Below are 72089 nucleotides of genomic sequence, written 5' to 3'. Positions count from 1 at the left end.
GACCTAAAGCTTCAGAAAGCTCAATGGACTCAGGCTACTTCGTAGGAAAGGAAGATTAACACCCTGGAAGGGCAGTCACTGAAATCAGCATAGGCCACCGAACAGAGGATGAGTGGTATTTAACACCATTCAAAAGAAAAACAGCCATATTTAGTTCTGCGAAGTATCCAGCATCAGATGAGCCTCATCTGCCACGTGACAGTTGCAAAGGCAGGAAAAAGCAGTCTGATTTTCCCCACAGTAATTCTAATTTATTTAGCGTGAATCTCAGCTTCTAACTTGCCAAAATACAACCACACGCATCTTCTTAATTATACCATGGTCTGGTGTTTGGAGAACCTGGCAAACAGGCTAATTTCTGTAGAAGTAGATAAGACTCATTAATTTTCCAAGAAAGAGTAAAAGAACAGAATTAAGGACTTTTTTTGAGAGAAAGGAGAAGCTTTTTCAATTTTAGGGCTTGACTGATGCTGGTAAAATACTCTCTCCTTCCTCAACAGGCTGGAAAACCCACTCACTAAGAAGAAAATGGAAGAAAAAGGTGCCTTTTGGTTCTTTTCCACTATTCTCCCAATCTGGCCCCACAGAACACAATATTGGCACCATGGAAAGAACTGTGCCTAAGACCCGAAGTTTTAAGAAAAACTTCCCTTACTTTCAGAATATCAAGAGGCACCACTGGAACACATCTTGTCAATTTATCTTTCCTAAATCTAAATTTAAAAAGCCAGGTAATAGAAAATAGAAGAAGTAGTGAATGAATAGGAAAATATATATATAAATATTGTTCACTGGCATCAAGTCAATGGCATCCAGTAGAGAGCTTCTAAGGAAATTTTACTTTTATCCGACAATGATAAGCTCAGTTTCAGGTTGCGTTAATAATTCTATAGATAACGTTGATAGACATTTTAATAGGATGCACAATCAAATGATATCTTGAATTACATCATAGTTTAAAGATAGCACAGCTAAATTTAAAAAGGTTTTATGCAGACAGTGCCCTTGGATATCCATAAGAGGAATATATTTTCTAAATCTATCCTGATGCATTCATTTCTGATTTGTTCCTCCAAAGGGGGAAAAAAAAAACACTTTATTTTCAGAAGGACTCTCTCTGTAGTATGTATCTGCTTTAAAGCAAGTGTAATACAGTAAAGAAGTAGACTATGAGGAGAAAAAAATATTTTCCAGAAAGGCAGAAACCAGTAGCATTTCACATTAGATAAAACTAGGTTGGAAGAAATATTCATAAGCAAATAGCAAAAATTTTTTTTCTACCTTTAATTCACACTACTACAGAAATGCCTAGTATTTACCTACACATGCTCCCATGGATTTGATGTCGTCTGCACTATAGACTTAACTATCATTTAATGATATTTATCAATGAAGTAAATGTAAATTTTTCTGGAAAGAAAAGCTAGTCCAGGTATTAAAATGGGACTACTAGCTAGTGCTCTCATTATTATGGCTCTGCTATTTGAGATCATTTCTAATTCCTCCAAAGTTACTGAATTAATACATTTTTATAGGATTATCCTCCATGCTTCCAGAGGTTTCTATGGTTTGATTCCTAAATATTTAGTGAGTATCTGCCTCAGTAGCTTATAAGAGTTAAAATGAATTTTCTTATTTTACAAATATGCATATCAAAGTTCTATTTGCTCCATCACTGAGAAAGAGATATGGTGGGGAGGGGGAGGGAGGGAGGGGAAGGGGAATAAGAAGTATAAAAAATGGGTTTTGAGTCAGCTGTTTAATAACATTGTCATTTTAAGAACACTATGGATGAAGTCTACCAATTTTCCCTTTCTCTCTTGTTCTCTTTCAGGTTATTTAGCAATCAAGAGAAAGTTAGGCTGGGGCACCTGTGAAGAAAAAAATATGGTACTTTACAGAATACACATTTGATATGCATTGGAGAAGTATGTTTCCATTTTTCAGTGTGATCATGACAGCATTACCTTAAAAGCTGTTACTCATTTTCATTTGGTGTTATTAGTACGATTAGTTGTTTTCTTTAGAATTATCAGAAATGACTTGTCTTACTTGCAGCATCTTCAATCAATATAGAGCTAAAGCAGTTATATTGTATTTTTAAAAGTACAAGATTAAGAGGAAAAATTTTCCTCTCTTGCTTATTGTTCAAATGTAAAGTGCTGGTTAGCTTGAAAACACTGCACACAAAAGAATTTTTATAGTTGTAAGAATATAAAATCAAGAACGGCTGAAGTCTATGAATGGGAAAGAGAAAAAATGGTCTCTTCTTATTAATTTAGAATGTTTTCAGATTCTTCCTGGTTTCATTTTCTTTTCTTCATTTGCTCTCTAATCTTTATTCTTATCACCTTTCACTTGGGAATTGAATAAAATGTAGACCATGTATACAATACATATAAAAAACATTCTGCCAAACTTCTTCCTGCTTTGGAAATCACAAATTCCTTTAAATTGTCCTTAAACCTGCCAATGGCATATAAGACAAGATCACCAAAGTGCTTAGAACTTCTCAACAGAAAGATAATCAATAAAGCATTATTATGGCGGATTCTGACATTTGCATTTAGAATCTTTTCTCTTAAAGAAAATGGTTCATCATACAGAAGTAAGTGAATGCTTTAGGCTGAACTTCCTAGGAACTTGAATTATTTAGTCTGAACCTTATCTCAAGTGAAATATTTTTTTAATGGAGGTATTTTTCCCAAGCAATGTGATAATTCATGATGATGGCACTTAACACATATTGATAACCAATTTAAAAATATTTCAAGTTTTTCTATCACCTGGAACTACTCCACCACTTCTGTCATCTCTGATGACACTTCTGGCTTTTAATATATCCCTTTTCCAGCCCATGAAGTTTTATTTTAGCCTGATATCACATATCACCCAATTCAGTCTTGGTATCAATGTCACTCATTTCAAATACTAATCATTCTTCAAGGTCTGATTCATATACTTCAAGGAATTTTTTCTTCAGTGTTCTATCTTTATTCAGGTCCCATGCTATTTTGTGGTACTATTCCATCATTGACCATATGCAAGGTTTTGATTTCTGGTTATTTCTGTAAATATCACCATTCTCTACTGGATTATAATCATGGTGAAACTGTCATGATAAACCCTACTGTGGGGTCTCCCCGCTAGGAGGCTTCAATGTTAAAAGTCAAGAAAGCTCAACATCTGGGCTCACTATAATTTTGTAGGCTATAACCTCTACTGAACTGCCTGCCAAAGAATACAAAATTGAATTTTATCTCCTTTGTTTTTGAACTCCTTAAGCCTTCCTTACTGAGATGTCTGAGACTATTCTCAATAACTAAAACTAAGCCTACCTTTGCTCTTGTCCAGCTTGAGTGGGTATAGAGAAGGTGTACTTCTTCTGTCTATATCCCACCTACATGGCATTTTTAAAAGTGGTCCTACACCACAAGAACAAAGGAGGTCAGTGGTGACAGTGGGGGTTGGGGGTGGGTCTACTCATGGAAGAGCTTAAAAGGGTCTCCTTGTATTTCTACTGCCCAAGAGTAGTACGTGAAGACATCTGATTAGATATTTTTTCTCCATGAAATGTGCTACACGCAATGCCCTTTTCATTCTCTGTTTTACTAATCAAAACCTTATGTTACGTTCTAAGAAAGAGCTTAATTGGTATCACTTTAATTAAAACACTACTGATCAACCTCCGTGACCAATCACTTTCTTTGAAACCACTTAAAATACCTACTTCAAATGTGTATAATTTTTCACACTTTTAAATATTTTATATTTTTATTTTAAAAATATCTGCTTCAAAACTTCTATTACAGTGATATAGTATGCTGTTTTTATATTTAAATCATACAGGACATATTAAAAACATAATAGATGACTGAAAATTTTTATATGAATAACAGTTCATAATGTGTTTTAACACAATAGACATGTAGGAGAGATAAATCAATAACTAGTATACATTTTATTGATACTCTCAATTTAATATTCATACATTGGTAAATTATAATATTTATGAGCCTGATTTGGTAGATAAATGACAAGTAGTAATCAGTAAATAAGAAATAAAATCACTGTAATAAAGTAAAAAATAAAAGAATTAAGTTATTTATTTGAATGTAACCACAGAGCTAACTAGAGGTAGAGCTAACATTCAGAAGCCAGGTTATCTGACTCTCAGGCTGTGTCCAACCACAGTAGATAGCACTCGCTGTACTAAAAGCAGATGAACACAGGTGTTCTGTCTACTCATGCTTATCTAAATGCTACATCAGAATTACTTACATGATCAATTAACCCATGGTCAAGTGTATCTTCTTGCCACATAATTGCAGATTTAAAAAAACAACTTAGAATTCCAGTTTTGTCAATATAGAAAAATTAAATACCTGAAAATTCTCTTGCTATAAAAAAATTCTCTCTACAAATATTAAGCAGACCATTACTAGATCTCCTATTAAATATGTAACTGAGCTCACAAGCCAGTAAAGGCAATTTCTAGAAGCTAAAAAATAAGATGCAACAGACCATTAAGTACATGAGCTAATTTAATCATGAGGTTGCTCAGGAGGGCTTGCTGATCTCAATAATCTAGGACAGTGGTTCTTAAGTGGGGGCAATTTTGCCCTTGTGGGGACATTTGTAACTGGATAGAGACATTTTGGTGGTAACGGCTGGGAAGGGATATGTACTACTGGCATCTTGTGGGTAGAGGGTAGGTTTTACTACTAAGCTTTCTATAATGCACAGGATACAAGTCCCCCACCTCTGCCCAGCACTAAACAATTATCCATCACAAGATGCCAATAGTGTTGATGTAGAGAAATCCTGCTCTAGGGTTTTAGATACTAACTCCTAGTTGAAGATGCAGAAGAAGGTGTTGGGCTAATAATATCAAGGGAGTGAAAGCAGGTATACCTTATGTTATAAAACTGGTATCTCTTCAGGGCTAACGCGAAGTGAAATGGACAGTCTGCTATTCAGGCAAAAGGAAATTTTTGTGTTTGGGCCTGGGCCTGAACATTTGTAGCCATGATCTACCCTCAGGCATGTTTGCATTTCTGGCATCCTCTGTTATTAGATCTTGGATAACTCCCAGCCAAAAAGTTACTTTGTTGTGGTAAAACCCTGGGGATTCCAAAAGAAGCAAATGCGAAGAGCAGGGTAGAAAAGTACCTTCACACATACATAAGGGCTCACAAAGATAAACTCATCATCTAAACTATAAAATACACAAGATCAAAAGTCCACAGATAATACAACAGAAGGACTCGATCACTGAACACTTCAGATAAATTTTTGTTTTGCTGATTGTTACTCAGATATGCTAAAATTAATTAAAAATACAAACTAGTATTTGGAAAAAAAGGAGGCATTCTTTTTAAAAATTAACCTGGACAAAAGTGGGCAGGGTGAATCTTACTCAGTTTTGATACAATACACAGATTCTTAGATTTAAATACTATGGCAGTCCTGAGAAAGACAAATACAAATAATCACATATCAGGAGAGATTGTAGTGAAATTGCAGAGGATCAAAGGAAGACAGATAATCTTAAAATCAAATAGGGAAGTAAAAAAAATGCCCAGAAAAGAAGAACAATTAGCCCAACTGCAAGCCTCTCAACCACAATAACAGAAAATAGAAGACAATACAGTATCTTCGAAATGTAAGAAACCAACTGTCAACCTGGAATTCTGAATCTTGACAGCCTAAAAACATTTCCAAAGAAAATCTGAAAAAAAACTTTCCAAAAGTGTCTTGATGAAAAGACAAGAGCTTGGTTTTTAACTCTTGTTGACCACTAAAAACACTTGGAGGATTTTGAAATTTTCAGTATCAAACAACAGCTCAGATTTATTAAATTAGGATGCCTGCGAGCAAGACTGAGTCAATAGTTTGTTTGTCTGTTTTCAAATTCTGTAGATGAGGACACCTGGGTGGCTCAGTCTGTCGAGCATCTGCCTCTGGATTTCCACTCAGGTCGTGATCTCATGGTCCTGAGATTGAGCCCAGCATCAGGGGCTCCACGCTGAGAGTGCAGATTCTGCTTGGGATTCTTTCTCTACCACTCTACCTGTCTCTCTGCCCCTCCCACATTCGCACGTGTGTGTGTGTGTGTGTGTGTGTGTGTGTACGCGTGCGTGTGTTTGCGGGCATGCTCTCTTTCTCAAATTAAATAAACTTTAAAAAGAAATAATAAAGTTCTGCAGACGACTTCCATATGCAACTTGGTTGAGAACCACCAGTTAACAAGATTTGTACCATGGCAATTAATACCAAAGGAAGGTAGACGCAAGAAATAGGCAATTGTTGAATACATTACATAATAATACCAATATCATAGTAACCATATATTATTTTTCTTCATATATGCATGTGTATAATGTATATAATATACAATTGTTTTTTAAAGTTTATTTATTTTGATAGAGAGAGAGAAAGGAGCAGAGACAGAGGGAGAGAGAGAGAGAATCCCAAGCAGATCATGACTTGAGCAGAGATCAAGAGTTGGACGCTGAACCACCCAGGCACCTCTACAATATATATTTATTCCACAAAGTAAATACAAAAGGATAATAAAGACTGGCCAAGTTTTCCAACTACAGTATAATTCGAAGTCTAAACATGTTTCATAGACCATGTTTCCTAACTGTAATGCAATAATTCCAAGTCTAAACATTAGCCTCAAATATACCTATTTGAGAATTTCAGAAGTAAATATCTGAATACTAATAGATCAAGAAAATTTTCAGAAAAAGTACAATATCTAAATAAGAATGATAATGAAAATATTTTTCAAAAAATGTGGGATTAGAATTGTATCAGCTTTAATTTGAGAAGGAGTAGAGAATTGATTGATTGATAAAATCAGGAGTAGATTGATAAAATCCCTATCCTAAGATGTTTTGAAAAAGAAAAAAGTAAATCCAACCAATGAAATGATTAGGAAATTAGCTAAGATGATTATAAAAATAAAAAATAAACAATAGAGAGAGCATAGATACTTTGTTTTTAATGTCAGGTTTTTGTTTAAATTCCAGTTAACATATGATGTAATATTAGTTCAGGTGTAGATTTTAGTGATTCATCACTAACAGCCAGTGCTCACCACAACTAGAGAGAGGGCATATAACATTAAGTGTAGGTTCTTTGAAAAAATTAAGAGGAAATACTGAGAAAATATCAATAGGTTATATTAGGACTGAAAACTAGGAAATATATAATAAAATGTATAATTGTAGAATGTTGGTGCTGAGATGAGTGGTCTGTATAATGGAAAAAAATAAATTATTTCCTCAAAGCATACATAAAACAAAATTTCAAGTGTGAAAAAACTTAAATTTTTACTTGAAAATATAGAAGGAAAAAAAAACATGCTAAATTTTCATACATTAAAAAAAATAGAAACAAAGTAAAAAGACAAAAACTTATCTAATGAAAATAAAGGGATATCAAGAAATCTAGAAATCTGTAAGCCAAAGTCAAGCAAACTATGGGAAAGTAAGCAAAGCCTATAAATAGGAATATTGAGGAAAAAAATATAAATGGCCAATATAACATTAAATAACATAACATTAAAATATACTCTCACTAAAATCAGGAAAGGCAATTAAGCTATAAGCAGACATTGTTTCTTACTCATCAATCTGTGAAAATTAATTATTGTCACAATACTAAATTCTGACAAAGTTCTTGTATAATGGAAACTTCCACACACTGCTGATGGAAATACAAATTTCAAACGAATCTGAAAAGGATTTTTAACAATATTTCATAGAGTAGAATATGGTACAATATTTAGCTTGGTAATTGCATACTTATATGCAATTTTTATAATTATACATATATAAACTCTCAGTTATACAGTCAGGATAATGTATGATAAAGTTAATTGCAGTATTGTGTTTCGTGGAGAAAAACTAGAACAAAACCTAAGTATGTAATAATAGAATGAATAAATTTGGATACATGTTAATAATACAACCCTACAGAATAGTGAGAATATGGCAGCATATATAAATGTGGAGTTATCTCATAGCAATAATTAAGTAAAAGAATATGAAGAATGATACATGTAGCATGACACTGTTTAGAAATTATTTCATAACACCAAAACTATAGATAGATTTTATGTGTTAAATATATATATAATATGTAATATGTGTTACATATATATATGTAATAGAATATATATGTAATAGAAACATGGCATTGCTTATCACATCCAAATTTAGGATGATCATTATCTCTCAGATGTTAGGAAAAGGGATCTGCAGGGAGGGGTCCGTAGGCATCTTCAATTGTATCCCTCATGGTTTATTACTTCTACAAGTTCTAGAAATGATAAAATAATGGGAAAACACTAATTCTGACAGAACTGGTTGGTAGTATATGAATAGTTATTATTTTTTCTGTGCACTTTTATAGCTCACAATGCTTCCCAATTTAAAAACAAAAAGAAAAGCATTGCTATTTGTAAAAAAAAGCACGTATCATTAAAATCATGTATAAGTAACTTAATGTTAGAACAGCAGCGTCTATATAAATATGGCGGTTCAAATTTACTTCACAAACTGGCAGGTCAAAAATCCTCTTCCTAAAACTGAAGTCAACTGATTTATTTGCAGAACTCAGCGGTGCATCATGTAGTCAGCCACCTCTGAGCCCTCGTCTGCACCGTGGATGTCCCAGGAGATCAGCCACTGCATGGCTTCCCTCCACATTAGGTCTGGGGAGCCCGAAGCATTCATGGGTGAAATGGACACATCCAGAAGCTCTCCTTGGCATGGTTTAATGTTTCATTTGGTGCCAAAAAGTATTATACTTTCATTCCACTTCCATTCTTCTTCTATTTGTGCATGACTGAAAAATCTATTAAATGTCAGAAAAGATCACTGAAAAGAAACTAATATTGCTCAAAATAAAATTTATTTTACCATAATTCACCAACATTTTTTTTCTCCTATTGCATTATGATTGAAATCTAGGTCACAGTGCAGTTAAGCTTATACTTTTCAATGCCAAATTGTTATAGATAGCAAAATGCTCAACTTTCTCTCCACAGATTAATTTTACATGTAAAGTTATACATGTCAGTGAAACAGAAGCTCTCGAGTGTCACCTTCAGTGTATGAATGATTTATTATTGTATTCTTTTATGCTCAAGTTGATTTTTCCTGTGATTTTTTAATGTACCACAGTAGTTCTTAGAATCAAATAGACAATTATCCTTGTCGTCCAGTTAAATTGGTGGGATTCTTCAGGGGGAATTCTAAGCAGAACTATTTAAATCCTCTTTGAGGTGACTGAGCTCATATATGCTCACATGAATCACTGGGGCGTGTCATTTCATCTCCCTTGTCCCCCTTCTCTAAAAACTCTTTCCATCCTCTACCTCTTGCAGGCTCGTTAGCATTCTAACATTTGCTAGAGGGAGTAGCTACCAGTGTAATCTTGGCTATGTCACCTGCATGCGAAATTATAATATTATGGTGCCTAAAATCATTCAGATGATCTTGGACCCTGGAGATTTTGTATTGGTTTTGTACAATCGCAATTACTTTAAATATAGGATTAATAGCAGAGTGAACGACACAGGACTTCTAAGAAGCGTCAGTGAAGTAGTCCACATGGGTTATTGAGCTCAAGGTTTGGCACATATTTTCTTTTTTTTTTAATTTTTTTTTCAACGTTTTTATTTATTTTTGGGACAGAGAGAGACAGAGCATGAACGGGGGAGGGGCAGAGAGAGAGGGAGACACAGAATCGGAAACACGCTCCAGGCTCCGAGCCATCAGCCCAGAGCCTGACGCGGGGCTCGAACTCACAGACCGCGAGATCGTGACCTGGCTGAAGTCGGACGCTTAACCGACTGCGCCACCCAGGCGCCCCATGGTTTGGCACATATTTTCTACGCAACAGATGTTACATCTAGAAGTAGACGGTGATGGTGGTGGTATTCGTGGTGGTAGTGATATAGTAACAGTAGGAGGAGGAGGAGGAGGAGGAGGAGGAGGAGGAGGAGGAGTAATGGTGGCATAAGACATGTTTGTATTGTTATAATAGTATCGGGATGCTAATAACAAACGTGGAAAACTGTGAAACAAACAGCCCCACAAAAAATAAAGATTTTTGCTGTTTTGCTTTCCAAACTTGCAATTATTCTAAAAGTTCTCTTTCAAATACTCTATTTTAAAGTGGATAGCTATAAGGAAACAGACAGTCCTCATTAAAGACAAAATAAAGCTGAGCTCTGTCACCAAAGCCTTTTATTTGTGCTAGCGTTAAGTAGGCTTGCATATCATCCCAATAAATACTAAATATGTTTGCCTATTACCCAGCCAAAGAGACCACTGGAAATGTCCCTGGGTAATCAGGCATTTGATTATTATTTAATTTCTGAAAAAAAAAATCAATTCTACACCATACAACAACTTAACGGATGGTTGTGATATATAAATTGTTATACTAATATCTCTATCTTATATATATATATATATATATAATAATACTAATATCTCTATCTTATATATATATATATCCATATTTACTTACTAGTTTAGTATTATTTCATGAAAAAATAAATACGAAATAAATTCACTAAATAATATACAATTATTTGTAACCTAGAAAACTGTCCTCTCAAATATAACTCTTAACAAAGAATCCTATATTTTTAGAAGCTAACAACTCATATCTATTGGTTGGGCACATTTTGCCTCTCTTGTTCATTTTCATTTCCCAGGAAGCTAAAACGTCTCTCATATATCACTGCCTTTTAAATTGAATAATAAAATGTTAATTTGTGTTTTATGATTTTATGCCAAGGTTCCCCTCCCCCTCCAAAGGACTTGGCATTGATGTGAATGGTCATTGTAAAAGATCCTTCAAAGAACCATACAAAAGAAATAGTTTTCAGGATTTTGACAAAGATTTCAAGATAAAATTATTTGCATTCCCATTAGGGCATCTTTTCTAAAATGCATAGATCACTGTCTCAGATTGTTCAAAGGCCATCAGAAGATCTTCTTTTGTGTAATGTGTCTGGAGAAGGCCCAGTAAGAAGCATTTCCTAGGGTAAAAGGTTGTTCAATAATGTCAGATGAATCCCTTGAGTCTTGCACTCTGTCATATTATTTTCTGCTAATGTTGACACAAATGAAATGAATCTTCTGTTTCTACTCATCTATAAGGTATTATCAAAGGGGACAGCTGATAGCTATATCAATATGATAATTTAAGTTTGCATATTGTAAGTGGGAGTGGGGCTACATTTTCCTAAGCCTCCACAAAGTGATGGTTAGGAAAAATATATTTGCTTTGTAAAAACCACAAAACTTCTCTGTTAAAAAAAACTGAAGCTATCTATTTTTAAGTTAAAAAAAGTACTGACATATCAAAGATTGAATTTGAATGTTACCTTATATGTCTGTTATTAAGTACACAGACAAGGCCTACAAATAAATGATAAGCACATTGATAAAATATTTATTACAAGCCTAGATATATTAGTCCATGTGCTTATGAGAGCATGTCTTGAATTTGTGGAATTAATTTGAGATTTAAGGACAATTCACATGTAATTAATCACCAGAGATGAATGAATAATCAAATAGAGCTTCACAAACAAATGTTACTGCAAGTTCTGACAAATTACAAAATAAAACACTTAAAATGACCATAATTGTGAAGGAAATCTATTTTCCTCCAGCAGAAAACCCTTTTTCATGGAATCATGCAAATTTGAAACCAGAAACAAATATGATGGGTATCTATTCCAATGCTATCGTTTTACATAACAGAAAATTGAATGTCAGAGAGACTAAGTGACTTGCTCTTTCAATATAAAATAAAATGATTTTTTTTTGGTTTTACCCATAAAACAACCATAATGAAAAGTAGAATTGCATTCTTTATCTTTAGGGATATATGTTAAAATTTGTATTAAAAACAACTTGGATATACCTATTCGACTTCCTTTAAAAAGATGCATATAAAAATAAAACCCTTACATTTACATAATTCAGACTATCTTTCTAATTTCATAAAATCATTAACATATGAATTCCATTCTGTCTAGGTCTTCCTTTCATAACAATATTTTTTTTCTTCCATTGCTCATACAGGGCACATTTTCTTTTAGTGTCTCTATTATCATTTTGATTTAACTCCTTTGCCTTCTTGGATTGACTGATTCTGATAAACTATTCCAATTTCATCTGCTTCTGTTTGGCTCTGATGATCCACAGTAATTCTGTAGCCTTTGCTACACCACCATCTCTTAGGTCTGTGTAATGAGGTATGCAGTGCCTTCATTTTTTCCCCTTTATGGTTCAGTCCTAATGTATAATGTGAGAAGTGAGATTTGTATTTTGTTAGTTAGGAAGCCCACAGAAGTCACATTAATAGCACACTGCTTTCTAAACTGTCAACTGTCACAGGCAAATTTGAGCCTAATTGTCTTTCTACATAATTAGTTCCTCCCTTTCCTTTAATAACAAACCAATTACTTAAAAATATGAATAATTATGCTTAGACATGTTATCACCAAACCATACAAAATGAACCCCCAGACTTTATGGAATGTTCAAGACCAAAAATATAATTGACAGAAGTTTATCTGGTTTGTATCATCCCATCTTTTTTTTCTTCTTCTTCCTATTAAAGAAATAAAAGCAGATTTTGTTCAGGACTACTGAAACGGGGGGAAAAGAGACCTTTGTAAAGAATTCAGCTTAATTCCAAACACAGCATTAGCAAGTAGAGATTTATAGCCAAGAAGCAGGTGGGTGTCAGTGGATGGAAAGTTGCTTAGAGGAAATATCAGGAGTTCTGGCTAGGCCAAACTAACAGGATTCCTGGTGAAAACAGGCCAGGATGATCAGACATCCCTGGGGGATGGTAGAGAAAGAAGGACCTGATCAGATAGCCAAGGTGATCACGTATTGAGTAAAGGTTTGGGAGAGGTTCTTGTTAAATTGACTTCGCAGCTTTCTTGCTAAAACTGTATTTTACAAGGAAGTACACAGGTTGGCCTAGAAGATTCAGATGCCTCACTAAAGTTTGGTCAAGCAAAGAATCTTTGTTTATAACCTAACTTTAAAGTTACATACCATCACTTCTGCTATATGTTATTGGTCACACAGACTAACCCTGGGACAATATGAAAGGGGATTACAACAGAGTATAAATATCAGGAGGTGGGGATCAGTGTAGCCATGTTGAAGGCCGGCTACCATAATGCTCCTTACTTAGCATCAGCCTAGTGAGGACACAATGATTTGGGGGAATAGGAATTGGTTAAATATATACTTTGAGAAACAAATTTAAAAATTCAATATAAATTGCCTACCACCATTTCATCTTAAAATAGTTTTTTATTATACTTGACATATAACGTTATAGCTATCATACCATCTTTTTAAAGTTTATTTATTTTGGGGGTGGGGGGACAGCCAATGCAGGCACATGCTCCTGCAAAAGTCAGGGAGGGGTAGAGAGGTGGTGGGGGAGAGAGGATCCCAAGCAGGCTCCGTGGTAACTCAGGGACTCGATCTTAGAACAGTGAGATCATGACCTGAGCTGAAACCAAGAGTTGGACACTTAACCAACTGAACCACCCAGGTGCCCCAGCTATCATACCACCTTAATCACAAATGCTATTAAAAATTCACTCAATCCAACCTCACCTTTTCTGATGGACTCAACAGAGACTTTGCTGGTATAAATGGCAGATCATGGTTAAGCATAAATAATGCTCTAACTGAACACTTTTCCGGCACAAGGGAATATAGAAAAAAAGGACTATATCTTCAAAAAGAAAGTTATAAAACATCGACTGTCCTGACATGGAAAACCAGCAAATTTTTTAGCCTGAGAAACGCATAATGGAGTATAAAAATCAATCAATCAATTTTCAGAGCTCTGATGAAATATTCAATCGGGTCTGGAAAACATTAAAGGCAGACACATACCTTAATACCTCATTTATCTTAAGAACACTTATCCGGCAACATCAACTCTCCAGAACACAGTTGAGGACAAAGGAAAAAAAATAGGTAATACTTGAGTGCTTAACATGTACCACAACTTTAAATATATAGTAAATTTAAACTTCTAAGGAATCCTTTGAGATAGACAAAGAAGTAGAAAGTTAATAATTGAAAAGAAAAGAAATAACTGAAATTAAATAATATGTCCATGGATATAACAACAAATTGTGTAGTTAAGACTCAAACTTAGGTATTCTGGCTCCAAAACCTATCCTTAACCTATCTACCTAACCTGTAACCTGTACTTAACCTCTATAATGTAAGAAAAAAAGAAAGACACAAAAAACCTTCAAGCATAAACACATACATACATACATACATACATACAGTAAATGCTGAGAAATGAGAATAAAAACTATACATTATTTTTAAAGGCTTTTGTATTTTTAAAAAAAATTAATATCTTTATTCATTTTTGAGAGTGAGAGTATGAGTGGGATTGGGGCAGAGAGAGAGGGGGACAGAGGATCCAAAGCGGGCTCTGTGCTGACAGCAGTGAGCCCTAGGCAGGCTTGAAATCACAAACCCCGAGATCATGACCTGAGCTAAATTTGGACAGCCAACCAACCGAGCCCCCCAGGTGCCCCAAAAGTTATAAATTCTTTATACTAAAATGTCTACTTCCCCACATTAAACTGGGTAAGCGGCTCATCCTCTGTCACTCTCTCCATTTACAATACAGTCGAGTTTAGCTTGCAGTTTCTTAAATGTAACATAAAACCGATCCTAACTCTTTCATGTTATTTTTTTTAACTTCACCAATCCTCATCAGGGTGAAAAAGTTAATAAGTCCACTGATCTAAAAATACGCATAAACGCAATCTATGTAGAGTTATAATTCTAAAGGGTAGGCAAGGAGATATGAAAAGTGAGGGGTAAGGAAAAGAAATGTTGGAATCACCTGGGCTGCTTTATCAAACTTAACATGCAGTCAATCCCTCTTTCTGTCTCGTCCCAAGGTGGTCTACTGCTATCCACCCACTTCAAACATTGTGTCTTAAAGATTCTTGGAGTCCCGTATGGACCGGATGTCTCTCAACAAAATTCATGCATTGCAGCCCTCACCTCCAACGTGATGGCACTTGGAGGTGGGACTACAGGAGGTAATTAGGTTTAGCTTAGACCATGAAGGCAGGGCCCATACGATGGGACTAGTACCTTTATAAGAAAAGGAATTGAGACCCGAACTCTCTTTCTCTTCTTCATTTGAGTATGTAGGAAGAAGTTGGATGTCTGTAAACCTATAAGAAGGGTCTCACCAGTAATCAAATAGGATAGCACCTTGATCTAGACTTCCCAGCCTCCAGAAATAAATGTCTGTTGTTTGAACAACCCAGTCTATGGTATTTGTTATAGCAGTGGCACTGACAAAGACAGTCCCCTACCTCATTCTCAATTCCTAAATTTTAAAAAGTCAACAAAATCTGTTCTTTCATAAATATAACTATTTTCAGTGATTGTTTCCAATTTCAGACAAATTCTAGATGTTCCCCACATTAGTGGCTGGCTCACTCTCTCTCCAAAACCACGAAATCCTGTTAGGCATTTGCTTTCACTCAGCTATCATTGAGGTTGAGTTAAAATCTGCGTTCAACAAAAGTGCCCTGACTCACTTGATAAAAATTTTGTGGCCAAGAAAGATGGATCCATGTTGTGGTCATTTATTGATGACTTTGGGTAATTCTTAACTTCTCTGTTTTTATCAAAGCCTACATAAATCTATGAGCAAATGTGGTAGATTTAATATTCAACATCTCTACAACATAGCCATTTATCCCCACCTTCACTTTGTTGTCCAAAGCACCATAATCTCAGACGTCTGGGTGGCTCAGTTGGTTGGGCATCTGACTCTTGATTTGGGCTCAGGTCATGATCTCATAGTTCCTCAGAATGAGTCCCACTGGAAATTCTCACTCCTTTCTATCTGCCCCTCCCCAAGCATGTGTGTGTGTGTGTGCACTCTCTCCTTCTCCTTCTTTCTGAAAATAAACTTTAAAAAACAAACAAAAACAATTTAAAAAAAACCACAGGGGCGCCTGGGTGGCTCAGTCGGTTGAGCGTCCGACTTTGGCTCAGGTCATGATCTCACGGTTTGTGAGTTCGAGCCCTGCATCAGGCTCTGTGCTGACAGCTCAGAGCCTGGAGCCTGCTTCAGATTCTGTGTCTCCCTCTCTCTCTGCTCCTCCAATGCTCATCTCTGTCTCTCTCTCAAAAGTAAATAAAGATTTTTAAAAATTAAAAAAAAAAAAACACAAAGCACCATGATCTTCACCTGGTTTGATGCAATAGCTTGCTAACTGCCTTTCCTGCTTTTTTCTTGCCTGCCCCCATAGGAGTTTTGTTCAACACAGCAGTAGACAAGTGAGTGTTCTTTTTAATACATAAATGAGATTATTATGTCCTTTGCTCAAAGCTCTCTAGTACTTCATATTTTAGAGTAAGATTGGAAGTCACTAAGGCTCTCTATGTCCAGAATGCTTGCTACTACTATGACACTATATTCTTCTTCTCTTTCCAGATTTGCTCTAGCCACACTGGCTCCTTTCTGTCTCTAGAACACATAAACTATGCTCTCTGCGCAGGATCCTCAGTCTTGTTCTTTTCTCCTAAAAAGTTTTTCTCCAGATAGTTGCAGGACTCCTTCCTTTTACTCTTCAAGTAGTATCTTCTCAAAGAAGCAATTCCTTATTGCCATATTCAAAATTATGAATGGCTTCCATACACACACACACACACACACACACACACACACACACACACACATCTCTTTAGGTTTCTACATCTGTCAGATCCTCAGCTGAATTCAACAGACCCACGGACTACAATGTCATGTCTACTCCTGCATTTTTCCGGTGACTTTGTTGACATCACCTAATTCCTCCCTCATTCTAATATGCCCTCTGCTCACCTACATCCTCCCACCCAAGTCTCCTAACTAGGCCATGTATATTCATGGATGAATGCATGGGTCAAACAAATAGGTATGTATCCTTATATCATATTTACATCCCTATTTCTGGACAGCTGGCATCTATTATTCATGTCCTTCAACTGAGTTTCATAGTCATCATGCTAGTTTGCCTGATCTTTCATCCTTTTTTCTTTTCCTTTGTAATCTGTTTTCATGCTCCATCCTCTAGGAAAAAAATCACCCCACTTTTGTTTCAATACCTCAAATAAGAAAGGGATATAACCCATCATATCTTCAAGGTGTACTTTCTGTATTTCAACTTGTCATTTGATTTCCAGCCATCAGTCCAAGGCTGTGACTCTGCTTTTCTTCTGTGCATTCCCTTTCATACTCCTGCTGTTCCCTCTTTTCCTTGCACTCATTGTTTCAATTGGTCCCAGCAGCTTTGGACCTTATATATGCCAAGAAAACATAAACACTCTTGTCAATAATGTTTGATTATCTGGTTTTTTTTTAGTGTAAAACTTATTAAACAAAAAACTGGAAGTCTATGGTATTAAAATGTATGATGTCTTAACAATTTCATCTTGATAATAAATTCATTTCCTAAAATCCTTTTATTTTGGAGTTCACTCTGGACAGCTATATGTAGATTTCAGTTGCAATATTCTGTGATGGTTAGGAGAAGGGGTATAAAACATATATCCTTCAAGAAGAAGGCTTAGTGGTTGCAACCATTATCTTCTGCAATATGGCACCTATGCCCAACATCTCTTGAAAATCTAATAAAGGTTTGAGATTGACTGGAGAAGTCTTTTACTGTAGGTAATCAACCCATGGACATCTAAAACCATGTTAGCTATCCAATAATCCAGGAAGGCATTTGTGTTTACAAAACAGCTGATTAACTGATAATAATTGTGGTAGGCAAAATAATGGTACCCCCCCACACCAAAGATGATCACATCACAATCCCTAAAATCTATGAATATGTTACCTGATTTGAAAAAGGTAACTTAATATATGATTAAGGTTAAGGGTTTTTAGATAGGGAGATTGTCCTGAATTGTATCTGGTATATTATATCCTAGACTATCCTTGAATATAATTATATACTTATATTAGTAATTAATATAATTATTGTATCAGACTAAGTCCAACCTAATCATATGAGTCCCTAAAAGGAGAAAACTTTTCTGAAACCTGAAATATGAGATTGCTGAAGAATGGTAACCAGATAAGATGGCAATATGACAGAAAATTTAACATTATTGGCTTTGAAGAAGGAGGGAGGGGGCCATGAGCAAAGAAATACAGGTGGGCCTCTAGAAGCTAAAAAAGGCAAGGAAATAGATTCTCCTCTAGAGTCTCTAAAAAGAAACAGAGCTGCTGACAATGGATTTTAGACTAATGAGACCCATGTCAGATTTCTGTTCTACAGGACTGTAAAATAATTTGTATTGTGGTAAGTTTATATATATATACTACCAATACTACCATTGTGATGCTTTAAAAAGCACAATGTAAAAGTTAAATTAGGCTCACAATAGTCGATCTTTAGATTTTAGTATGAAAGCATAGAAATTTTTAAATAAATTCTTAAATTAGAAAAAATAATGACAAAAAAAAACTTTTATCTCAGATAATAGGTTAAACAAGCCACTAAATTTACTCATATGCATTTTCTTATTACCCTATAATCTAGATTGATACAGCCTTATTTTCATTTTTTTCCCAGCTGTATTGAGATTTAACTGACATAACATTGTGTGAGTGTAAGGTAGGCAATATGTTACTTTCTTATACTTATATATTGCAAAATGACTCCATCACCTTATGTAATTTCCATTTATTTTGTGGTAAGAACATTTAATATCTATTCTCTTAGCATCTGTCAAGTATATAATATAGTATTATTAGCTATAATCTTCATTCTGTATATTAGCTCAAACTCTATTCATCTTATAAGTGAAAGTTTGTACTCTGACCAACATTTCCTTATTTTCCCCATCCCCCAATCCTTGGAAACCACCATGCTATTCTGTTTCTATGATTTTAGGCTTTTTTTTTTGATTCCCGATAAAAGTGATATCATAGAGTATTTTTTCCTCTGTCTTATTTCACTTAGCATAATGTCCCCATGGTCCATCCATGTTTTCCTAAATGACAGGATTTCCTCTTTTCTCATGGTTGAATAATACTCCATTGTATGTATGTACCACAAATTCTTTAGCCATTCGTCTGTTGACAAGGACCGAGCTTGTCTCCATATCTTAGCTATTGTAAATAATGCTACAATGAACATGGGAGTACAGGTATGTCTTCAAGATCCTGATGTCAGAAGAAGTGGGATTGTTGGATCATATGGTAGTTCTATTTTTTTTATTTTTAAAAAAAGCCCCACACTTTTTCTATAATGACTGTACCAATATGCATTTCCACCAACAGTGGATAAGAGGTCCCTTTTCCCCATATCCTCATCAACTCTTTCTGTCTCTTATCTTTTCAAGACAGTCATTCTAACAGGTTTGAAGCAATAGTTCATTGTACTCTTAATTTGCATTTAGCTGATGATTAGTGCTGTTGAGCATGTTTTAATATACCTGTTGGCCATCTGTATGTCTTATGTGCAACTGAACCACAAATAAATAAAATCACAAATTAAGGGGGAGAAATAACAACCAACACCAGGGAAATACAAAAAATTATAAGAAAATATTATTAAAATTTATATGCAACTAATTGGGAAACCTAGAATAAATGGATAAATTCCTAGACATATACAAACAACTAAAACTGAGGAATAAATAGAAAACCTGAAAGAAAAAAAAAAAAGAAATAGAAAACCTGAGCAGACTGATAACCAGGAAAGAAATTGAATCAATAATAAAAAAAACTCACAACAAATAAAAGTCCAGGGCCAGATGGCTTTACAGGAAAATTCTACCAAACATTTAAAGAAGAGTTAATACCTATTCTTCGCAAATTATTCTAAAAATTAGAAAAGGAAGGAAAACTTCCAAATTCATGCTAGAGACCAGCATTACCCTGATACCAAAACCAGATAAATACCCCACTAAGAAAGAACTACAGGCCAATATCCCTGATGAACATGGATGCAAAAATCCTCAACAAAATACTAGCAAACCAAATCCAACAATACACCAAAAAAAAAAAAAAGTCATTCACCATGATCAAGTAGGATTTATTCCTGGGTTGCCAGAGTGGTTCAATATTCACAAATCAATCAGTGTGATACATCGTATTTACAAAAGAAAGGTTGCTAACTATATGATCACTTCAATAGATGCAGAAAAAGCATGTGACAAAATACATCATCCACTCATGATAAAAACCCTCAACAAAGTAGGTTTAGAGAGAACATACTTGAACATAATAAAGTCCATTTATGAAAAACCCACAGCTAATATCATCCTCAAAGGGGAAAACTGAGAGCTTTTCCTCTACGGTCAGGAATAAGACAGGGATGTCCACTCTAAACACTGTTATTTAACATAGTACTAGAAGTCCTAGCCACAGCAACCAGACAACTAAAAGAAATAAGAGGCATCCAAACTGGCAAGGAAGAAGTAAAGCTTTCACTATTTGCAGATGACTTCACATATAAAACCCAAAAATCCCACCCCAAAACTGCTAGAACTGATACATGAATTCAATAAAGTCACAAAATACAAAATCCATGTACAGAAATCTGTTGCATTTCCATACACTAATAATGAAGCAGTAGAAAGAGAAAATAAGGAATCCATCCCATTTACAACTAAACCACAAACATTAAGATACCTTGGTTCAGAGTTAACTTAACCAAAGAGGTGAAAGATCTAGACTCTGAGACTATAAAATAAATACAGAAATAAATAGAAAGATATTCCAAGCTCATGGATTGGAAAAACAAATACTCTTAAAGTGTCTATACTACTCCAAAACAGTCTACACATTTAATGCAATCCCTATCAAAATACCACCAGCATTTTCCACAGAACTAGAAGAAATAATCTTAAAATTTGTACGGAACCACAAAAGATCCAGAAACAGCCAAAGAAACCTCACTAAAGAAAAGCAAAGCTGGAGGTATCACAATTCTGGACTTAAAGTTATATTACAAAGCTGTAGCGATCAAAACAGTATGGTACTGGCACAAAAACAGACACATAGATCAATAGAATGAATAGAAAACCCAGAAATGAACCAACAACTATATGGTCAATTAGTCCTCAACAAAACAGAAAAGAATATTCAATGGAAAAAAGACTGTCTCTTCAATAAATGGTGTTGGGAAAACCGACAGCAACATGCAAAAGAATGAAACTGGATGACTTTCTTATATCATACACAAAAATTAATTCAAAATGGATTAAAGACCTAAATGTGAGACTTGAAACCATAAAAATCCTAGAGTAGAACACACGCAATAACCTCTTTGACAGTGGCCAGAGCAACTTCTTCCTAGATATGTTCCCTGAGCCAAGGGAAACAATAGCAAAAATAAACCATTGGGACTTTATCAAAATAAAAAGCTTCTGCACAATCAATAGGACTAAATCAATAAGGACACAATCAATAAAACTAAAAGCCATCCTATGGAATGAGAGAAGATATTTGCAAATGACATATCTGTTAAAGGGTTAGTATCCAAAATATATAAAGAATTTATACAACTCAACAACCCCCAAAACTACAAATAATCCAATGAAAAAATGAGCAGAAAACATCAATAGATATTTTTCTAAAGAAGACATACAGATGACCAACAGACACATGTAAAGATGCTCCACATGACTCATCATCAGGGAAATACAACTCAAAATTACAATGAGATACCACCTCACACCTGTCAGAATGGCTCAAATCAACAATACCAGAAACAACAGGTGTTGTCATGGCTGTGGAAAAAGAGGAACCCTCTTACACTATTGGTAGGAATGCAAAGTTGAGCAGGCACTCTGTAAAACAGTATGGAGGTTCCTCAAAAAGTTAAATATAGAACAACCCTAGGATCCAGAAATTGCATTTTACCTATTGTATTTACCCAAGGATACAAAAACACCAATTAAAAGGGATACATGTAACCCCAATGTTTATAGCAGCATTATCTACAATAGCCAAATTGTGGAAGCGGCTTCAGTGTCCATCGAGAGATGAATGGATAAAGAAGAGGTGATACACACACACACACACACACACACACACACACTAATGGGATATTACTCAGCCATTAAAAAAAATGAAATCTTGCCATCTGCAGTGGCAAATGGATGCAGCTAGAGAGTATTTTGCCAAGTGAAAGAAGTCAGGCAAAGAAAAGACAAGTACCATAGGATTTCACTCATATGTGGAATTTAAGAAAGAAAACAAGTAAAGGTCGGGGGCAGGGGGAGAAAGGGAGGCAAACAAGAAACAGACTGTTACCTATAGTGAACAAACTGATGGTTACTCGATGAGGAGGTAAGAGGAGGAGATGGGTAAAACAGGTGATGGGGATTAAGGAATGCACTTGGGATGACCACCGGGCATTGTCTGGAAATCACTACATTGTATATCTGCACTTGTGACGAGCACTGGGTGTTGAATTACTACATTGTACACCTGTAATTAATATTATACTGTAGGTTAACTAACTGAAACTTAAATAAAAGCTTAAAAAAATAAAAATGTCTATTCAGTTCCTCTACTGATTTTAATTGGATTGTTTGATTTTTTCTTTCTATTCATTAGGATTTACAAATATTTTCTCCAGTTCGATACGCTGTCTTTTCACTTCGTGATTGTTTCTTGGGCCACGAAGAAACTTTCTGTTTCTTTGTACCTCTCTGTTCACAGTATCCTGGTAAATTGGACTAAACAGAATATTTGCAATGTCTCCATTCTGAAACATCTACTTTTCCGGCTTTTCTCAGCCCTTTGTCCGTGTGGGAGTGGGCAGAAAGACACTGTGGGAAGGACAGACACACTGGATCCAGAGACCTACATGAGAGTCCCATTCTTTCTCTTATTAGCAGTGTGATATTGTGAAAGCAGCTGTAAGTTTTTAGACCTTACCTTTTTTTTTTAATCCTAGTCAGTTAACATACGGTGTAGTGTTAGTTTCAGGTGTACAACATAGTGATTCAACACCTCCCTACAACATCTAGTGCTTATCAAAACAAGTGCATTTCCTAATCTCCATCACCTATTTAACCCATCCCCCTACCCACCTCCCCTCTGCAGCCATAGTTCTGTTCTCTATAGTTAAGAGTCTGTTTCTCGGTTTTCTAAGTCTACAAAATGGGTTAGTTATTATAATATGTCTATAATTATAGGACTAAAAGGAAAGTACAATCACAATTAACACAAAATATACAAACACAGTACACAAATACAGTAAGTAGCTAAATGTTATGTCTTCCCATTGTCCCTTCAGATTTTTAGGTTACATCATGCCATATCCTCCTCTATTTTCATTTTAAAATTCGTGAAATCCAAAAGCACAAAATGATTGTTAGTAGTGCAAACATAACATGTAAGATCTAACATTTATTATATAGTTTTACAAAAATGTCAATAAGAGGGATTCTCATTTGGGGACGCTAGATTTCGTGCAATATTAAAACAATGAAGTTATATTGTTCCTTACTAGTATATATAAGAACAGTTAGGGAGGGATTATCTATTTATCATTGCTTTTAAAAGCCTAGAACATATCTGGCATAAAGTGTTTCTTCAATAAATATTTGTTGAAAAATAAATTGCAGTGGAGGGCATAAAAGAGAGGCTTTTCATCTAGTCATAAATTAAAGTAGGATAGAGTATTAAAAAGTTACATTTCATAATGTGGTAGGATTTTAGATGGCATAATATAAAATATAATACTATTTATAAGGCACAAAAAGGAATTTTAACTCATTAAAATGAAGAAAAAATACTTAAAATGCTATCATACTTTCCCTTTTCTAATACAGAATTGCTAACTGGTATAAAATTTATAAGTCACCCAAATAGATGAGCCAGTATTAACACCCATCATGTAAGTTATAGTGTGAAAATAAACAATCAATAGATGTTCTTATAGCTAATTCTGAATTTTATATGCAAAATGGATTTAAATAGGCTTTCCTACCCTCCTTCTTTGGAACAAGGAGAAATGTGACCAATTTTTAAATGTTACGAGAGATATGCACATGAAATGTTTGAGGCTTAATCTACAGATGCTAGGGAACAACAAATATGAAGACCACAGAAAACAAATTTTCTATCTGGCATCTGTGGGATGATATTATATATACACATTATATATAGTTTTACATAAAACGAAGTATATACATTATATATAGTTATATACATATATAATGTGTATAATTATATATAGATGTGTATAGATATATAGATATATATAATTATATATAGATGTGTATATAGATGTGTGTTGAAATTATATATAGATATAAGAGAGTTAACAAAACAGTCCTTTCACCGACTGACAGATGAAAGGAGGACTTTGCCCTAGCTAATATTAAAAGTGGTACAGTATCGCCTTTTATAAAATAAGGACCCAACAAATCTACATTTATTTTTGATAAATTCTGCATAACAGAATGAATGCATATACTGCTTATCTCATTATGCCACTGACCTTGATTTAAATTTTTGTTTCTTGAAATTGGGAAGAGAGAAGAGAGGCAGAAGCATCAGGCTCATGAGAAGTTGACCTCTGTTAAATAATCATAGTGTTTTGACTCTGCTTCCCACAGCAACCCTACCTTCAGCATCTCCTCTTCTTTCATTTAGTTGAAACCTCAGGTATCTTCAATAAAATATGAAGTATTTGCAGGATATGCCAGGAGCCTACACACGATCTCTAAGAAACATATGAATAGCTATGATAGAAATACTCTATTTCTTTTGAAGGAATAAGAGCTTTTATTTCCAGTTATTAAGAAACAGAAGAACAGGAAAGCTGATTTAGAACGTAACAATTTTTTAGGCAAATACCCTTTATTTCACAATGCAGGAAAGTGAGTCAAGGAATGTGTCTCAAAACAAGAAAGGTACTTATGGGAACTATGTTGAGCAGTGATTACGCCCACTAGAGTATTCTAAATACCTGATCCATCCATTTTAGCAGTGATCCTTTTCGGCTGTTAGGGTTGGTATTTGGCGTATCAATAAAATGATAATACACATAAGGTTGTGAATTTGAAGTTTTTATGGAGGAGGGGGAATATCCCAGCTGAATCACTGACTTGTATGTTCATTAACGAGTCAGTTAATTATGGTAAACTTTTTTTTGTTTGTGAAGACAGGGAGAACTCCTAGCATGATGACTGCTAAATAATAAGTACATAAAATATTATTTTCCATCATTTGCAATAACTTCACTTCAGTTTTATCACATATGGTTAAGTATTGCATAGGAAAAATCATGTCTTATTTCTGTTTCCATAATAACTATAAACAAATGTATCTGGTAAAAGAGGATTTGTTTTTTGAAACAATAAGAGTGAAAGTCCTACTCATTAAGACTTACAAAACTGGAAAGAAACTTAGAAATTTTAGGGTATTAGAAAAGGCTTTAAAAAGGTTAGGAGAGTTGGGGAGCCCAGGCGGCTCAGTCAGTTATGCGTCCGACTCTTGATTTGGGCTCAGGTCATGCATGATCTAAAGGTTTGTGAGATGGAGCCCCACATCGGGCTCTGCACTGACAACACAGAGCCTACTTGGGGTTCTCTCCCTCCCCCTCTCTCTGCCCCTCCCCTGCCTGCACTCTCTCGTTCTATCCCTGTCTCTCAAAATAAATGAATAAACATTTTAAAAAATATTAGGAGAGTTAACTATTCTTTCTAATCTTCTCTATGAATAGAAAGAAAAACTAGAAAACAAATTCCTATAGTCACAGCATACTGTATTTTTATAATTTATTAATTTTGAAGAAAAACCAGATCATATTGAATGACTGGGAAAAGTAGAAGAACACTAACTACTAAAAGGGCAGAATGGCATCATCTATGAATCTCTAAGATTTCTTGTACATGATTTCTATATAAAAACAATTCTTGAGTTTAAAATTAACTCAAAAATATAATTTTCTGCCTATCTTTGTATCTAATTTATATTCTCAAAGATAAAGGGGATCATATCTAGCGTCCAAATGAATCCAAATGCTGATAGAATTAATTCAGTATTTTGCTGCTTGGAACCTAGTCTGAAGCTTATATATATATTGAAACACTGCTCCAGGCAGCCATATGCCATTGATGGAATTAGTAAGTCAATCTACCCTCTATGACTTGAGGGAACCATAAAAGAAATCTATCAATGATGGCAGGCAATGACAGAAAAATTGTATGTAATGTCAGGTGGCTGAATATAGGAAAAAGATATATGGTAATGACAGTATAGGCAAACAATTGAAGGTGAGGAAAAGAATTACTTAAAATGATAATCAAAGTAAAAATATACATTCAGCCACCGCAATTTACTTTCATTGATTGAAAAAGGGAAAATCTTATGTCTTAAAGATAATGTTTAGATCAAATTTGACAGCTTGAATAATGAGCACTTCATATAATAATTCTAGATGACTTGATGGAGTACCCATATGTCAATGATAGAATGACTGTACTTTAAGAGAATAATTCTACAGATTACAATGTCCCTGATGTCACAGAAGGAATGGCTAATTATTCTTTGACAGTAGTAGAGGGAGTATTTCCAATGGGGTGTTGTTGTAAAAATATAAGCATGCAACTATTTTTCTAAGCTTCCAATAACTTCAAATATCTTTATTTTCTATGACAAAAATATTACTAACTTCTGCCTCCTAATTTTTACTTTTCAATACACCATACCATGATATCATTTAGGCTTTACTTGCCATTAATGCATTCATTATGTTTTTAGGTCACATATTTTTAAAATGTAGTCAATGAAAATATCATTAACAAGTGTTCATTTTCATATCTGCATATAATACATCAGCAAGTTTAAGAAATGAAATTTTGTAGAACTTGTTTATATTAACCATCCAGATTACTCAAAGCATAACTTATATGTTAAAAGGTTAATGTCTAATACAAAACATGATGTTTAAAAATATTATTGAGATTTCATGCATATCAAAATTTTACAACACAGGCACCTAAAATCCTAGTTTGAGATACACTAATTTAGCCATGGAACTATCAGCTAAATTACAGAAGAGTTTTAATAATTAAAATGCAATACAACAAATAGATTCTTAGGATTTAGATTTAATGACTTAAAAATTCAAATTAAATGCAAACAAGGTTAGATAGGAATTGGTTGGTTTTCAAATCACTCACTCAAAATAGTTATCTCTTGATTTTCAGTGGCCAGGCACATTTCCTTAAATTTAATAAGGCCCATTAGGCCCACTTTTCATATACAGTTAAACCTGAACTGCATCAAAGAGCATCCATCAAAAACTATTATGTACAGTAGATTCAGGGTTCAGAAAGAAACAAAGCTTTTTGTTTTTTTTTTTTTTTAATTTTTTTTTTCAACGTTTATTTATTTTTTTTTGGGACAGAGAGAGACAGAGCATGAACGGGGGAGGGGCAGAGAGAGAGGGAGACACATAATCGGAAACAGGCTCCAGGCTCTGAGCCATCAGCCCACAGCCTGACGCGGGGCTCGAACTCACGGACGGCGAGATCGTGACCTGGCTGAAGTCGGATGCTTAACCGACTGCGCCACCCAGGCGCCCCAAGCTTTTTGTTTTTATGGACCTTACAGAGAACAATGAGTCACTACTGTTGGATAATAGAATAAAGAACAAGCGTAGCTTGCATTATGTGCTACTTACATGGTAAGTAAATTAAAATTAACATCACATCCAATAGATAGACATGGGAGTGGGAATAAGGTATGATGACCTCTGTTTCTCATGTTCATATCCACCTTAAAGCATCCACCATAAAGGAAGCACTAAACCACCAAATAGAGTGAGTTTGCCAGGTGATATCTAGCCTCTGTCAATGGCCATCTCAGTGCTGGCACAATGCATATACGGGCAAAAGGGCAGTGGTAGCAGGGACAGAGGCGATGCATAAGTCCAGCAATGTGAACACATCTATCAAAAACTGATTAGCAATTACTGCCAAAGGCCCAACCTGCCAGAAAAAGAGACCAATGCTCAGTTCCCAATATGGCACCATGCCTCAAAGAGACCACATGGTCACTTACTGGGAAGTTGATTATATTGGGCAAGATTGCATTCTGGCAGGAGGAGATACTTCATCGGATGTGGGTTTCTCTTTTTGCCAAAGGGCCTCAGCAAGCATCACTACCCCGGAGCTTACCAAATGCTTTATATACCAGCACAGACTCCCACATCACAGAGCATCAGACCAGGGGCCTACTTCATAACAAAAGGCGTGAGAGCAGGGCCCAAAACACAGGCTCATGTTCCACACCATTCAGAAGCTGCAGGCCTGAGAGAGCTTTAGTGGTGTATTCTGTAGGCTGTTCTAAAGGGCCAGACTAAGGACTATGCTTTAGAGAAAGAGGTACCATATTCCTAGAAAGAGTATACATTGGGAATCAAAGACTCTTACGCTATGTCTCCAAAAGGTAAGACACATGAACCAGAGAACCAAGGACTAGAACTCAGGAGTGAAAGTACTACAATCATTCTCATGACCCCCAGGAAGTCTTGCTTCCTCTTACATCAAATTTGGGCTCTGATGGTATAGATGTCCTGATCTCTAAAGAAGGAACAATTTCACCAGGGGACAGAGCAAGTGTCTAATTCAGTTATAAGTTATCTGTGTCACCTGGGAACGTTAGACACATTTTGCCAAGGTACTAACAGGCAAAAATATAAACCTCTATTTGGCAAGGATCATGGACTATGACCAACCAAATATCAGAAGTCTGCTACAATACATAGGGGTAAGGAGAAAAATGTTTAGTGCCTAGGTGATGCACATGAGCGCCTCTCTGGTACTCCAGTCTGAAACAGACCCGTCAGTGACCTCACACTCAGAAAAGCAAAATGAGTTGGGATTCAGACTTCTCAGGTATAAGGGTCTTTGTCATGTCACCAGGTAATCACCAAGACCATCTGAGGTGTTGGCTCAGCATGAAGGAAATCTAGAATAAAGAGTGCAATAGGAAGAAAAAGAAAACTATCTGTTGTGGACCCAAGACAGGCTTCAGCATTAGAGACTATAACATAACCCTACCCTTCCTTTTCTAATTTTCTCCAGGCAAGATGGCCCTTTCGATATCCTGAAAGATCTACTGCAAGTAGAGAGAGTGGAACAAGGCAGAGACTTCGGTAGACACTTTGATGTGTTCACCATCCAAATGTCCCTTCATTGAAAGACTTTTTCTCCTGCCCTCTGAAAGTGTGACAGAAGACAGCTTTTAGCTGTCAACCCTTCAGATTTTACCAATCTCCAGAGAGCCACTTCACTCAGTGTCATGCGCTTGGCTGGGGTGGCCCAAATCAAAATGACTGGTGCCTGCAGAGGTTGTCAAGTTCTTTCTGGCAATTTGGTCCCCTTTTCGCCTTGTTTTCACAAGTGTTTATCTGAAAAACACACCTCAATAAGCATCTTGCATGCCATACTCTCACTCAGAGTCAGCTGGCCAGGAAAACCAGCTTGCAACACTGCGTGACTACCATGTTATGGATGAGTTTAGTCTTATTACAGTGATTTCTTAGGATTGCAACCCAAGGGTTCTACTCATTCAACGTAACAGTCTCTCTGGTTTCTGATACTTATTTTCTTTCCCTATTGCTCCCTTCCTTTTCGTCCTTTTCTTTCCTTCCCATCCTTTCTAGTGTTTTCCTTTGTTCATTCAATCACCAGTCTTCCTTCATTCTTTATTCCTTCCTCCCTCTTTTTCCCTTTCTTTGCTTCTTTTCATATTTTACAGTTTTACTGAAACAAGTTTACATTTAGAGATTTTACAGTGCAATAAAATATTCTACCATAAAATTGCCTAGATACCTATTTTCCTTGCAAGAAAATGCCTTGTTCCCAAGCAATGTGTCTTCTATATCACATTTTACATATTGAAATTTCGTGCTTTGAAAATAACTTAGATGCTGTCAGCTGGTTAACAGCGGGGAATATAGCAAATACTCCGGCAAAGAGACAATGTGGAATGATTTTTACTGCACTTTTCATTGTACTTTGTTTATATTTTTTTCTTTTTGTCTCTTTCAATGCCTAGCAGTAATAATCCTCTTCCCCTGAAAACTGCTAAAATCTAAGCAGTGCCTCTGAAGTTTAAAACGCAAAGAGCAGTCCTTTTTTTCAGGTTTTCTATGATAATACTTAGAATGAGTCACTCATGCTGAAAGTGGCCTTCTAAATTACTGTGAAATAACCATGAATGCTATTACACACACTTACAGATGTGATTTAAATTCTCTGGAACTCCTCTGCACTTTGAATGAGAATTAGCAGCTTTGAAAGATTTAACGTCACATTGAAAAACCATCAAAGCAAGTGGCAAAATGAACTTGAGATTATTCTTCAGAATGGAGATCTCCAATGCTTTTCATGCCAAATTGCAACCTCCAAAATGATTCACCCTCTTGCAAGTTTTCTACATTATAGGTAATTTGACTGTCTTAATCAATACCTGTTAATGAAGTTTTTTTCCTTTCATATCATTAAACCATTATTCCTGACTATCAAAATCCTATTTGTTCGTTTTTAAAACAAATCTCAAAAGGAGAGCTAAAGCGCAGATTCAGTGCTTGCCAGTTTCCCCTCAATGGAGTCTCACTCTTGCAAAGGAAGCTGGTTTCTGCCAACACTCAGAAGGCGTCAGCCAGGTATAAGAATTATGGGATCAAAAACTTGCCATTTGAAAGAGACTTCATAAGCATCATCATTTGATATATCTTCATGCCTAGCCTTTTCCCTCAGCCTCTTAGATTCCCAGTGGGCCCCCCACCATCATCATTTGCTCAGCCAGTAAGGTTGATTGGAACAATGGCAAGGGACAGGAACAGAGGTACCAAACTATGCCTTAGAGCTGCCATGCAGCTGTGGAAGAAATGAGTGTCTTTATAAGACTGTCATGCAGAGCCCTGTGGGAGAATCTGAAAGGAAGTCTTGAGTCCAACAAAATGACATCGTGTTTTGGCTGAACTGCAGGATAAACCAAGTTATATAAAATCATCAGGGCATATAAGGGAGTGCTTATCACTGACTGCTAGAAACAAATGTATATATGTATGTATACACACGCATATATATAAATTTGATGTTAAAACTCAGAAGCTATAATTCTGACAAGTGGGAACAAATAAATATAGCCATTTTCTTTATAAAAAATGCGGTTAGGGCGCCTGAGTGGCTCAGTCGGTTAAGTGTAGGACTCCTGGTTCTAGCTCAGGTCATGACCTCATAGTTTATGGATTCAAGCCCCACATCGGGCTCTGTGCTGTTAGTGCAGAGCCTGCTTGGGATTTTCTCTCCCTCCCTTTCTCTCTTCCCCTCTCCCACTTGCTCTCTGTGTCTCTCTCTCAAAATAAGTGAACTTTAAAAAAACTATGCTAAATCGGACATAATTCGGTTTTATACTCTAGGGTGTCACTTACTGAATTCCAGATTTTTTACAAATGTACTTACTCCATAGCAACACTGAAAATTGTTACATTACTTACATGAAAAAGCCATGCCACCATGTAATTATTACAGGAATATTCCATAAAATTGCTATGATATAATAGAAAAACTTAAGTTATTTATTTGATTATATTCTTGTAAAAAGGCAGGACTTGCAATTCTGTATTACACATGGACATATATGGTACATAGACATATAACATGGTACCTCCAATTTCCCATCTATAAAAAATTTTCAAAAATTTCTCTAGCTAGTAACCACTACCAGTTCTACATGTTTACTGACTATTCTTAACCCACAACCTTTTCTCTTTTATGCCTCCATAGCTCTTTCCTCTAGTTCTAGAGCACTTGCTATAATCTGTCTAGTTGTATCATTTTATAGATGATGACACTGTTGATTGTTCAGTCCTAGAAACCATCTATTTGATGGTTCTCTTCCTACTTCTTTCCGTGTTGGCTCCTTAAATGTTGCTGTTTTCCAGAATCCTGTTCTACCTCATATTCTATTCTTCTCAATCTATATCAAAGTTGTCTTATACTAAAACTTCGTATACCCTAGGATAGCTTCCAAATCAGTACCTTCTCTGCATGCATGCCCCTCCTCTATGTTTTGCTATCCACCAATCACTCAAGCTAAACATCTTAGATATAATTTGGAATTCCTTTTCTGTAGAAAGTTGAAAGATTTGATGGATTCATTCAATTTTTTTTAACTCTTACTATGTTGTAAGTTTGCTACAGGTGCCTCTAATTCATAACGAATTAGTTTTTTTTTTATTTGTATGTCTTCTTCCATTAGTCTGGAAATCTGGCGGAAGGGGCGATAATAGCATTTTAGTAGTTTCTATTTGTTTTCATTCCAATAGAACAATCTCCTAAATTAGATTGTAAGCAACGGAGGGCACAGATGTTGTTTTATCTTTAAATCAGTAAGTGTAATGCCTTGCAATTATTAAAGAATCAGTACTAGTTGAATTGTTTCGACTACATATGCATGAATTCCTACTTTGTTATCACCGTTTTAGTTCTACGTAATACACACCCCATACATGCTTATAGATTCCCCACGTCTCTAAACGTATCACATGAGTTTCTTTGGTGAGAATTGTTGCCCTTTCCATTTCTACATGCACTCCATGGACAATTACATGGCTTAAGTGTGCCAATCACATTCCTAGACACTGAAGATTAATGATGTGCAATTACTGATACAATCTCTACTCTCATGGGATGAAATCTGGCCAGTTGTTCAGAAAATATCTCACGTTGAAAGTGGAAGTGTTTGGAGGGAAGTAATCCTGTGATATGCCTTTCTACAGCACTGAAGATGGTGCCTCCTGAATCTAGCCACGTGAAGGAGACAGTAGCTTCTACCTATGTCATTTGAGGAACCAGGGCTCTCCTTTCTTGGTTCCTATAGGGAGTCTGCCTTGCTCTGTATCTTCGCCTCACTTAATGACAGGTGCATGTTGTCGTATTTCATTCCAGGTAACGTTATTTTGTAGGACTGGGTTCAATTTTCTTTGTTCCCCCACCCCAATATGGCACCATTTCTTGTCCACCATTTGAAAATACTCTCTGGGTCCCTCAGGGCATGTTCCTTATGGTTACACTATCTGTACAAAACTATGTTAAAGAGGTATGATGTTATTAATTCTTGGTATGTGTTATGATATGTTATGGTGTGTAAGTGTAAGTTGGTCCATCACGTCTCCTTTGCACCTAACTTAAACTCCTTCATTATCAATTTTCCTTGGGCACAAAAACTCACAGCCAAATACTGGCAAGAAATAAGTGTTCAATGCCTTACAATATTGTAAGAAGTTTTTCTAAAAATTAAAGGTTCCATAATGATAAACATGTTTGACCAATAGATTGTGTGTGTGTGCATATATATATATATATATATGTATATATATGTGTATATATATATGTACATATATATATATGTACATATATATATACATTTCTGAGTGAAGAATATTCTGCTTTCTATATTAAGTCATATAAGAAATAAGGAAAGCTGGGGAGCCTGGATGGCTCAGACAGTTAAGCCTCTGATTCTTGATTTCAGCTTAGGTCATGATCTCAGGGTTGTGGGATCAAGCCCTGCATCGAGCTCTGCACTGAGCATGGAGCCTGCTTGGGATTCTCTCTCTCCCACTCTGCTCCTCCCTTGCTCCCTCTCTTTCTCTCTCTCTCTCTCTCTCTCTCAAAATAAATAAACATTTTTTAAAAAGACGTAAGGAAAGTACAATAAATTTCTTAAGTATTATCATTATTTTTACATATACATTAAAATTACTTGGACTTTAAAGTAGCATATTAAATAAAGGTACATAATGAAATATGATGAATTTGAATATTTTGCTTTAGTAAGTTTTCCTTTCATTACATATACAGTTTAAAAATATTTGTGGAAAATATCCCGGTTATGCTTGAAGTATAATTATAAGTGTATATCATATGGCTATTTATTTTACAGACAGTTTTAAAAACAATTTGAGGGGTGCCTGGGTGGCGCAGTCGGTTAAGCGTCCGACTTCAGCCAGGTCACGATCTCGCGGTCCGTGAGTTCGAGCCCCGTGTCAGGCTCTGGGCTGATGATGGCCCAGAGCCTGGAGCCTGCTTCCGATTCTGTGTCTCCCTCTCTCTTTGCCCCTCCCCCGTTCATGCTCTGTCTCTCTCTGTCCCAAAAATAAATAAACGTTGAAAAAAAAATTTTTTTAAACAATTTGAAATACTGCATATGTGTAGAAGAGCTGTGTATTTATAAAATCAAAGATTTTATATAATAAATATATTATTTCATACACTGTTACAGACCCCATTTAATACTTGGTTTCCCATGTTATTTTAAACAATCCCCTCAATACTAGTTCCTTTATTTCATTTGTATTAGTTGTTCTATTTTATTGCTACAATATTAACTGTATATACATCAGTTTCATAAAAACATTTTCTCATGTATTTCTATTAGCAATAGTCATTCAGATATATTGGGGGGAAATACTGAAAGCTAAAATATTCTTTGGTTGGTGTCTCTTCTTTAAATAATATTTAAAATAACAATACTGCATTGTGTTAAAATAGCTTTAAGGTCTTACAATTTGAATGAGACAGTCAAGAGCAACTTTTGAGGTTATAAACATGATAGGGCAGGAGTAACCCTAACCCTTGTAAAGATCACCAACTGAAAGTTTCAAGAAAAATTTTAGCTTAAGAGTGGATTTGAAAGGAGAAAGGAGGGATGCTTACAAAACAAGAGAAGCATTTCTAAAATCAAGTAAAAAGAAGAGTGTTATCAAAGGACCAGTAGAAAAAAAATATGAATAAGGGCATAGGAAATTGTGAAGTCCTTGAAATTGCAGGAAAGGATCTTAAACACAAGCTTTTAAAAGACATTAGTCACTTAGCAACTCAAAGAAGTAGTCAGAAGGAAGCTTCACTATTGGAGTAATGAAAGATGACACTTCTCTTGGATTGTGGCTGCTTGGAATGCTTTTTAAAAAATCAAAAGAGGACAAGAAGTCCTTTTCCAATAAGACTAATTTGGATTAGGTTTGGTAAAAGAGTACATACTTTCAGTTATAAGATGAATAATGTCTGAGGGCCTGATGTATAATGTGACTATAGTTGAAAATACTGTATTGCATAATTGAAATTTGGTAAGGGTAGAACTTAAGTGTTCTCACAAACACAGACACACACACATACATACATACACACAAAAGAGGTAAATATGAGGTGATAGATGTGTTAATTAAGTTAATTATGGAAATCCTTTCACAATGTATATGAATATCATATCACCATATTGTACAATATATTACAATTTTATTTGTCAAGTACACTTCAATAAAGCTGGGAAAAGGAAAGAAAGGGAAGGGGAGGGGAGGGGAAGGGGGAGGGGAGGGGAGGGGAGGGGAGGGGAGCGAAGGGAAGGGAAGGGAAGGGAAGGGAAGGGAAGGGAAGGGAAAAGGAAAGGGAGGGGAGGGGAGGGGAGGGAAGGGAAGGGAAGGGAAGGGGAGGGGAGGGGAGGGGAGGGGAGGGGAGGGAAGGGAAGGGAAGGGAAGGGAAGGGAAGGGAAGGGAAGGAAAGGGAAGGAAAGGGAAGGAAAGGGAAGGGAAGGAAAGGGACAGGATGGAGGTTAAGAAAAAATATTCAAAATTAAAACATTAAAATTACAGTAGAGGAAAATGTGGCATGTTTATGAATAAAGTGATTTAATCTCATAAAGATACTTTAGAAATTGCCAACAATCTATTTTACAATCCCTGGTATAATATTGGCTGGGAATCCTGTCTGATAATGACTAAATCAAACATTAATTTATAAAATCTGGTTGGAAATAGAAAGCAAAATAAAGAACTCATCTGTGTCAGTGGTCAATCTAGTGAATTTAGAACAAAAGCACTTGAACATCTGCCTAACTCGTATTTGACCATATTTCCCTGTGGTATGACTTGAATTCTCTTTCATTTCTTTATATTATTGAGTAGAATTCAGTAATTCCTCACTTACGTACAACACCCAGTGTTCATCACAAAACATTTCACTATTTATTATTACCAGTTTACCTGCCATTCCTTTCCCTTCTCTCATCTGGCTTTTATTTCACCTTAATTTCTGTAATTTCACTATCTTTGATTTTACAGCTTGGAGTTAAAAATTCTCACTTAAAAAATCCCTTTAAACTGTCAGTTACTTGTATTGACTTGGTGACAAGTGTACCACTGGGTAAGGCAAGGAATGAACTGTGTTTATGCTCTCAAATCTATTCTTTCTAGACTCTAGATGATTCAACTTCTTTAGTCATTAAAAAAAAAAGATAAAAATAAAAATAAATGGCCATTTTGACAATACTAATAAAAATATGACTAAAGGTTTAATCAAACTTTTCCTAAGATGATATAAGCATAATTAAGTAGCCCTGTTTATTATGAGCCCTTTGTACCCTGCCAGTTATTAGATTACATGCATCAGTCTGGTAAATGACATATGTCATGTAACTTTCTTGATTTCCCACTTCACTTCAATATGCCACAGAATGAAATCTATTTTCTTTTAAAGATACAGAAAAACGGTAGAAAGTTTAAAATGTTTTATCGAATTTTTAGAAAATGTCCATAAAATATATCATTTCTGCAGAGATACTATACTACCTCTTCCCATATCCTAGCAGATTCAGAATAACATACTGAGAATCTACTAATGCTGTTTTCATCTAATCTGATCTGTTGCTAAAGAAATTGCTTCCTGGGGTTAGAATATACTATTATGTATTATGTATTATATCTAGACAATGTTCTTTGAGACTTTGGAATATTTGAGTAAAAGGATTCTTAAGGATTTGAGTTGTCGGGTGTCTGGGTGGCTCAGCTGGTTAAGCATCTGTCTTTGGTTCTGGTCATGATCTCCAGTTTGTGTTGTCAGGATACAGCCTGCCTCAGATCCTCTGTCCCTCTGTCTCTGCCCCTCCCCTGCTCACACTCCCTCCCTCCCTCTCTCTCTCAAAAATACAACAAATTTTAAAAAATAAAAAGGGAATTGAGTTGTAGAAGAGTTGTCTGAAGGACAACTAACACAACCTCAATCACTAATTCTGAACATCATTTTAAAGAATCTTAAGGCTATTTGAAAGACATGAAAACATTTTACTTTGGAATGTTTTTAGTGAAACAAGATAAATATGCCTTATTTATGTAGGCCCTATTTTGTTTCAGAGGTAGTTGATAAAATTAAGATAACTGAACATATAAAGATATCAGAGAAGTCATAAGGAAGCCATTATGCCATGTTGTAAAACTTCTTAGGCTAGCTTCATCTGTATGTTCAGTCATTATGTTTTTACTCGAATTTTCAAGTAAAAAATTTCCAATTTCCTAAAAATCATTTAATCTTATGTTTAAAAATTATATTCCTTCAAATAAAATGTTCTTATTTGGAAACTGAATTCACATTTCAAAACAAGGAGAAAAATGTTGTGCGTTAGGAATTATGGTATATTGATTTTAGCCATTGTTACTCTCAGTTATGATCAGGAGTTATTTCTTGTTGCTCAAGTTTTTATTTAAATTCTAGTTGGTTAACACAGAGTGCAATAATTGGCTTCAAGAGTAGAATTCAGCGATTCATCACTTACATGTAACACCCAGTGTTCATCATAAATGCCCTCCTTAATACTCATCACCCATTTAGCCCAACTCCCACCCACCTCCCCTCCAGCAACCCTCAGTTTGTTCTCTAGAGTTAAGAGTCTCTTATGGCTTGCTGCCCTTTCTTGTTTTTCCTTTCCCTATAACCATATGATTTCACTCATTTCTGGAATTTAAGAAACAAAACAGATGAACATAGGAGTTATTTCTCTAACACATTCAGAATGAACAAAGCCAACTGTTCTTTTTTTTTCCCTAGCTTTAGATGTAATTAACATAAAACACTGTATTAGTTTAAGGTGTACAACATATAATGATTTGATATTATTGCACATACAATAAAGTCGACTATTCTAATTGATGGCAAACTGATGTTTATACAACATAATGGATTGTAAAATTGTAAATAAACAGGTGATATTGACAAACTTAAAAAAAACATGTTATGATAAAAATCTTAAACAGAATATCTGCAAAGCCTTATTTTCTACACTAGTGTGGGGTTTAGTATGAAGACATTTTCAATTATTATCAATAGAGATGCTATATAAGTAAGACATAGAATATTTTCATGAGATATGATTTACTTACAGTCAGGTAATTTAAAATAAGTCATAATTCACACTCAGTTGGTTTAGGAAATTTTCACCAATGCGTGCCTTTTACGCCCCACATAAGTACATAAAATAGATTTAAACCTGCCAGAAATACAGTGAAATAAGGAGAATTATGGTTAATGGTCCTTCATATGAGAATGAGCAACAGCACTTAAGCAAAGTATTCTTCCTACACAACAAAATAGTATCTCAAACTATAATTAAGATGAGAATAACAGTTGACTGATGATTGATGGTGATCTCCGCAATGGGCTCTCTACTCATACTCTAACCTTTACCTCTAACATACTGACCACAGACAGCTTTATGGACATGGTAGAAGCTGTCAGACACAGCTAACTGTCAAAATGATCTGGTGCTCTCTATTTTCTGACAAAATCAAAAAACATGCATGGCACACATTCACTTTACAGGTCGACCTTTTAGGTGAACTCTGACATTTTTCAATGAAACCTTAAGAAGCACGGGGCATGCACAGGCCTCACCATTTCAAACTGAAGTGGTTTGGGTAGAATTAGGACAGAAAGACACATACGAGCAATTAGTCCAGTCAGATAAATATAAAGAATAGATTAAAAGGCTATGGAAAATTTTAGAAAGTTATTTAGGACTCAAGTCCCTAGAGTGGGTGTGGGAAGAAATTCACTGAAACTTGTTCAACTGCACTGATTCTATAATTCACAAGACTGGAAACCACAGGAAGAACTAATCCAACTGCTTTAGTGAACTTTAGTGAGTTTTGACAACCAACTCACTCACTCACATTGTTCAATTAGCTTTCTATTCTTCATTTCATTCGTGTGCATCTATACTGTGAGAAGGGTTGATAGGGAGCTGACTGCTAATTAACAATTAAACAGGTACATGGAATTAAAATAGTCAACACATTGGCAGGTTAGAAACGATATAGCGTTTAAGACTTACCACCTGTAACTCATTCTCATCTGGTGTTAGGCAGTTAATTTCACAAATCAGTATTATAAATTATTGCATACATTATTTTAGAAAAAGTTTAAATGAAATGTCGTTCCATTTGGTAAGAATGGGACAGAATATTTCAGTAAGGGAACCCAGGAAAATGTAGAAATGAATTGTCCTTCAGATAGAAACCTTCCACATTGAAGAGAGGCACTCTAGCTGTGAAAGAGAGTAAAAAGAGATTTCCTGACATAAAAATACCTATCCTATAAGTCTCGGATAAAGTTTACAAGGGAGTCTTTTTTTCTTAATTCTCCCTTTGAGCATCTAAAAATAAGATAATTTCTAAAAGCCTAGAGTCATCCAGAGTTGGATAAATTTATACAGCTCATGCTTAGAAATAGTTTACATGTATTAATTTTTATTGAATTGGTCCATAAAACAATGGTATTCATTTCTAACAGAAACTTTTGGTTAATGTTAAAAAAATACACATGTAGAACTAGAAAATTTGAATTTAAATGGAATTGTAATTTAAATACGTTTAGTTTCTTAATTGGTCATAATATCAAACGTACAAAAAAGTGTACAAAGTACTGAAATTGATTATATTGGTAATATGTAAAATCATCTGTGTGTTCCATATTTGTTCTTAATTTTCACAGATAAATATATACAGTAAACAATAGCAGATGCCAATTAGCATAATTGAGTGTTCAGAAAAATAAAATTAATGCCTTTATTACTTATAATGTATTCACCCAAATGTTTCATTAGCTGACTAATGCAATATTAATGAGGAAAATAACTAAATTGTGCTGGTACGCAAAACTGTGAACTGCAAGCTAATCATGAAATCCCCACGCCCCTTTCACTTGGTTGCTTCGGTACAGGTTTTCTCTTAGAATCTCATTCATAGATCACAAAAGACAATTTGGGTGACTTCAAGAATTAATTAGACATTTGTATGAAAGCCACTCGAACAACTGTTCCCCCTGCGAGTTCATAAAGCTGCTTAATTTGCTCTTGTATTTTCACTCAGAGAAGCTGGCAACACCACAATAAAGCACAGCGTGTGCAGACCCTAAGCCAAATTTCTGACCGAATTGTTCACTTTCATTTACTATGCTCATTTAAAAGGCACACACACTAACACCTTTTAACCTTTCCAGTGACCCAGCTGGGCATTCTTTACTCCTAATGAAAAAAAGACTTAGGATAATGTCATCCCTGTCAACCTTTGAGGACTATTTCAATGAAAGTTACTGTCTTCATTTGGAAAACTAGTTTCGGTATCTCCCTCTGCCTTCAGACAGAGTTTGAACATATCCAATGCTTAAAAACCCATCCAACACGTTCATTTCTTGGATTTCATTTAACTCACGATAGATGTGCATTCTGACGAATCTTGAAACTGAAAAACATAGGATGAATTTCAGATTCGATTTAAACCCTTTCTACTTTTTTTTGTCTTTAAACCAAAGGACTGACCTTCGGATGATTCCATTCTTCTATCACACTGTCAATTTTAGGGAAAGAAGAATACACCTCATTAGTAATTCTGTAGCTGTCGCCCGTCATACACTTCGATCAGTAAGAAATACTGAACGATGCCTGCTGTAATTCTTCAAGAGGATGAAGTTACCTCAAAAAATGCAATTTGTCACACAAGGAAAGAAATCTAGTACCTAGCACTTGAATGTAATGACAATATTTTCCTTGTGTTCTGCCAACACCTGGGCCCATCTGTGAGCAGGGCACAGTGCCATGCAGAAGGTAGAACGTCAATTGCAACAGCATGTAGATGCCAATATGTGGAAGTCAAAGTGATAGCCTGTGGAACTCATCAAATAGCTGATCTTTTGTAAGAAAATCCTCTCAAGAGTGAGCAATGCCAAATGAGGGCCAAATGCTTCATTACTAGTCTTCACAGCTGCTGATGCTTGTGGGCTTTCATAACATCAAAGAATATTTTCTCCTCCATTCCTGTTTCCAATCTGCCCGAAAGCTAGTCACTTTACATAAAGAAAAAAGAAAATGATAGGGCTATTCTCAAAAACGAAGACATTATTATTTGTTGTGTTATGTAACAACCTCTTTAAATTTCTTACTTGGTATTTTTGCTAAATGGCAGGTTTAACAATTAGTGATAATGTTGTTTTAATTACGCAGTAATAATTCTATAAGTTCATCAAAAATTCCCTTGAGGATAAAATATGAATATTTTATGTGTGTGAGGGTGGGGGGGGGATGTGAGTGCCTGTAAAAATTTTAGACTGAAATTAATACACAAGGAAATGTGCGAGATCTGATTTTCTAGAGCTGGCTTACATAGATCAGGTATTATGGTCAAATAACATACAGACTCAGTTCAAGTTGAGTAATAATGAATGTGGCTAGTGTCGATGTAAGCTCAATTTGTTAGGACTAAAGAACCAGCCAAGTTTTCTCTGAGCCCTGAGTTCCCGTTCTGGAGGCAGAGCAGTCGAATGTTTAGAGAAAGGGATGAATGGGCTTTGTTTCTGGAAATTATTTTAAGTAGAAAAGTTGGTTCTTTATTTGTAAAGACCACCAATCAATTTAAGATCTCCCAGTCTGAGGCATTTTGGCTTTTTATTTCAACTACTGCTGCGCCAAAATCTCTTGCTAATAGCAATCTAATTTTCTGTATTAGAAGATCGTATAGTTTTCTTTAGTAAATAAAGTCCCCTGCATTCTATGGGCAGGCACTGGGTGTCCTGCATTCTACGGGCTGCACTGGATGTTATAAGTTCAGTTATAACAGAAAGACAGATACAAGACCCTCTTCTTATTTTAGCTCCAGGGGAAGCCTTTATTACCAATTAAATTAAAATTTTCTTCCAAAGAAATTAGTCGTTATAAATCAAAAACCTCACAGAGTCCTTTCAGTCATAAAAATCACATGATAATAATCCACCTCTTTCCCGAAAATATAGTCTTGCTATCTTATGAAACGAGCAGTGGCTAAAGTTTCCACTAAGAATTCAGAGTAACTAAGAACCTGCAGTTGAGGCAGACAGCTCTGGGAACTTGCACACGATATTTAAACAATTTTTAGTCCTCAGTTTCCTCACTTGAAAATGGCAATAAAATTACAGAGTTGCAGAAAAGGATAGAAATAGTGCAATGTTTGTAAAGTACTTAACACTAAACCCAACGCTTGACTATTCTCAATATATGTAAGCAATTAATACCAAGTCACTTTGGCCCACATATTATCTTTTTTTAAAAATAGTATTTTGGGGGCTTGGAAATTAATATGCTTATAGCAAAATTTTTGGAAAACAAAAAAATACAAAAAATGAAAAGCAGGGCACGTGGGTGGCTCAGTCAGTTAAGCATTCGACTCTTGAGTTCAGTTCAGGCCATGATATCATGGTATCAAGCCCCACATCGGGCTTTGTGCTGACAGCAGGGAGACTCCTTGGGATTCCCTCACTCTGTCTCTCTGCCGCTCCCTCAGTGGCACATTCTCTCTACCTTTCTCTCAAAAATAAATAAATAAATAAATAAATAAATAAACATATTTTTTTTAAAAAAGAAAAGTGAAATAATACATAATTGTATTACAGTGAGATGAAAAAATGATAATATTTTTCCATGTATTGCACAGTCTTTTGCTATCCTTCCCTGACCCTCTTCAGAAAGGATTTATCTGAGTATAATCTCTCATAATTGTAAAACAATTTTGGCACAGAACAAAATGAAATTGAAATCCGTTTGTCTATATGTAATTATTTAAGCTCCCAGACAGTGTTTTAAACAATAGCCACGTCTTTTATTCATTGTACAAGGTTAACACTTCTGCACTGGCATTCTGATATTGTACCAAAAATACACTTGCTCTATCTCTGTGTGTTCATTTATATGTATTTGCAGAAACAAAGAAACATTCATCAATCAAAGCAATGCTTTTAGTTGAAAAAAAGCTGGGTAATCCACAAGGACACAGTATTTATATAATTTTGATATAACATTCTTCATTACATAACAAAGTTATATAACAAAAATGAAAATGCCATTTAAATTCTAGTCATGTTTGCATGTGGTTGAACATGGTGCCTCTGCTGATATTACAGCTATTTAATGATCTCAGATTTGAGCCAAATTTTCAAGCGGCTGTGGAAAAGAACATTAAAAGTGCATTTGGTCATGAGAATCCTACAGTATGTGTATATAAGCCTGCATATCCCACATGAATTGGAATGAAACAAAAGAAAATGAGTATTCTCTTTGATTTATATGTTTGCTTTCATGTTAACATTTTACGTACTTATGATTCTATCAGCTTAGTCTTAAGTATTAAAGAATGCAAAAACATCTCTAAACTACATTGGATCTAACTGTCAATTATTCAATTTAATGGGAGGTGGAATCACATAGATAATTGAAATTCACAGATGATAAAGATGTCAGACAATAGTTGCTCACTCTTCCCTCACAGCTGCATTTAGAAGAGCTGCTATTAAGATTGGTTTGAGTTTCCCCTCCTCTCCAGGAACTTGGACAGCTTCCAAGGGAGAAGACAAATGACAAAATGGCAGGTAGCTGGAGGGTAAAGAGAAATACCAAGGTGATCTGAACAATCTATATATGAACAATCAGCACTGCCTACCAGGGAAGGATCTGATGGAGAAAATAGAGGGATAACTTATAATGAATATTCTAAAAAATCATTCCCCTTGACTGCTGAGAAAATGAGGATAAAATATATATATTCTTACAGAATTGAAGTCACAGGTGACTGATACAAATCAGTAGAATATGTTAACTAAATCTTTGGCTATTTATGAAATTTAAAAAAGTACCAACAACAAAAAACAAAAACTTATGTGGTGTCATGGGGAAGAATGCAAACTCTGAAGACAGAGTAGACTAAAATCCCCATTTTGTCACAACTGCTTAGGTTACTTTGGGAAAGTAGCTTAATGTTTCCTGTACTTTTGTAACTGCAGCTATAAAATAGGTGTAACAGTAGTTCTTACCTCATAGGGTTGTTGTGAGAATTAATGAAGCTAATACATATTCATAGCTCATGCTGTGTCACAAATCACCACAAATTCAGCAGCTTAAAATAAACATTTTATTATCTTAAAGCCCCCATGGCTCTCGTGTCCAGGCATGGCTTAGTTGGGTCCTCTGCTTAGAGTCTCACAAGGGTGAAATCTGGGTGTCTGACAGGCCATATTCTAATCTGGTGGCTCAACTGAGAAAGAATTTGCTTCCAAGTTCACTCAGGTTTTAGCAAAGTTTGTTTTCTTGAGGGCCCTAGATTCATGCTGCCTATTATCAGAAGGCTGCCCTCAGTTGGCCATTGTTTGTCTGCCCTCAGCATCTTTCCACATACATCTCTCTATATGGCCTCTTCCTCCTTTAAACACAGCTAGGGAGAAAAATTGCCTACAGCAAGCCCACCAGCCAGATAGTCCTATATCATGTAATGCTATCTTGGGAATAACATCTCGTTACCTTTGCTGTATTTTATAGTTCAGAAGCAAGTTACAGGTCCAGCTCATACTCAAGGGGATGGGTGGCTATTACACAAAGACATGAACATCCGGAGGCAGGGATGATGAAGGGTCTACTTGGCTTCTGACCACTACAGATCAAGAGGAACCACACCTAAAGGATCTCATCCATATACCTTGACATGATTTAATGTTGGGGTTTTCGGACTTTGAGCAAATACTGTAAAGGGATGAGATTCTTGGGGGCCGTAGGAAGGGGTGAACATATTTTGCATGTGAGAGATGTGAGCCATTTTGGTCCAGAAGGCAGACTGGGACGGACAGAATCCAAGGTGGTCCTCCCATGATTCCCTACTCCTGAAGGTCACATGTTTGTTGTAATTCCCTTTTCTTTGAATATGACCAGAATCTTTGACTTGATTCTAGCTAATACAATATGGCAAAGATGAAGGGATATCATTTCCATAGTTATATCACATTGTATAAGATCTTTCTTGCTAGTCAACTTGTTCCAGAGATTCTCTTTGATGGTTTGATGAAGTAAGCAGTCATGTTAAGAAATTTCCATGTACAGCTGTCCTCTGGTAATTCTGCCTGGGCTGTAGTATCTGAGAGTGGCTAACAGCCCACAAAAGGTGAAAACCTCAAGTCCTACAACCCAAGAAATCAACCCTGACAAAGAACTGTATGAACTTGAGAATGGATTCACCCCTGGCCATGCCTCTGAATTAGCAGATGACCAGGCCAACACCTTGACTGCTGTTTTGTGAGATCCTGAGAAGAGAACCCAGGTAAGCTATGGACTCCAGAGCTACAGAAACAATATACATATTGTTTTAAACATATTCTTGTCATCATGGTAAAAAATATGAAATATTCAGTGTTTTATGTGGCATAGCTAAGAATCAAATTTCACTATAAAAGAGAATTCTACAAATATGACCGTGGAAATTTTGTAGTTATATCTGACACTGGAAACTTGGAAAAAATAAGTTATTAAGTGTTAGTATAGTTACTTAAAACACCGTATTTAAGGGGCGCCTGGGTGGCGCAGTCGGTTAAGCGTCCGACTTCAGCCAGGTCACGATCTCGCGGTCTGGGAGTTCGAGCCCCGCGTCGGGCTCTGGGCTGATGGCTCAGAGCCTGGACCCTGTTTCCGATTCTGTGTCTCCCTCTCTCTCTGCCCCTCCCCCGTTCATGCTCTGTCTCTCTCTGTCCCAAAAATAAATAAACGTTGAAAAAAAAATTAAAACACTGTATTTAAGTGGAGACATTTTCCCTGTGTCTTGATAAATAACTTTTCTTATAAATTAAAGGGAGGTAATTACATATTTGGGTGACGGTGGTGGGAGAGATGAGGGGTAGAAAAAAATTAAAGAATACTAAACTTTGTCATGTTAAGATGTTTATTATAGCTATTGATTACTTTTACTTTAATTGATATAATAGACGTGAACACATAGGTTTGTTAAATTTGTAAGTGCAACTTTATATAAATAGAAACAGTATTGGGGCTGTTCAAACAATTAGGACAAAAATAAGAAATCTATTAAAAAAAACAGATCAATATAGCAAAATAAGAAGAAAGGATGGTGAATAAGAAACAATATATCAAAAGGAAAATACTCCCCCACTTTAAAAGAGATCTGAAAGAAAATTTTATTTTTCAAACTTAGTGCTGAATGGATTCAGAAACATATTTCATGAGATTCCATAATCACAAGCAACAAGGGATTATCATGAGTGTGCTTAACCCAAATGAACATTACCAAGACAGTCAGAAAAACCTCAGCATACAAATTGGTTTAAAGTCTTTCTGAGCTATTAATCCCCACATGTATGTGGCAGAAAACAAACATCAATATTTTCTGAAATTAACACTTTCATTTCTGGTCTCAAAGAATTTCCATAGAAAATTTTAAATAAATTCAAGGAAACAGTCCTAAAGCACACACACACTTAAAGAAGGCACAATTGAGAATGAAGGCCATGAATGAAACTGACCAGAAATGTCTGATACTGAAATTATCAGATAAAATTTAAATTTTTTTTAAAAAATTTAATGTTTATTTATCTTTGAGAGAGAGAGAGAGAGAGAGAGAGAGAGAGAGAGAGAGAGAATGAGGATGTGAGCAGGGGAGAGGCAGAGAGAGGGAGACACAGAATCTGAAGCAGGCTTCAGGCTCTGAGCTGTCAGCACAGAGCCCAACATGGGGCTCAAACCCAAGTACCATGAGATCATGACCTGAGCCAAAGTTTGATGCTTAACCAACTGAGCCACCCAGGTGCCTCTCAGATGAGATTTTAATATCTTTTAATAAAGATATTAAGAATATGACTAATCAGTATTTAAAAATAGAAAATTAACAAGAAGATTTATTTAAAACCCACCCAGAACTTCTAGAATGTATAAAATATAAGGCCATTAAAGTAAAAAAAAAAAAAAAAAGAACACACATTTGAAAACATAAAAGATCAAAAGAAGTAATTACCAAAGTGTATTATATATTAGCCAAACTGCAAAATGAAAGACAAAGATTTAGAAAACATAAATCTATGTCAACAGTAAGGGTAGTCAGAGTAAGGAAGTTTACAGTAAATCTATTTTGAAGTTTCAAACCAAGAGGAAATATAAATTTGGACTGAGGTATTGTTTTAAAATGGAATGGCTTGAAATTTTCAAAAATGATGAATGATGCTAAAAATTCAACAACTTTCCAACTAATAAAAAAGTCATCCAAACATAGCATATCATGGTGATACCTCAGCACATTCAAGTCAAATAATTCTCAGCAGGTACCAGAAGCAAAAGACAGATTATCTTCAGAGTAATAACCTGACTGTTGATATCACAGAGGCAGGAAAGAAAGCCAGATGAAAGTGGAATCATATTTTCAATATGCTAAGAGAATATCAACAATCAACCTAGAATTCTATACCCATTGGAGAGATTTCTCAAGAACAAGGAATGAAAATTTTTTTCTAACATAAAATGCAAGTTTTATTGGAATAATCCATTAGTAAGGAAAGGTAAAAAGATAATGCAAAATATCAAAGAAGAATGTTGCCAGTGTTCTTCGTGTAACAGAATGGGATCTAAAACATATAGCATGTCCCATTAGAAAAAATCATGGCATATAAATTCAGCATAGGTTATACTTCAAATAACCCCAAAACTCCAGTTGCTTAAAATGAAAAAGTTTATTTATTGTGTACGCTATATGTGTATTTCTGGTCTCAAAGAATTTCCACAGAAAAATGTAAATAAATTCAAGAAAACAGTCCTAAAGCACACACATATACACAAGCAAACACACACACTTAAAGAAGGCACAATTGAGAATGAAGGCAATGAATGAAAATGATCAGAAATGCCTGATACTAAAATTATCAGATAAGATTTAATTTTTAAAAAAATTTTAATGTTTATTTATCTTTGAGAGAGAGAGAGAGAATGTTCAATACTAGTTGGCTAGATGTTCTGTCTTTATCATGACTATACTCACACAACAGCCATTACCAAGAATATTGCCTGTCTCCAAATCACAAGGAAAGAGATCTCTAAGGCTCTCCATTGTCATTATGTGATTTGGTCTAGAAGTGACACATATCATTTTCATTTTCAGTACACTGGCCAGAACTAATTCATGGACCAACCCAACCCTAAGGGATCATGTCACCATGTGAGCAGGGTAAGAAATAACCTAAATCCTGGGAAAATAGTATTATTGACCACCATGCGAGGGTAGACCATCTAATCTATTTAACAGAAAGAATGTCAAAAAAGAAAGAAACAGATACTGGCACATAGGTAGATATGCTAGTGAGTGCTAGCAGAAATTGTCTCTTAATGGCTTCATAAGAAACAAGATTACCAGCTGAGATTAAAGAAGGGGCATGGAGCACCGGATAAGGGAGGAAAACATGAAATAGAACACCACAAAAATGGGGCAAATGAATTAGAGAAATAATTATGATTTTTGGTCAGCATAAAGTGCCTACTTGGTAATAATAACCATAATTAATAACCATAAATTAAATGGGACACAATTAACTAGACTGTGTTTTCCCCAGTCACATTCAACTAGTACAAACTGGTGAACAATTGTACTGAATAAGAGCTCCCATTTTTGCAGGGCAGTGTGTGAGAAAGAGGCAAAAGAGTTGAGAGTGCAGGCATTACAATCATCGACCGCAGGAAACAACCTAGGCAAAGACGGAAGAAATGCACGAGGACAGTAAGAGTGAACACTTTTAAAAGAAAGATTATGAGGCCCCTGGGTGTCAGAGAATTTATGGAGTTGACATACCAGAGAAAGTGAGATGGAAATGGTAAAATTGGTGGTCAGAGAGTAAGATGCTAAAAGTCAAGGTTACTAAATTAGTTACTTGCTCATAACTGGAAGAAAGGGGTCGGGTACCATATGAGGAAGATTTCTAGAGGAAGTGAGTTCAAGAAATTGAGAGGACAGTGTTTTAGAAGAGTATCTTACTTACGCAGATACCAAAATCACTAAGGTTAGAGATAGGGCGTGATAAGAGAGACAATGAGAAGGTGCCAAAATCTTCAAGAAAGAAGGAGGAGGAATGGATACCAGATAAAGGACCGGTAGCTGGTATGAATACATATGATTCCAAGATACCAACAGGAATGACTTTAAATGTGCCAAAGAATAGCAAAGAGGGACCCCTCCACCACCTCCAAGCTCAGTGACATGACAGGTGTAGCACTAAGCCCAGGCACAGCCCCTTTTAAAGACGTCAGAGAGTATCTAGATTTCAGTCACAGCTAAAAAGTATTTCAGAGAAATACCTGAGTATATAAAAAATATCGCTGACAATGGGAAATAAGGGCCAGTGGCCACCGTGAAAGGAATCCAGAAGTTAGAAATGAACGGGAGACAGGGGTAGAATAGGAAAATGTGATGTCATAGGGCACTTAAAGAGTGAAAAATAAACAGGGGCTATGGAATCTGGGTGTTAACTGGCATCCCAAAGGATAGAGATACAATCAGATTAGTGCTGCTGGTCTTGTGGCAGATGGTGATAGCAAGGTGGGGAGAAAGGAAAAGTGCATGTTTAGAGCTCACATCCCTGTCAAAGGAGACATGGAAGCATACACCATGGGCAGTGGGATTCCTCCTGACTCTTTCAAATATAAGGAAACTTTTGGGAGGATAGTGTTTTTCCAGACAATAAAAGACAAAGACTATCAGTAAAAATCATGCAAATAGATCTATTCTTTATCAAGAACGGTATGTTATATTATGAAGTATTTTTATTTAATTATATCTGTATGCCTGCTGGGAGTAAAACATGAATAGTTTATTCTTCTATTATATTGTTACTGAACATATAAATCACTTTTATCTTACCAGCATTTTAAAATTCAAACTTAGGGGCTTTAATATTCTAAGCATTTTAGCAGAACATGGACCAATCAAAGAAAATGTAATTTTCTTCTTTAAAAGTAAATCTCTGCTTCGGGCATTGAATATCCTGCTAGAGTTTCTATCCAATAAATAATAAACTAATACTATATCTTCAATTAAACAGGCAAATTCCTATAGGGCATCTGGAATAGATAACATTACCCTTCAGAAACTTATTTTCTACGGTGGGGAAAAAATCCAATGTACTAATTCCCATAATCCTAATCATTAGCATTTTTAGCTCAAAAATTGACACAACTCATCTACTTTGTCGAGTTAAAATAGTTAAAAGGCATACAGCCTTTGAAAACGGGCAGTAGCTACCTACTCATGAAACACGAATAACAGCATATGATTTTCAATAAAAGCACAGGCTTTCTCCAATTTCTTCTCTTACTGATTTTAACCTGGTTGGTTCATACACCAAGAAATGGTTCACAGGGAGTGAACTTTAATGGAGCCAGGTTACAGACACAATTCTGCTTCACATATTTCTGGAGTCATGTATCAGATCCATCTAGCAATAGTCAATACGGTAATAAAGGGAATTTTTCTTCGTTTGTGCAGAAAACTCTGTTCTTATTCCTTCTAATGTCAGTTGTCAACTTAGGAAAAGTACATATCCTAAAGATAGTCTACTTGTTCATGGATGCACGTGTACACACACACACACACACACACACACACTCCATACAGGTTGATTATAGCAAGTTGTTCTGAATGAAGAATAACAACTAGCGTAATACATACTCTGCCCTTGCATGGACAGAACTGCACATGTTACATTTCTTATTTTTTTCTTTTAGGCTTTTAAAGAATATACAGATACTTCACACAGTGTTTGAGGTCAGCCAATGAAAGAAGTGTAAATAAAACCAAGTCACATAATTCTAAATTCAGAGTGGCTTCAAGTTGCTGTAATGTGATTATCTTGAAAGTGAGGCAGGAAATTAAGAATCAGTCATATCTTACTCAAAACATGTGTAAATGTTAAATATATAGGACATACTACTAGTTTTAGAACTATTTTTTACTGTATCAACCAGAGTTATGTTTTTTTTTAATTTTTTTTAATGTTTTTGAGACAGAGGGAGACAGAGCACAAGTGGGGGAGGGGCAGAGAGAGAGGGAGACACAGAATCAGAAGCAGGCTCCAGGCTCTGAGCTGTCAGCACTGAGCCCGATGCGGGGCTCTAACACATGAACTGTGAGACCATGACCTGAGCTGAAGTCAGACACTTTACAGACTGAGCCACCCAGGCGCCCCTAACCAGAGTTATGTTTTAAAATCTACTGCGCAATCCTGTTTCCTTTGTTTTCTGATTCTCCTTATCCGTGGATAATTGAGAGATTTGACAAGATTTCTTTGTTCCTGTCCCTCTCCTCCCTTTCACCCCTCAAAAAATGCCAACAGATTTTTTAAAAGTTGTTTGACAATCCCTCATCTTATACAATTGAAAAAAAATCTGTGTAATAAGATTTTAACCCCAGTAATCATAATATGCAAAAAAAATGATATCAAGTACATGTGAAATCAAGCTGATAATCAGAATATTATTCATCATTAAGATATACCTAAAAAATATGAATTGACCCTTTAAAGTTTACAAGTCATTTTTAGTACATTTGCAAAACTATGTAATCATCGCCATGATTCATCATCACAGTAGAAACCCCATGCCTATCCTTCCCATACACCCCTAACTTCAGCTCCCAGAAATCACTCAGCTTCTTTCTGTCTCTATGGATGTCCTTACTGTGGATATCTAATATAAATGGAATCATGAAATATGTGGCCTTGTATGCTGGCCCTCTTCCACTTAACGTGTTTTCAAGGTTTATCCATGTTGTATTAAGTATCAATACCCCATTCCTTTATTTGGCTGAAAATATTTCCTTCTATGGCTATCCTATAACTTGTTTATCCATTCATAAAATAATGTACCTCTATGTTGTTCCAATTTTTGAGCATTGTAAATAATGCTATGAATATCCATGTATAAGTTTTTGTGTGAACATATGCTTTCAGTTCTCTTGGGTATATTCCCAGAAGTAGAATGTCTTCATCATATCAGACCTCTGTGTTTTACACACTGAGGCACTATTAAATTGTTTTACAAAGTGACTATAGCCTTTTATATTCACACCAACAATATATAAGGGTTCCACTTACTCCACTCCTCACCAATATAGTCATTGTCCATCTTTTTATTGTAGTCAACCTAGTGCATGTGGAATTGTATCTCATTTTGATTTGCATTTTCCTAAAGACTACTGATGCTAAGCATCTTTTCATGTGTTTATTGAGCACTGGTATGCTTTCTTTAGATAAATACTTATTCAAATTATTTTCCGATTTTTAATTTGATTAAATTTCTTCTTATTTTTGAGTCATAGTGTTTTTATATATTCTGGAATCAAATTCCTTATCAGATATTTAATAAGATACTATTTTCTCTCATTCCATGTATTGTCGTTTCATTTTCTTGATGATGTCCTTTGAAAGCTTAATTTTTTTATTTTGATGAAGGCTGATTCATCTATTTTATCTTCTGTTGCTTGTGTATGTTATGTCATATCTAAGAAATGTTTGTCTAATCCAAGGTCATAAAAATGTATGCCTATATTTCCTTTTAAGATTTTCATAGTTTTAGTTATTACATTTGGTTATTTGATATATTTTTAATCTGTATGCATGACATGAGTCAGTGTTTGAGTTTGTTTTTTTTTTAATTTCAGCTTTATTGATCCAGTAATCGTACTTGTGGGTATACATCCAAAGGAAAGGAAAACAGGATATTGATGAGATATTTGCATTTCCATGTTTACTGCAGCGTTATTCATAATACCCAAGATATGCAAACAGCCTGAGTTTCCATTAATGGATAAATGGATCAAGAAGATCTGAGATGTAAATAAATAAATACACACACACACATACACACACACACACACAGAGGAGTATTCTTTAACATAATTCTTTTACATGTGGTTATCCATTTGACACCATTTGTTGAAAAAATTTCACTCCCTATTGAATAGTCTTGGCCTACCTGTGGAAAATCAATTGACCATAAATGTATGTGTTTATTTGTGGGCTCCCAATCCTATTTCATTGATCTGTAGGTCTATTCTATGCCAGTACCACATCATTTTGATTACTGAAGATCCTTGTGTGTGATGAGTGGTTCTCTCTTGCTACCTGCATGATTCTTTCTTTGGATTGGATTTCTGTAGTTTAGTTATATATATGATATATATCTCATATATATCTATATATATATATGATATAGATGACATATATATCATATATATAACTAATATATATTATATATAAATATAATTATATTTAATTCAATGCTCCAACAGACAGTTTAAAGTTCTGAACTTAACTTTCATTTCCTGGTTGTAAAGAGTTCCAGGTGAGAGTTTAGGGCAATTCTCAGGTCTTTTGGGACATGTGCACAGGTGTGAATATGAGTGTGGCCCTCTAAATTCACAGGAATATGTTGGAGCTTTCCCAAGTTGCTAACAGACATCCAATATCTAACTTTTAAAATTTTTCTTCAGTCAACTTCTTGTCCCAAATGCTATCGCTGCCTCAGGCAGATGCGATATTAAACAACCGCCTCCGATAGTTTCTTTCACAAACATACTGGGGATAAAACTGTTTGCAGACAGCAAGTTCTAAGTTAGGTCAAATAAAGAAAAGTTGTATGAGCGCACGTTTCTAGAAACCTACCACACAGGTCAGATAATGACAGTTCTCTGGAGAGGAGTCTTTGGTGAGTTACGAACTCATGCTACCAACTCCAGTGGCGGCTCGGAGGCTGCTGGTTTTCACAGTGACTGTGATTTGTGTAAGATGGTTTTTAAGGTTACCATGGAGCTTGGTGGGGGGAGATAGAAATAGGGCTACCTAAGCCTCCACAAAGAAACTTCTTCTTTCTAAACTCAGCCATTTTTCTTAAATAAACAGTATGGGTTTCATAAAACTTGAATTAATATTCAGAGCTCCAGGAGCACCTAGGTGGCTCAGTCGGTTAAGTGTCCAACTTCGGCTCAGGTCATGATCTCAAGGCTTGTGAGTACGAACCCTGCGTAGGGCTCTGTGCTGACAGCTCAGAGCCTGGAGCCTGCTTCGGATTCTGTGTGTCTCTCTCTCTGCCCCTCCCCCACTGATATTCTCTCTCTCTCTCTCTCTCTCTCTCTCTCTCTCTCTCATTCTCTCTCTCAAAACTAAATAAACATTTTAAAAACTTAAAAATATTCAGAGTTCTTAAATCTGGGAGTCTGATAATACTTGCCAGTGTTGTAATTGCTTTATTGGAGGAATGTATTTTTGAAAGTCCTTACTTCACCATACCCTCTGACTTTCTAGGACCCTAATTTTCAAACACCTGTTTATAAACAATGTAACACTGGTTACATGTGGGTTAAACATTATAAATGTAATTCTTAAGTTTACACATATATAAACTCTATTTTACAATTTAAAAGAAATAAGTTTATATTTGATTTAATTTGAAATTATTTCTGTGGCCAAAAGGATCCTTTGTTAGCCACAGAATTTTTATGATTAAAAATTCTTCCAGAGTCCTAATATTTAACAGAGTCTTCTATTTATGATTCTTTTTTGCACTTAACTATGATGCATCTGGAAAATGATTGCTATGACTATATACATATATATGAATATATATGTGCGTGTGTGAAAAAACACAGAAATAAAACATCACTTATTAACATTCAAATATTATTCTTAATTTTCCTATTATTTTGTAATGCCCCATTTGTTTTATAATTGTTAGTCTCCCCAAGCTATGTATTCTGTTATGTAACGATGTCAAGTATCAATTTCCCCACTACATCACCTTTGATTTAATGAATGGATATCTTTTACGTACGATCATCAAAAGATTGAGTCAATTTTTATGAACTTAGAAAGCAGTAGATGAAACCCTCAAAACACTGTTTCAACTTAATATAGGATCTCAACGTTTTGATTGTAGGTATCTATGTAGAATTACTTAAAAATTAATAAAATATCCCAGAAAACTTGACCTGGCATCACGGACAACATAAAAAAAAAAAGTATTACATTGTGAAATAATTAGATGTTGTAATTTATGGGGAAAGCTGAGGTTTTGGAACCTTGCAAACATTAGCTGAATGCCAGCTATACCATTTGTATCTTCACATACTGGGTGAACCCATTTACCCAAGTGTTTCTTCAGTTTTCAAGAAGGAATAAAAGAGTTGCTACAAGAGATTGCTGTAAGAATTAAGTGAGATATACGGCCCAATATAGGAGCATAGTAAACATTAATCACCATTAATTTTCCCCCATGAGGCACATCAGACAAAGCCAGAAGACAGCCAACTGTAACAACAGCTGCTAATCAAGTAAAGGTGAAAAAGATCTGAAGCAAGAGACTACAATTAGTTCAATAGCGATTCTAGGAAAGTATCTTGTCTTTTCTTCCTCTAATTCTACCTCCAGTTTATTATAAGACAATATGTTAACATTTTCCTTGAAAGTAGTAGCATCCTTACATTTATGAAGTTAGAAAGACAGGGTTCATGTGTTTCTGGTTTAAAACATAGTTTGGTGACCAAATGGCTAGATGGGAATAACACATTTCGAGGAAAAATAGTATTTCAAAATACAATTCGAAACTTAAAACTTCATCAGTTTAGAATTGGGTAAAGAACAGTCTGTGTTAACTGGAAATTAACTCTGATTTATAAAACAATGTGTCCTTTTTTCAGTTACAGAAAGAGCCATGAAGTGATTATTTAATGAGGCTCTTGACAAACCAAACTGATGCAAATCATAAACATCACCTGCTGTTAATAGAGGTTTTATTGGGATTCTGGCAAAATTTTAACACTGCCTGTTTATTTTGATCATCCCCAGATACTTTCACAGAAGTCCCTAGTGCCCTGCCCCAAGATGTCCACATCCTAATCCATGAAGCCTGTAAATATGCTACCTTATATGGAAAAAGGGATTGGCGGATATGATTTAGGTGAAGGATTTTGAGATGGGGAGTTTCCTGGGTTATATAGGTAGTCCTAATATAGTCTCATAAATCTTTAAGAGCAGAGAATTTTTGCTAGCTGAGATCAGAGACAGAGATGCGCTGAGAGGAGACAACCAGAGACAGCAGTGTGTGAAAAGGACTCAGCTTACTGCTACGGGCTTTGAAGACAGAGGAACAGGGCTGACAGAAAAGGGAAGGCAAGGAGACAGCTTCTACCCTTAGCCTCCAGATAAGAACGCACACCTACCCACACCTTGATCTTAGCCTGGTGAGGCTGTGTCAGATTTCTGACCTACAGAACTCTAAGATAATAAATTTACATTGCTAAGGCCATGAAATTTGTGGTAATGTCACAGCAGCAATAGAAAATGAATACAAATATATTTTCGACTAGGCATGTCCTAAGTTGTAAGCCCACTGCTCTCTGGTACTGTTATACTGACTTCCAGCTCCATAGCACTTTGTGCCTCGATGCCTCCACGCTTATTCACGTATTTACTTAATACTCTATAAATTGAACAGATCTCAGATGCTAGATCTTTGACATACTTTTTCATTCATTCTGTTGCACCCAAAACATCCTAAATACATACACACCCAGTTATCAGTTATAAGATAAATGAATGAAAAAGCAACATTTGAGAGTAACACTTTAAAAATAGCTACTGTTGATAGGATTGTCTACTATGTTCCAGGCACTTTCTATATAGAATTTCCTATTTTCACAGTCAGTTGCAAAATAGGTATTATTATAAACACCTTTGAGGTATAAAAATTGTGGCTTTAACAGATATAATTTGCCCTTGTCCGGTAAGAGGATTTAAATCTAAGTCTGCAAATCCCCAACCTGAGAAAAAAGTCTTGTGTTGTATATAACATTTTTGTGCTAATGGGATGATCCCTAATGCAAAGAAATGGCTACCTAGCTGTAAAATTTCTAAAGCCAGATATTCACAGCCATAGCATAGAATTTCGAGGAAATCTGTATCATTACCTCTGCCCTTCACAAAGTCACCACATAATGTTCTAGGTCCCAATGGAGAAAAAGAAAAAAAGACCAACTCTCCAAAATTTATGAAAGAAACAATAGTACATGATAATAGTAGATAACACATGATACATTATCCATTATATAACACAAAACATAGACATATTTATACAGAATATATAGTTTTCTATAGAACAGTTATGGATAGATTTATCTATCTATTCTGCAATAGGGTATAATTTGAGCATGGAAAAATGTATGACTAGTATTTCAGATAAAAGTGTCAAGGCAAGAAGAGTACAAATCAAACCATAAAATTAAGACTTGTTTTCTATTCTTAAAATTAACTGTGTTGGCTAATGTAAATTAAGTATTTGGACTTTTTTAAATTACTTCAACAGTTTCTCACTAATTTCTTATACATGATAAGCTTTTTAGCAAGTTTCTTTTTTTTTAATTTTTTAGTGTTTATTTTTGAGAGACAGAGGAAAAGAGAGAGCATGAACAGGGAAGGGGCAGATAGAGAATGAGACACAGAATCTGAAACAGGCTCCAGGCTCTGAGCTGTCAGCACAGAGCCCAACACATTCCTAGAACCCAGGAATGTGAGATCATGACCTGAGCTCAAGTGGGATGCTTAACCAACTGAGCCACCCAGGTGCCCTGTAAGTTTCCTTTTAATAACACGCAAAAAGTAAATTTCTAGTCAAGAACTTCTGCCATTAACATGACTTCAAAGGTTGCAAGGTTCGTATTAGGATATTCAACTACAGATTTTAAAATGTTTTTTTTTTAATTTTTTTTTCAACGTTTTTTATTTATTTTTTTGGGGGGACAGAGAGAGACAGAGCATGAACGGGGGAGGGGCAGAGAGAGAGGGAGACACAGAACCGGAAACAGGCCCCAGACTCCGAGCCATCAGCCCAGAGCCCGGCGTGGGGCTCGAACTCACGGACCGCGAGATCGTGACCTGGCTGAAGTCGGACACTTAACCGACTGCGCCACCCAGGCGCCCCAGATTTTAAAATGTTTTTAATGTTTATTTATTTGGGGGGGAGAGAGAGAGACAAAGAGAGAGAGAGAGAGAGAGAGAATGTGAGCAGGGATGGGCAGATAGAGAGGGAGATGCAGAATCTGAAGCAGGTTACAGGCTCCAAGCTATCAGCACAGAGGTGACGCAGGGCTCGAACTCAACAACTGCGAGATAATGACCTGAGCGGAAGTCAGACACTTAACTGACTAAGCCACCCAGGAACCCCTCAACTACAGATTTTAAGTAACTTTCTATGAACCTGATGTTTCTTTTTCAAAAAGTCAACTTGTGAATCATTTATCTGATTGCTCATTCATGAAAAATATTTTTGTGCCTAGTGTCGTATTAGCCACAGAATGTCAGAGAGAGCAAAACAGTTTGAGTCTTGACTTCACGGGGTTACCCTGTAGGGTGGGAAACAGGCATAATTCATTTTGTATAGAATTACATCCTGCTTTTCCAGAGTTGGAGGAAACATCCTGGTAGATAGGACTATAAAGCTAATACCTGAAGAAAAATAGGAATTATCCAGAAAAAGACAAGTTTGGGAAGGGAAAGTATTATTGCCATTAGAGGCCAACAATAGCTCAGGATCAGGCAAGAGATGCAGCGGCTTGTTTAGGAGAAAGAAAACGAGCCATGGTTTGTTGAGAACGGAATAAGTAGGCAGTGCCCAGAGGCAAAGCTGAAGGTTGGTATAGATGAAAATGCGCAGGCTCTACAAGGGGATCCTTATATCCTCAGAGAAAGGAGACCCCATGGAGAAGTGGAAGAAAACTGTGAGTAAAATGATCAAATTTGTTTCTCTACTCTGGCTCGAGTTACAGAATGGTTTATGAAACCACGGAGTTGAGAAACCACGGAGTTAGTAGTCTCATTGGTGGATTAATGTCCCAAGATGGGAGGAGGAATGGCTTTGAAGGCACTGGTCCACTCAAGGCCACTACATGACTGTTCTAGCAGCTGGATTCCAAAAGAAAGATACAGGAAATTTGTTCTTACGAAAGCCGTTTCATGAAAGTATGAATACAGGTCCTCTTCTAAGTCAAATACACAGAGATGTGCTTTTTGACAGAGTGCAAAAACTAAGATGCAAAATGTAACATAAATTCCCGTTTTCTCAAAGACAACAAAATGTTTCAGTAAGTTCTACCATCCTCAGATTAAGTTTCTCAAGTACTAATCGAATATAATCTCCAAAATTTTTTTTGAGTAAATGTCATGAGCAGTGGGTACATAAATTCCCTTATATTTTGTCAAATTCAGGCCATGTCTTGTTCCTAAAACTTTTGGACATTGCCAAATATGGAATTGGGTATCATCTTTAATAAAGAGAATTTGGGGATGCCTGGGTGGCTCTAAGTGTCTGACTCTTGATTTCAGTTTAGATCATGATCTCATGGTTCATGAGATCAAGCCCTGTGTCTGGCTCCACACTGACAGCAAGGATCCTGCTTGGGATTTTCGCTCTCTCCCTCTCTCTCTGCCCCTCCCTGGCTTGCTCTCTCTCTCTCTCTCTCAAAATAAATAAACTTAAAAAGAGAGAGAGAGAGAGAGAAGTCAGACAAGTAGAGAGGCCTAGATGGGATTCTGAAATGAGTATTTTAACCAACTTCTATACAATCACTCAAATATCAAAGAATAAATTTCCTTTAAGATTCACAAAGTCTTTAGGGAAAAAAAAAACTCTCCAGAAGGATTCACAAATGCATTCTAGCTGTTTAATTGCTATAAAAATGACTTGTATTCATTTTGATGGCACAAATAATATATTAACCACCAAATTCAAAAATAGCTTATTCACTTATCTTTGTTATGTCTACATTTTTTTAAATTTTTTTTTAACGTTTATTTCTTTGAGAGACAGAGCATGAGCATGGGAGGGGCAGAGATTGGAGGAGACACGGAATCTGAAGCAGGCTCCAGGCTCTGAGCTGTCAGCACAGAGCCCGATGCGGGGCTCCAACTCACAAACTGCAAGATCATGACCTGAGTCGAACTCGGATGCTTAACCGACTGAGCCACCCAGGCGCCCCTATGTCTACATTTTTATAATGTTTTGACAAAACTCAAAGCATTTTGAAACAGATTTGTTAGTGTCATGATGATGTGTCCCACGATAAGTCGATAATGTGGTTTACCAGCAACTTCGGCCTATCTCAGGATCAGCTTTTCTGTTCTGCTTTTGTATTTTCCTTCTGTCTGAAACAAAATGCTACCAACTAATAAAATAAATGGCTCATAGTTTCTCTATCAACTTACAATAAAGGGAGAAATGGAGGCTGCTCTCAAATGTTATCTTTAAAATCGTGTTTGAAGGAATGTCAGTAAATACGCTCATGTATACTTGGGTATGTGAAGTTCTGGAAGCCATCTTTTGGAAATTCTATTCATTTACCTTAGGTAACGTGCTGTTGGCTGTGACATTTGTAGGAACATATAGTACATATGAACAATTTCCTCACATTAACAAGTGTTTAGCAACATAATTAGGAAAATTCTTTTTAGAGTATACAAATAAAGAATCCTTTATTAGGAACAGAACTGTATTCTTTTTTTGCTGAAAAGCAACTCGACAGCAAATTAGGAGCTTAAGCCATTTTATGAACTTTGACCATATTATTTTTGCTTCTAGGATTCTATCTTATGAAACAATTATAAGAAAAATATACTTTCCTCTGCTTTCCAACTTCTTGGAAGAAAATCAATTACTTCGACATCAAAGGAAGAAAAACACAGTTTTTAAAACTGTAGGACCTTGTATACTATCTCCAGGGGGAAGAGGAAAGAGACGGAATCTGAGGCATGCTGGCCATTTGTTATGTTTTGCTCAGAGATTTGAAGCAAATAAGGTAAAATATGAACATCTGATACATAGTATATGTTGTCTTTATTAAAAGTAAACATATTTAAAATAAGACCAATAAAAGAGTTCAGCTATAAGAGTGCATAAAAAATCAATACAGCATTAAACAAACCCACTGAATATGTAAGCATTCAATATACCAGCTTTGCCTTGCCTTATTTGATTCAAAATTATAAGAACTTTGAATTCCAATTTAATTATACTTAATCTAATGTGTACAACTGAGTATACCCCTTAATATACCCCTCTGAAATAGGGGTGGCTTTCTATAATTATTTTATTTTATTAACAACAACAAAAATCGAAAAGTCCCAAATACAATAAGAAATCTTGTGAATGCAGAGTGCAGAAAATTCCAGCAGCCTGAAAATGTCTACTGAATGACACTAAGTGATTTTAGGGGAATTAAGAGTCTATTAACAAGAAATTACACATCGAAATATCTCATTACTAAATGTAGCATCTGGAGTGAGGACCTCAGCATACAAAAACTGTGTAAGACATATTCCATTGCCATTGTGTTTACAATCTAAAACACTATTGGGTAGGGGTGCCTGGGTGGCTAACTCAGTTAAGTCTGACTTTGGCTCAGGTCATGATCTCATGGTTCGTGAGTCTGAGCCCCCCATAGGGCTTTCTGCAGTCGGCACAGAGCCTGCTTCAGATCCTCTGCTCCCCTCTTTCTCTGCTCCTGCCCGGCTTGTGATTGCTCTCTCAAAAATAAATAAAATACTAAAAAATAATAATAAATAAATAAAACACTATTGGGTAAATAATTTTATCACAGAGAGTTTAGTCTTACTAAGATTTAAGTGTATATATTTGTAGCTTTCTCTCTATATTTAAAACAAAAAAAATAGCAACATTGTGTCATTTGAGGAGATATTTGTGTGCAGGACAGACATTGCCTACTTTCTTGAACCTTAGAACGAAAATGAGAAATTGGCAGTTTTCTTTTTCCTAGTCACTAAAATGGGAGTATGTTGAGTATATCTATATATTTGTGATATAGTGATAATTCATATGCTAAAATGTTCAACCATACATTTCTACGGCCTTTCACTTTTCTCAGAAGATAATTTGTGCAATCCCTTTAGCCAATTCCCAAGGCCTTGCATGTTTAGTCCCTCCCTTTTCTGGATACTCTTGTTTTTCCTAACCTTTCCTTTGTGGGAAGAAGAATCTGACCCAATGTAATACTAAACCAAAAGCCTATTTTTGTTGCTTGTAAGATATAAACAATAAATCTTATTAGAGGACAATATATTTGGGGATTGAACTATGACTTAATTTAAGTGAATGATTTCTATTAACAGAAGATAGAAGTGGGGGAAAAGGACATCCATGGCAAAGAATCTTGCATAACAAATTGGAAATAGCATCTGGGCATTTGTATTGTTTACTCATCCGTTCTAACTGAAATGAGTAAAAGATGATATTCTGATATCTAAAACACTTTAACTAAACTGATCTCCAAAAAGGAAGTAGAAGTGGGAAAAAAAAAAGGCATCTAGAAGACAACCTGCCTCCTCATTAAGTCTCTCTTTCCAAGTTGGTCTCTTAGGCACTGCTATCACTTCAGGGTGACAGTGAAAAAGAGGCACCTGTTGTGGTCCCGAAGACATCTTCAGATTGAGATTATATAAAGTCATCACCACCTTCCAGTGTTTTGAGTAAGGAGATGGTAAGTATTGTCTTATCCTTTTCAAAAAATTATTCTGATCCTTTCTTAAAGAATAAAAAATCACAAATACGTTGTCTCCAAAAGGATTGTGGGTTCATTTCTTTGGGCAAAGAACCAAGGTGTCTAGTGACAGGTAATTACCAAAAGTAGGAGGAAGGCAGAGAGGCAAATGTCTAGAAAAAGAAAAGCTTTCTTGAGCCTCTAGGCATGGTCCATGTAGGTTTCCTTGATTCTGACTAGCCCAGGCTAGTTGTAACTGGTGTTGAGTACGCAAGTGAACTGGGGCTATTTCCACCTGAATAATTAATGATGATTCAAAATGACACAGAATTTACACTGTATAAGAGAATATAAGTGACTCCTCTAAACAGGAGTCACTCAAAAATATTTCTTAAAAAATAATGGATAAATGGATAGGTAGACCAATTCATCACCTGTTTTTCAGATTAGCAATACTAATTAAAGAATTACACAATTAAAAAAAGATGACCAAAATGTAGTGTGACAAATACCTGTAAAATTTTATGCCACAATAGGACTTATAAAGAGCTATAGTTTCATAATAAAAGCATTAAGAGTCTAATGGATGATGAAATGCAAAGCTCATAAAAGGGAACATAACTGAGAAATGGAAAATTTTAATCAGAAACAAAAAATATTTACTTAACAAGATGCTGGCATTATACTGATTAATTCCTAAAATTTGTAAATAATTATGTCTGGTTTTGTGGAGGAAAGTCTCACTGCAAATACTGTCAAAATTTCTGTAAGAATCAAATCGGGTAATATAAAATGAGAAATATACACTCATTTCATAAAGTTGAAAAAATCTCTATCTTAATAAAATAATCCATTTTTTTAAATGAAGATGTTCACTGCAGTATTATTTAAATATCAAAAATTAGGAGCCACTTGGATTCCCATCAGTTAGGAAACAATTCAGTTACACTCCTTTCTCTCAAATGAATACTGTGCAGCTAATTAAATATGGGCACCCTGAAAACTGACATGGCACAAATATTCTTTGACACAATCTTAAAAGAAAACAGCATTCCAAAATACATAGATTCTGACCACAACTACTTAAAACTATTAATATTAATGAACAATGGAGAAATACATCAAAATTGTAATAGGTCATGATTTCTTTTTTCTTTCATACACTTTTTTCATGTGCTTATTCTGCCTTTATTATTGGCTAAATAAACAATCTAAGGCAAATAGATACTTAAGGCAGATGGGTAGGTAAGATGGATAAATTCACCTCCTTTTAATTTGGTTTTCCTCACATAGGTAAATACATATGGCAGATAAAAGTTTAATTAAAACTGAATTACAGATAGTTTTTAATATGGTTTAGCTTTCTCAGAATTTGCTTCTATTGAGAAAATCCTAGAGGGTTAATTGTTGATTTTGTCTGCATTTCCCTCCTGAATTATTTTCCATTTAGTTAACAAAGAGGTGGATTTGTGACTAAACCACCATTAAGAAGTTACTTAATTCAATCTGAAAGTATCCCTAAAGGGGACCAGTACTAACAGAGAGAAAGTATTGCTAGCAGGATAAATTTTTTTTTTGAGGAATTGAAGTGTTTAGTCAGGCAGTGAGAACATTAATAATTTATAGAGTAAGTCAGCACATAAAGCCGAACAAGGTAACTCCTGACCACTATAGAATAAATAAAGAAACCTGCTAAGGAGATGTTGAGAGTGCCGATAAGCTTCAAAATAATAGAGTTTTTGACCTCTTTAAACAGTTACCATATTTGATCACAAAATGAAAGTTTACAAAAGATCTGTAAATTTAAAGCGTTATATTTTATTCTTTAAAAAAATCAGTTATGAAGTATGTACAAAGCCTAACGATAATTCTTTTTCAAAGAAAGAACTTAAGATAGTACTTATTAATGAGATTACTTATTCCTAATTACATATATATATATATATATATATATGATATATACATGTAATCTATTTACAGGTAGGGCATGAAATGTAACAACAGAATCTAAAATAAAGGGATTTAAGAAGTTTAAGTGAACAAATGCATTTTTAAAGGATGCCAGTGGCTCAAATTTGAAAAGTTTTAATAGAATAACTATATAGAGACTATTCATTTTTTCTGAAGCCTGAATGTAATCTAAATTAGGAGATTTAGATGGAGATTAGATGGAGATTCCCTGGGATTCATCATGTACTGTATTAGTGCAACCATAGAGTCCCCTACTCCACAAGAGAGCATCTCCAATCCAGATTTCTCTGACATCTCAAAATCTTGAACTGCAATAAATACAATAACATTCCAAAACAACTGAAACATCAATCCCTATTAAATCTGAACTTTTCTGGAGAAAGCAATATATTAAGTTGTTGAGGCATCTTGGATTCTCTCACAGTCTCTTCCAAGGGCATACCTACCAAGGTATAAATCCTGCAATTACCTGAGTTCATGGGTAGGGCCTCGAGCTTAAAATCAGGGATGCTATTTATTCAAATATATGTCTTCCTTTCTTTCATAATTATAGCTGACCAACTGGTTGACTACAAAAAGATGAATTTTCTGAAACTAAGTGTTGGCCAGTGGGATATGAGTGGAAGTGAAAGGCAGCAGTTCCTGTGAACATTCTTTGAAACATGCTGCTCGCATCCGGCCCATTCTTAAGCTTTCCTGTCTGCACCCTACCACCTGGAACTTAAATGTTGCTGTTTTAGACAATGATGCCAAGGGCCACGCCGTAGAGATGGAAGAACCATGAGCTAAGGGGGACTTGGGTCCCTGAGGAGTTTGTGGAGGCGAGACAGCTTACTAACACTTAACCTCCTATTTCTAGGCATTTAAAAAGAGGGAAATAAATTTCTCCCTTTCAACAACCAACTGTTATTTTAGGTTGGTGAAACTTACTGCCAAACATAATTCTATTATTTTACAGATGAGAAGACAAGCCTGCATATACCAAGTGTCTTTAGAGATATACTGCTCAGTATGGTAGCCACCGGCCACATGTGACCATTGAGCACTGAAATATGTTTAATTCGAAATGCGATGAACTATAAGTGTAAAATATACGATAGCATTTTGAAGACCTATAATATTTTGGATACATGATCTTAAATATACTACAAAAATCAAGTTCAACTCATGTGTAGGTTTGTTTGTTTTGTTTTTGTTTTGTTTTGTTTGTTTTTTACTTTTTGATGTGATTACAGGAAAAACTTAAATTTGTTGTATGGCTTACTTTATATTTCTACTGAGTAGAGCTACTTTTGATTACAAAGCAGACTAGATACCTCAACTCCTGCCTCTCAGTTATAGCCACTTTCTGTCAGACCACACCATCTCTATTATGTGGCAAAAGGCACAGTTGGGTTATGTTGATATCATCAGGATTGAAATCAGCAGCATAAAAAACATGACTTCGCTACTTGAAAAGCACCCAAATCAAAGGACGTGAATGATTCTAAGAATGTGTATATTTGTAGCATGAGAAACAACTGGAATGGTCAGAGAATAGAAGCTGAGAGGATAAACTTTTCAAGTTGGTAAAATTTTAAGTAATGATGATGTCTAGGTAGAATGTATACATTTTGCTCAGGTGGACAGGAGATAAAAGATGCTGAGATGACACGATCAAGAGATTTTTATAAAGTCCTGGGTTAACCCATTTTTATGTAATTTAATTCTGACAAAATATTATATTTCGTTGCTTCTGACTTTTCCTTTTATTCATTTTATCATAGTAAGAACACAACATGATACCGACTCTCTTAATAAATTTAAGTATATAGCATAGTATTGTTGACTACAGGTACAATGTTGTATAGCAGATCTCTAGATATTACTCATCTTGTTTAACTGAAACTTTACCCCCATTGATTAGCAATTTGCCATTTCCTTCTTCCTCCAGCAACCACCATTCCAGTCTTTGATTCTATGATTTTGACTATTTTAGATACTTCACATAAGTGAAACACATAGTATTTGTCTTTCTTTGACTGGCTTATTTCACTTAGCATAATGTCCTCAAATTTAACCATCTTGTTGTATATTGCAGAATTTCCTTCTTTTTTAGGGCTGAATATCATTCCTCCTCCCCCTTCAGTTATTGGTGTTAATTATTTAATTAGTCTTCACACAAACGTGGGAGAAAGGTATTATTAACATCATCATCTATTTTATTTTCATTTATTTTGAGAGAAACACAGACAGTAAACAAGGGAGGGACAGAGAGAAAAGGAGACAGAATCCCATTAGGTGCCACGCTGTGAGTGCAAAGCCCCATATGGGGCTTGAACTCACAAACCATGAGATCACAACTGAACTGAAATCAAGAGTCGGACGCTTAACTGATTGAGCCACCCAGGCACCCCCATCATCTCTGCTTTAAAAATAAGGAAACCAAAACACAAAAACACTAAAAAAACAAAAACAAAAACAAAAACAAAACAAAACCACACCCAAGTTCACAGAGCTATGAAGTAACAGTAATATTTCAACTCAGGTAGAGTGGCTTGAATCTCAAGCACTTAATATTTTATGGTCTATTGCCTCTGACACAGACACCACTTTCTAATTACTTTTATTAGTTATTAGGATACATTCTCCATTTCTTTAACGAAAAGCTCAAATGTATTTTGGAATCCCTGTAGATCTTTCACAGTTGGATCCACTCCTGAAAGAAGCCTACCTTTGGTTTCTAACCTCAGTAATTCTTTCAATATTAAGTGTGTGTTCAAAGACAGGTCAAAATAGTGTGTTTCTCAGGATTTTCCTAGCAACAAGGTGACATTCTTTTCCTCTACATATGAATAATGAAGCATGTGATCTTAGAAACTTAGCATCTGGCATCAAGAAAAAACAGAGAAGACAAAATCAAGTCTTAAAGGACTAATGTAAAGTTCCAAAGGGACCAAAACCCGTGTAGTGTGTCCTAATTTGAAAACGTCTTAAAAGTTTGATCTCTATCATAGATTATCCTCATATTTTAGAATGGAATGCATTCTTCTTTTTAAAAACCTCAATTGTGGGGCGCCTGGGTGGCGCAGTCGGTTAAGCGTCCGACTTCAGCCAGGTCACGATCTCGCGGTCCGTGAGTTCGAGCCCCGCGTCAGGCTCTGGGCTGATGGCTCAGAGCCTGGAGCCTGTTTCCGATTCTGTGTCTCCCTCTCTCTCTGCCCCTCCCCCGTTCATGCTCTGTCTCTCTCTGTCCCAAGATAAATAAACGTTGAAAAAAAAAATTTTTTTTAAAATAAAAAAAAAATAAAAACCTCAATTGTAATTAATTTCTTTAAAGCACTTAATTTTTTCCTCTTCTTAAATACAACTTTTAAGTTCAATGCTATCTGATACACATTTTAACTAATCTTGAATCTTTTAATATAATGCAAAAACAATTATTTTTATTATTGTCTAGGCTAGAAAAATGCAGAAATTATACACATTTTGTATCAAAAATACAGTGTTTCTGGAAAAATATGGAATATTATTTAAAAAAAAACTACTCATCATTACCATAATTTTAAGTGTCATTACAATAGACAGCCAAACAGTATTTAGCATGTGTACTGTTAACACAACATTTCTCAACTTTTAGAGAAACTTTCACTTTTAAAAATCCATGACAAAGGATGCAAGAATACACAATGTGAAAAAGACAGTCTCTTTAATAAATGGTGTCAGGAAAACTGGACAGCTATATACAAAAGAATGACACCAGACTACTTTCTAACACCATACATAAAAACAAACTCGAAATGAATTAAACACCTAATGTGAGACCTGTAAGCAAAAAACCCTCCTAGAGAACACAGGAGCTAACTTCTCTGACATCAGCCATAGCAACATTTTTCTAGACAAGTCTCCTAAGGGAAGGGGAAAAAAAGCAAAATAAACTATTGGGACTACATCAAAATATAAAGCTTTTGCACAGCAAGAGAAACCATCAAGAAAACAAAAAGGCAACCTACTGAATGGAAAAAGATATTTGCAAATGATCTATCCAATGAGGGATTAACATCCAAAGTGTATAAAGGACTGATACAACTCAACATCCAAAAAACAGATAATCTGATTGAAAAATGGGCAGAAGACCTGAATAGACATTAATCCAAAGAGGACATACTAATGGCCAACAAACATATGAAAAAATGGTCAACATCAATAATCATCAGGAAAATGGAAATCAAAATCACAATGAGATATCATCTTATACCTATCAGAATGGCTAAAATTAAACAGATAAGAAATGACAAGTATTGGTAAGGAAGCAAAAAAAAAAAAAAAGGAACTCTCATGTGCTGTTGGTAGGAATGTAAATTGGTACAACCACTGGGGAAAACAGTATGGAATTTCCTCAAAACATTAAAAACAAAACTACCATATGATCCAATAATTCCACTACTAGGTATTTACCCAAAGAATATATAAACACCATTCAAGAAGATATACACACTCCTATGTTTATTGCAGCATTATTTACAATAGCCAAGATAAAAAATCAACCTAAGTGTCCATCATGGACAGACAAGAAAGGTGTGATACATATCTATAATGGTATATTATACAGCCATAAAAAGACCAACTGTGACAACATGGATGGACCCAGCAGGTATTATGTTAAGTGAAATAAGTCAGAGAAAGACAAATACACATGATGTCACTCGTGTGGAATCCCCCAAAAAATGAATAAACAGAAAGCAGAATCAGACATATAGAGTGATGGTTGCCAGAGGGGAGGGGGATAAGAGGATGGGCAAAATGGCTGAAGGCGAGGAGGACCTACAGGCTTCCAATTATGGAATGAATAAAAGGTACAGCATAGGGAATACAGTCAGTGGTATTGTAATAGTGTTATATGGCGAGAGATGGTAACCTACACTTGTGACATGCACAGTGTAACGTATAGAGAAGTTGACTCACTATGTTGTCCACCTGAAACTAATGAAACATTGTGAGCCAACTATACTGAAAAAAAAAAACAAACTTTTAAATCTGTATGATCTCTTATATGACTTAACATGAAAATAAAATATTATTTGATAAATGTGTTTTACACCAATGCTTATATAAAAGCAATAGGGCATCTTTGAATACTGAAACTATATACAGATTTTCTTTACTTTTTTTATTTTTTTTAACGTTTATTTATTTTTGAGACAGAGAGAGACAGAGCATGAATGGGGGAGGGTCAGAGAGAGGGAGACACAGAATCTGAAACAGGCTCCAAGCTCTGAGCTCACGGACCGCGAGATCATGACCTCAGCCAAAGTCGGCCGCTTAACCGACTGAACCACCCAGGCGCCCCCAGATTTTCTTTATGATAAAGCTACATGTCAAATTTACTTAAGAACTAACTTGAATGTAAATTAAAAATTAAAAAAAAAATAAAGAAACCGAAAAACAGTTTCATTGGACCACTTTGAGATTTTCCTATATAACACTGTACCAGTAATAATATAGTATATTTTATTCATTGTTATGATAGAAAGTTACTATATACATTATAGGTAGAGAGCAAACACCTTTCTTATGTTACTAAAATTCTTGGTCCAAACGGGGATTTTGAGAAAAAGAAATGGGTAGATGTTTTGCTTTTTTTCCCCCCAGCAAATATTTTTATTTTGGAAAGCTTTATTGTTTTGTATGCATTCATAATTTTTTCAGTCTTTCCCTGATCATAAATAAGGAGGCTTTTGTCAAGCTTTAAGTCATATCATGTTTATAATTTGAAAATATGTTTTTTATCATGTTTATAATTTGAAAATAATTTAAAAAAATTTTTTAATGATTATTTATTTTTGAGATAGAGAGACAGATCGTGAGCAGTGGAGGGGCAGAGAGAGAGAGAAGGAGACACAGAATCTGAAGCCGGCTCCAGACTCTGAGCTGTCAGCACAGAGCCCAAAATGGGGCTTGAACCCACAAATTGTGTGATCATGACCTGAGCTTAAGTCAGATACTCAACCGACTGAGCCATCCAGATGCCCCTGAAAATAAATTTTTAATGCTGATGTCCCACTGAGCCAGTGAAAACTTTAGTAATTCACATAAAGTATCCAAAATTATTTGGGGAAATTTATGAACCTTTATATTGAAACACACACACAATCTTCCTTAATATAAAAGAGTAAGAGGTCAGTCCATAATCTGAAAAATAAATAAATTTTAACTTTTACATATAAAAATTAAACTAAACAGTGGGCAGTGGATTAGTGTAGTTAATGAAGGACTGATACATGAGAACCACAGTCTCGTATCAGTATGTGTTTTAACTAACCATTTTTCTATTTCCTGAGATCTTAATGTGTTTCCCATAATGGTCTAGCCCATTATATTACAGCCAAAAAACATGTAAACTTGTAAAGACTAATTTGTTGTAGTTTACATAACTATAGTCTAATATGTAAGCACTAACTTTGAAAAATGCACTGGAATTTAGAAGAGAAACCAGTAGCAACACGATTATTTGAGCAAACGTGTGGGTAAATAGTCTTCATTTGGAAGTAAAAAAAAATAAATAAACGGCAGAGAACAAATTCTAAAGAAAATATCTTTTTAATTAGACAGACATTAGTGTTTCAGAACCAAGGTTATCCAATATACACAGACATCAAAATGGCATTAATATAATAAAGACATAGGTCTCAAGAAATGTAAACCATCAATTGACCAGATGATTACTTTTACTAGATACTCTGGCTCTGTAACTAGATTCTATATCAGACACTTTTGTTGTCTTTGCTTAGCCACAGGAGAAAGAGAAATATCTCATAAGCCAGGGAGATGAAAGGAAGGAGCCAAGACCTGAAAATACATACAAAGGAGCTGAGAGTAATAAACACCCCTGGGGAAAAGCATCAATAGACATATTGCAAAAAGATACACATTTGTAAAAAATGACAATACAATTTTAAAAATACAAAATAGGTGGTTTAGGGGTGCCTGGGTGACTCAGTCGGTTGAGTGTTCTACTTTGGATCAGATCATGATCTCTGTTCGTTGACTTCCAGCCCCGTGCCGGGCTCTGTGCTGACAGCTCAGAGCCTGGTGCCTGCTTCTGATTCTCTGTCTCCCTCTCTCGCTGCCCCTCCCCCACTCATGCTATGTCTCTCTTTCTCAAAAATAAACATTAAAAAAATTAAATACGTGGTTAAATACCAATATAGGGGTGCCTCGGTAGCTTAGTCAGTTAGGCATCCAACTTTTGATTTTGTCTCAAGTCATGATCTCACGGTTCATGAGATTGAGCCCCGCGTCAGGCTCTGTGCTGACAGCATGCAGGTTG

Source organism: Lynx rufus, unplaced genomic scaffold (assembly GCF_022079265.1).
Source record: "Lynx rufus isolate CCGP_SWC_20201006 ecotype Redwood Valley unplaced genomic scaffold, mLynRuf1.p SCAF_5, whole genome shotgun sequence".
Taxonomy (NCBI): domain Eukaryota; kingdom Metazoa; phylum Chordata; class Mammalia; order Carnivora; family Felidae; genus Lynx; species Lynx rufus.
Note: the sequence above shows the minus strand (reverse complement) of the source record.